Source organism: Magnolia sinica, chromosome 3, assembly GCF_029962835.1.
Source record: "Magnolia sinica isolate HGM2019 chromosome 3, MsV1, whole genome shotgun sequence".
NCBI lineage: Eukaryota > Viridiplantae > Streptophyta > Magnoliopsida > Magnoliales > Magnoliaceae > Magnolia > Magnolia sinica.
In genome coordinates, this window is record NC_080575.1 from 9,655,507 (window position 1) to 9,727,595 (window position 72,089).

The 72,089-nt window shown below is 41.3% G+C and overlaps 1 protein-coding gene across 2 annotated transcripts; it reads left to right on the plus strand.

Annotated features, from left to right (window-relative positions):
- Window positions 1–3,865: 3,865 nt before the first annotated feature.
- Window positions 3,866–37,426, plus strand: LOC131239473 (truncated transcription factor CAULIFLOWER D-like). Of its 2 annotated transcripts, XM_058237191.1 has the most exons (8): window positions 3,866–4,063; window positions 5,523–5,601; window positions 25,260–25,321; window positions 26,161–26,260; window positions 27,132–27,173; window positions 28,550–28,591; window positions 36,329–36,380; window positions 37,146–37,426. In XM_058237191.1, the coding sequence occupies exons 1-8, from the start codon at window positions 3,882–3,884 to the stop codon at window positions 37,187–37,189; spliced, it is 603 nt and encodes a 200-aa protein (XP_058093174.1). In that variant the 5' UTR covers window positions 3,866–3,881; the 3' UTR covers window positions 37,190–37,426. The 2 variants fall into 2 exon arrangements, with proteins under 2 accessions (XP_058093174.1, XP_058093175.1); XM_058237192.1 differs by lacking the exon at window positions 27,132–27,173.
- The last annotated feature ends 34,663 nt before the right edge of the window (window positions 37,427–72,089 follow it).

A 72,089-nucleotide genomic window follows, 5' to 3' on the forward strand; every position in this document is an offset into this window, starting at 1 on the left:
AATGTCATTGGATTTCGAACTCCGATATTATCGATGAGAGGATCGATTCATCGATACTTTGAAAAATGAGAGAGACTTGTTATGAAATATTTGAGGTTTACAAGGATGATCGAGAGACCTTCGAGATCATCGAAATTTGAATGTCTATGATATCGATAGATGTGTCGAGGCATCGATAAATCTAAGGGATTTTCATTTAAGCTTGTTGGATAGTTTCTGTCCCTGTTCGATGCCATCGAAACCGTACCGATATCATCAATATTTGAATATCGATTCTAAGAGTGACCCTCGATCATAGATAAACTATCCTAAAATAATTGTTGGAAGACTCGGCGCCCATGATCGATAACATCGGGGGTCTACCGATATCATTGATATTTGAATCTCAATGGTATTGAGAAGGGCTTCGATATATCGATGCACATGTGATTTTCTTAAGTAAAAAACAGGGGCATCGGAGATCTGTTTGTCAATTATCGAGTCACCTTCGATGGACTCAAGATTCAAATATCGATGATATCGATAGGTATATCGATACATCGATAAATTCGTCCAGAGGTATATGTGATTGTTGGACGTATTTTGTCATCATATCGATGATATCGTTTAAGCATCGAGGATATCGATGGCACAGGTCGATCATATCGAGATGTGTATCAATAAATTCGACAAAGTAAGAAAACTTTAAAGAATTTTTTGATTTTTGAAAAAGTTTTCTTAACTTAAAAATCCTATGATGTTCTAGTTTATTTTAAAGGTTTCATATACCTGGTGTTTTGGGACATGAGATGTGAGGCTTAGATTTACCTGTGGCGAGCTTGCACACATCCGGTTGAGGCAGATACTTTGAATTGATCTTCTTATGAAGCTCTGCAGTCTAGCTGACTCAACACTCACACTAATTGACAAACCAGGGTACTTTCATCCGTATGATACAGCATCCCATGAAACCCTAATGGACCAATTCTTACCCTGAATTAAAAATTTGGTGGGTCATACCAAAGAGAGATGCAAATCAAGGGAGGAAAATTATTGTTTGATTTAGTCTCATGGTCACATGAGATGAAAACCGTCTGATCTTAGATGAGTCAATTTCTCAAATCTCAACGTTAGTGATCACTTGGTTTCACAAATATGTTTGTTCTTCATTTCTTAGCTTGTTCGTTGATACTCTAGTAGCCTATGATGCTTGATATACAATCACTCAGAAATTGTACACGTGGCATACAATAACTCCATTTAAACATACCAACTCGTGAAAGCTATTGTGGTTTAAGTCATGGTCCCGAAATCACATTGCTTGAGCAATGTGATAGGTGGTAGAAATTTGATAGAAAGATAATGATAAATGGTAGAAATGATTAGGGGTGTACACGAACCGAGCTAGCTGGGTTAGCTTGCTCGACTCAACTCGAAAAGGCTTGATTCGACTCAGTTCAAAGTTGAGTTCAAGCCAAGTCGAGCTGATTTTTTGAGCTCGAAAATGAGTTTGAGCCGAGTTCAAGCTGGCCCCAACTCGACTTGACTCGGATCGAACCCAGCTCGAATCAAACTAGGATCAAAGCAGTTTGGTGACTTAGTTACTTAGATATTGATGTTGCTCACCAAGTGTTTGTTGAAATGACTCAAAGAAGTGTGGCCGGTGGCAACGAACGTATGTATATGAAACCAACACCATTTTTTTTCTTGATTTTTATGTTGCTTAGAAGGTGTTTGATAAAATACTTGTAAACCCATTACTGCTATCTTAAATAGAATGAGATTTTGAAGGTGCAGTCCAGGTGTTTGTGAAAATGCTTTAATGGTGAACTCAGCTCAATCTTGGCTCGAACTCGGCCCGAGCTGGCCCGAGCTGCTAACCAAACCAAGCCGAGCTGGCCAGTCAGGCTCAAGGACCGAGCCAAGCTGAGTTCGAGCTAAGGTTAGCTAGTGGTTGAGTCGAGTCAAGCTGAGGCCAGCTTGAGTCATTTCAACTCGATGTACACCCCTAGAAATGATAGAGGGAGTGAAGATGGTCATAACTAAAAGCTTGGGCACCATACTCTAATACTATCATGATAAAAAAGAGAAATAATAGGTTTTGGATGTTGAGAATTTTCTTATTTTTACTTTGCTAAGAGAGAAGAAATATATTTATTTATAATAAGTATTGGTTATAATATACAAGTCAAATTATTATAATTGACAACACGTAATTTCTATATACAGCTTATTTGACTATAGTTATATTCATGATGCACCTATGATTAAGTGATAGAATTGATTAACGGAAAAAATGTATTATCGTTATGATTTTATAGAATAATTAGTTAAATGCAGGTGCATTTAAATAATAGAAAAAAGTATTTGTAACCATTAGATATTTTATGACATTATTATCAAAATCTCGAATTCGAGCCGCAATATCATTGTTATCAATCAACACTGAAGTAATGTAAAAATATCGTAATTATAATTTCACCATAAATAAATCATTTATGATAATCAGCAATCAAATGTAAATGCTATGAAGAGATAAATAAAATAGTTTATAATTGTTATAGATTTATATTACAGTACTATAGTAATTGGTGAAACAAACAAGCCCTAAATGTAATTTTTAGTTCATGGAATACCATCTGGGAAGATGAAATATGTATTACTGGAAGAAGCTATTCGACTATATTCAGGACATCATATGTGTCTCAATTGAACACACTCCGAGGTAAGCTAATAGTGTGGCAGACGGCCTGCCCGCTTGGGCAGCGCTAATCAATCGAATAAGGACTTCACTGAAGTTTCTAACCTTCTACTCCTTACTCAAGGGGAGCTTGTTCTACACCGAACAGGGCTAGGAACAATTAGGAAGAGTTAACCCAAAATTTTCAGATTTAAAGATTAAGGTTACGATAGGCCGGCACGGTTCCCCCCTTTTTTGCTGTGGTGCGCCAGCCCGAAATGTTTTTCGCCTGTATAGTTGCCTCAAAGCTGGAATAAATTAATCAGTTCTAAAAAAAAATTAATTCGTTGGACCGGTACTTTGGACAGTATGTTAATTAACTAAACAAACAGGCCCTAAATGCAGTATTTAGTTCATTGCACACCTGGGTCGGACCGATAATTTGGACAGTTTAATTTAAATTACAGGTGACCCATGCGCAGTTTTTAAGTTACTCTTAAGTGCCTGCAGATCATCCATCACTCTCTACCAGTGTATCAGCATTTTTTTCTCCCTTTTTTTTCATCTACCATAAAAAATAAGAAATATATATATATATATATATATATATATATATATATATAGGATGGCGTTTCCGTTATTCTGCTAAAAAGCCGAAAGGTTTTGCAAGCCCCCAATGGTGCTGTCGCGTCAGTTACCTCATCAGCACAACGATGATACAAGTTGCAACCGACAGCTTTGCTAATCCCACACATAACCATACACAACAACAGCTGACTCACGTGCAAACAAAAAACACGTGTGTGATATCTAAGCTTTCCATAAAGTTGTAAGAAATTCTAATATCATTTTCTTAAGAAATCAGAAAATTTTGTTACTCAGGTGAATCACAACGTACAAAGTAAATAGTGGGATACGAAACCTTTTCTAACCATTCATTTATTTTGATATGATGTGGCCTACCTGAGCAGCAAAATGGCCTGATTTTTTTGCAATAAGATCTTAAAATATAGATCATCTGATGGAAAGCTCAGATCGTAGACTCGTGTCATATTGTTATACGTGAGTATGCGTGTGATGTGTAGAGCTCCCACACGCGTGTGGAAGTAGAGAAATTGTGCGAGTACTATAAAAGGAGAGGTGAGGAAGATTATTCCTCGTAGTCCATTCTCTCTCTCGCTCGCTCTGGTATTTCTGGTCGACAGAGAGAGAGAGAGAGAGAATGGGGAGAGGGAAGGTGGAATTGAAGAGGATAGAGAACCCGACGAGCAGGCAAGTGACCTTTTCCAAGCGTAGAAACGGGCTTCTGAAGAAAGCTTTCGAGCTATCTATTCTCTGCGATGCTGAGGTTGGGCTCATCATCTTCTCCGCCACTGGCAAGGTTTACCAGTACTCCTCTCAAGAGTATGTTTTTTCCTTTTCTACTCTCCTCAGCAGTCTCTCTCTCTCTCTCTCTCTCTCTCTCTCTATATATATATATATATGTGTGTGTGTGTGTGTGTGTGTGTGTGTGTGTGTGTGGAACACATGTGCATATAAAACAAAAAACAGACGGACATGTTGATAAGAGATATTTGCATCCGTACGTACGTAACATGTGGATGTGAATGTGTATTTGTGTAACAATTGCATGCAATACACATATATATGTTGATAAGCAAGATATATATCTATCTATAGATACTTAAATTTAGACAATTAATGGCTAATATCTGTGCCTTATAATCATCTTACTAATTTCTATATAATATGTCATTGGCTGGTGATATTTCTATCATATTCGCATGCTTAGGGAGAGAGCCATGGATCATGACCACTGATGTATGATTACACATCATATGGGCCCCTACAACAGATAAATCTGGTGTATCGGTGATTTTTTAAAGGTCAAAAGATAATGACAAGAAAAAATCATTTTTCAAATAAAGAAATCCTTAATCCGCATTCTTTGATAGATAAGATCAAAAAAAAATTATGATTAAGTAAAGGTCTCGAGTCCAACTAGTTGGACCATGATTTATGGTCCACCAGAAAATAACTTCCAACTTGTATATTGTATGCGAAATCTAACCCTTCCAATCCGTTGGTCCCATCACAAGGCTCATCTTGTGCAAAAATCAGCCTCATCAACTCATCAGTTGCACTCACCACTTAAAACTATGTCGATGAATAAAAAATGCAAGTGTGGTCCACTCAATGAATATCTGTGGCTTATATTTTGCACAAGGCGATCCTCTACAGTGAACAATAACAAAGGAAAAAAATTTCTTGACTCCGATGGTTATGGACCACCAGAGTTTTGGATCAGGCAAAAAGCTAGGACTTAAAAGTTTTATGAAGTGCCACATGATATGGACCGTTCAAATTTTGTGCCTATTATGCGTGTGCAAAGGCATTTATAAATTCTAACTTAAGGTGTGCAGGGAATTTTATATTATATTATATTATATTTTATACGTACATACATATATATATATATATAGAGAGAGAGAGAGAGAGAGAGAGAGAGAGAGAGAGAGAGAGAGAGAGAGAGAGAGAGAGAGAGAGAGAGAGAGAGAGAGAGCAGTAGTCTCTTACTTTGTGAGCTAGGCTGAGGGTGGATTGATCGTTTGTTTGTGAAATCCACTTCAGTCATGAGGTCCGTGAAGATAATTTATTTGTAAGGTTAAAAAAACTGACTAATTCATGATAGGGTGGGCCACACAAAAAAAATGACAAAGAAGGTAACTAGCTTTTTATTGTATCAGTGACAACTGGTACATGAAAATATACATGGAGGGAGATGTTTCTAGTCTTGTATGGTTCCAGCTTCTGAAATATGAAAATCTTTTTTTGGCTGAGCGTACGTACGTTTTACTTGCAGCATCAACAGGACCGTCTCAAGGTACCGTAGTGCGGTGGGGCTGCCTCAATTATATAATTGCCATTCCAGGACCATTGAGGTAATTTTCTGATCAGCTTACCCCAACAGCTATATTGCTTTTCATCATGAAATATTGAATTCAGTGGTCCACTCTGATAATTCTGCAAGGGGATTTCTTTTATTGACATGGGTCAGGTGGGGGTGTCAATCAAGGCCATCCATCTAGTTTGTCTTTCTTGTAGATGGCCACAGTTGAAATTGCATGGATGGGATGATCCTAGCCATCGATTTTTCCTACTGAATGAAGGCCGTTAATTATTTCCATGTAGTCCATTCAGTGTGAATTCTTGACCGTTGTCAATCGATGGTCAGGATTGGAATGATCCAAATCGATTGATGGACACACCATATATCGTGTATCAAGCAAATCAAGCTTGCTGGGTGCATCATGAGAACATTTCCATGCACATAGTTTCATTTGGATTCAATGACATGTTAACATCAGTTATCTACACCGTCCATTAGGTTTGAACTCTTCATGGGCCACCTTAAAAGTCATGTTGATCAGACGATTCAAACTGTCCATTTAGTGTCATGAAAAATGGATGTGAAACATTGTACGTATGAGATAGGTCCAGTCACGGATGTTTAGAACCATTTGATTTCTGTAATTTTTTTTCCAGTAGCAGAAAGACAGTTTTAGTTTTTTATTTTTATTTTTCTGACAAAGATTATATAAGTAGCGTTTATGAAGAAGACAGTGTATCATTGAGAATGAATGAGCATAAATATAGAAAGATACCATGTATGAAACACATATAATAAAATTATTGGAAGGAATAAAAAATAAATGTGTGCCCAATTTATATATGAATACGTGCATGTTCCCCTCAAACTCAAGATGGTTTAAGAGAAATCGTTGAAAGTTTGGAGATGCAATGCAAAATGCATGAGTGTGTCATAGCCACAAGTCAACTAGCTAGGAACCATCAAAGCTAGATAATCTCAGCAGTGGTTTGTGCCATAATCTGATACTTTGCCTTAGTTGTTGATTAGGAAAGACGTTATTACAGAGCTTGCTTTTTTAGGAAAGAAGGAAATCTCTAAGAAATATACAAAAGCTTGTAGTAAATTTTTGATCAGAAATAGTCCCAGCGCAATTAGAATTTGCATATGCCTGTAGTTCAAAAGAGGAAGTCAATGATAAGAAGAGGGCTTGATCAAGAGTGTCTCGATAATATCAAATGATGTATAACACATTTGTGAGATGAATAGAACGAGACGCACTAAAATTTTGGCTAACTAAATGAACAATATAAGCAATGTCTATTCGAGAAATGGTTTAGTAAATCAATCTACCACAAATCTTCTATAAAAAATTGGGTCTGAAAAGAGTTCTCCATCCATAGAGCTAAGTTAGTCGGTGTATCGCCTTTCTTGTATCAGTTATCAATTGTGCCGTAAAATCAAGATCAGTATCATATTTTAGTTAAGAAAATAAATAGCCCTTCAGTGAAAATAAACTTCTAAATCTATAAAATAACGTAAGAAGCCATTATCTTTATCTCAAAGAGATGACTAAGATGCCCTTTGATCATACAAATAGTAACTTCATCATCACTATCATAAATAATCATATTATCAATATATAGCAACGGAACAACTCTTAATTTAGAAGTGATGGAAACAAACAAAGTTGCAACATTAGAACTCTACAGGAAGCCCTCTCTCAATAATTTTGAGCTAAACTTCTCAAACCAATAATGAGGATCTTGTTTCATTCCATATAGAGTACCACAAAGTCGCACATGATTTTTAGTATCAGAAACTTCAAGTGACAGCATATAAACTTTTTCTTAGAGATTCTCATTTTTTAAAAAGATTTTTTGACATAAAGTTCTATAAAAGCTACTAATATATTGCAGCATAAAAAATCAGAGTCTGAATTGTCATCATATAGGCAACAGAAGCAAAAGTTTTAGAAAAGTTAATGCCAAACTATTGATCATAACCCTTAGCTGCAAGGTGATCTTTATAAGACTTTGTGCTTCCATCGGCTTTAGTTTTAATTTTATACACCCATTAACAACAAATGGAAAGTTTCCCTTAAGAAAGGGGAGCAAGTTTCTATATATGCTTGCATTTAGCTAAGAGCATCCACTTTTTCTATCATAGCATGTTACTACTCAGGTTATTTAGTAGCTTCCTCATAAGACTTAAGACTTGGAAGAGTAAACGGATATAAGAAATGCACAATGCTGAGGTAAAAAGGTTTCATAGTCGACAAACCAAGTATAAGGAACAAAAAGTCAAGAACTACAACGAATCACTAAAAATGGTGCATGATCTTTAGGACCATAAGCTGAAGACAAATCATGGACAAGAATTGGATCATCTACTGACTCGTTATCAGAATGGCCTGCAAATGATATATCAGAGAAAGAAGAATGTTCAGAAAAGAAAAAGAAAAAAAAAAAACAAGAAATGAGATGTCAATACAAAATTTTAATTTCACTTGTTGCAAAATGAATGGTAAGATGTTTAAGATAAAATATTTCATGAAACACTAGACCACTGGATCATAACATCTATACCCTTTTTTATTGTTTAGATAGCCTAGAACGCAACATTTGATAGACTTGGCAAACAATTTATCTCATTTAGAAGCTGGTAACCAGACAAATTAAAAGCATCCCAAAACTCAAATGATTAGAGTAATCTGGAGGTTGAGAAATTAATAGTTTAATAAATAAAGTTCTAAACAAGATGGAAGAATGCATAATAATAACAAGATAAATGGCAATGCCAATAGCTTCTGCCTTGAAAGTTTTTGGAATAGAGATAGACAATAAAAGAGCTCAAGTAAATTTTCAAATATGACGATTTTTTCGCTCAACCACACCTTTTTGCTCTGGGGTACACAGGACTTTTAGTGTGAAATATTTTTAGCACAAAGAAATTTTCGAAACTTTTTACTAATATATTCACCTCCAGAGTCAAAGCTAATACTTTAAATTTAGTAGAGAATTGAATTTAAACATAGTTATAAAAGCAAATAAAAATTTCACGAAGTTTAATATGATTGTGCATGAAAAATACCTAAGTATATATATTTACTATGATCATAATAAAGGAAACATACTAACAAAATTCTCATTTTGAAACAATATGACCAGACCCCTAAATGTTTGTATAAAAAGATCAAATATAGAGTTTTAGAAAGTTTTACAAGTCCTTGACATTATTGAAATTTTGCTTAGAAAAAGTATAAAGACTACCATGAGAGAACAAAAACTATAATGAAGAAGAAATATGATTCAAACGATAGCGCTACAAAAATGAAGTATCAAAAGTAGTTTTGGCACAAGTAAATGTGCAAACTAAAGTATCCATATGCAAATAGTCCAAAAAATAGAAGTCTTCAATTTTATGCCCAATCCCAATCAACTTTTCTGATTGCTTATCTTGTACATAGCAACTAGTGTGAGAAAAGGCAACATTACAATTAGAATAAATAATTTGACTAACAAAAAGTAAATTCATGATAATGGGTGAAACATGATAAACAAAAAAATATTTAAATTTTTTGTAGTAATAGAGTCAACTTGGGATATTGCAAAACGGCCTCATCTGCAGTTTGAATAGAGTTAGGAAAAAAGTTAACAATTATTTAAAAGACGCTTATTAGCTATCATGTGATGTGAAGCACCAGAATTAATTAACCAGGAAGCAAAAATGATATTACATGAAAAAGTAGTGGTAGAATTAGAGGAAAAGCGAGTTTTAGAGAGCATAGAATGAAGCTGCTCTAAGCTAAGATTAGAAGTGGCACCAACATCTTGGGTAATAATAGAAACAACAAAAAAATCTATATTAGTTCCCAAAGATGGACCTACATCAATAGCAGCTACAGTAAGAAGTTTTTTCCTTTTTTTTCCTAATGTGTGAAGCATTTGCTCGACGGGTTGTTGTTGCGAGGTGGCTCTCTAAGTGACAAGAAAAATTTTGTCCAGAGTCTTGAGATGTTGAAGGAAAAGGAGTCATGATGTTTTAAAGAACGAGTTGCCAGAGAAACTCTTTGTCAGGAGAATCGAAATTAAGATATTTCTACTTTGTTTCTTTTACAATTAGCTTGGAAAGAATCTAAGTCAAGGATAGAATAGATGATGCACAAAGTATGACATTTCCAACACCATGGAATTCAGGACGATGAGCCATTAAAATTTTTATTAACCAGAACTCGTTTTGAGATTGTTCAATAGTTTGAGTATTGAGGCCATCTTTAAGTACAGGATCCATAAGAACCAATGCATCCCATAGTTGTTTCATAGGAGAGTAGAGAATTTTAATGGATTGGTCTCGATGACAAAGAGACCTAGGATACTATATGAATTGATATTTCTTTGCCCAATTGGTTTGTTGGTTTGATAAAAAAATCTCTTTAAGAAAGACCCATGCTTTACAAGCAACTCGAATGTTGCTCAAATTCATCTCGATATTAATTTCAATAGACTCCATCAATCATAGACAGGCTATAATCCAAGCATTATTGACACCACACTCAATGATCTTTTTAGGGTCATCCTTAGGTTTGACATCAGTTCCATTGATATAGCCTAAAAGACCCTTTTTTTATTCATGTATCATGTTGCCCAAACGAAGCCCAGTAAGTATAATTGGATCCATCTTACTTGATATGAATAAGTCGGAATGAATCTAACTCACCGATAATAATGGCATGCAAGAGCACTAACCTAGAGGACCGCAATTGGTGGATATGACGGACGATAGCCGATGAGGCAAAGAGATTGGAAATCATGCCAATGATGATCTTGAACATATGAGGTCAGGATGCCATGTTGAAGGCCTCACGAAGGGTGGGTGAAGACAACTGATGGATGGCCTGGATTGATTGCAGAGGACAGTGAGTTGCACTAGTAGGTAGAGGTGTGGCAGTGACAAGCATTTGGCTACCTTAAGAGAGTCATGGTTACTCCCGCTATTTATCCGTATTTGATTGAATTTCTTCACTATAACATTCAGAGCGCTAAGCAGAAATCACATTGCGTAAGCATCTGCAGGGACCAACACAATGGGACAACCGTTGTGGGCACTTTGCCTAGGCAGCGGATAGGCTATGGCGACAGGTGAAGGTGTCTAGTAGGCCAGCAAGGGCACCGACGCACGTGGGTAACAATTCCGCCCATGCACACAAGGTGCCACGGACAGGGTCACGGGGTCATGACAGCGGGTCATGGCACGATATTAGATCTAGGTGCAGGAGCCGGTTGCGACGGTTCTATAGCAAGCGAAGAGGACTGTCGTGCTTTCATGGCAGTGCATGAATCATGGCCCCCATGCCTTCATGTTACTGACATATAAATAGCATACAACAACAAGATCGTAACCATTCATTCTGTAGGTCAAAAAACAAATGGGTCATTGATGAAAGATCACACTGTTTGTGAAATCCTGACCCTTAATCAGTCACTGCCTGATGAAGATAAGTAACGGCTTACCTTCAGTGAGAGCAAGCTTGATTATATATTAGATGGTTAGGATAGTCCGATAATGCCATTTTTTGTAACTGGCCAGTAAATGAGGGACCAGAAGGATGAACAGTGCAGATCATCATACACGTGCACCACGGGTATAGTATGTGATAAGTTAGAGAGCAAAGATAAGAAATAATGGGAACATTACACACATCAGGTGGGCCACACTTCAGCCGAAAGGATGGATGGTCTAAAAGCCGTCCAGTTGAGTTCATGTGTTCTACCTTGTAGTCGACCAGCCTGAGGTTTTGACCAATGTAACACCCTAAAATTCGGGGGTCGCGCATACATTCAACTCCTGAGTTCCCGAGAGTTACTTATAACCGATTTTTATTAATGTACATTTAATCGGGTTTAATCGCAAAGCCTGAGACTTCCTAGAACATGAACATAACCAAACAAGTCTACTGAGATGAAAAAGATCTATCATATATACAAGTCCAAAATATAAATAGGTCGCCTAAAGCGTTGCCCAATCAAAACAACAAAAGAATACTATGTCCAAAAAAACAATACGGTTGAGCCCACAGCCCAGCAATCCCAATCCTGCCCATCATGTTGATGGAAAGCCGTCCATCAACTGGAAATAAGATAGCTCGTCCTCCTCATCGAGGCTCGCCTCACCAGGCTCCTCCAACCCTGGGTCACCTGCATCTATGAACAGGTCTGGTTGGTGTTTTAAAACACCGTCCCAGAGTGGGAGTGAGTAATCAACTCAGTGGGTGCTATTAATCTTAAGTTATCACAGGCATCAATTATAATATGCTCTTAATGAAAAGCAGTCAAGCATAAATATCTAACTAATCTTATTAATGCGCATGTATGCAGGATGATATGATGCATGCCCTTGCCATAATGCTCCCTCGAGCGACTCCATCTAACGTTCGTGTATGACAACACTCCCTCAGTGCGACCTCGACTGCTGAGGCACCACCCTAACTAGTGCGATGTAATGCGATCGTATTAGCCGAGTTATTAGTTAGGTCCATTCATCCAGCAGATTGAGAAATCTGGTACACCCCTCATATTAATGCCCTAATCTGAGTGCGAGGCCAAGAACCCCCAATGCGTGAGGCCGAGACCCCGCGATCCGTGATCCCGTTGGGTTCCTCATCCCCGACTTCAAGCACATGAGGAGTGCCAAGAGAAAGGGATCGCTCGCGGTTACTACGGGGAGGTGCAGTACCCCAGCGTGGGCCGACAGCTCGGACACAGTGTCCCATTCCACCATACCCGGCTCACGAGGCTGTGGACTAATTTCAAGTTAGTTACTAATGAGCTACAACTGTTGTGGGGTGTTCCAGGTTCCATACATGTGTGAGCAAACAGGGTTAACAAACAAGGTTGGTCAAACAGTAGGCTAGACCGCACGAGTCGGGTGAGCGTGAGACGAGTGACATCGGGTACGAAGGACCCATGTAGTCGAACTACAGCCACCCAAACACACCCGCCCAAACCCACGGATCTAACCACAGCATAGTCCTACCGATGGGACTACCGTCTCTCCTCAAGTTCCTGACCAACCCAAGAGGGTGAGGGGATCCATGACATACCGAAAATCCAAGTTATCAACTAGCATATCACATCATGTTTTCATGTACCTCAATCATACAAATCATATATTCTCAACGAGTAAGCTATCACTATCATGAACAAGCGCATGTGAGTCGTGTGGGCCTATGAGAAAGTTAAGCACTTCCCCCATATTACGAAATCATGTGCTCAAGCCAAATGACATCATATATACTATGAAGCACAATACATGAAGAAATCAAACATAGCATAATCATGAATTCATACATACACAAAAATCATGTGAGAGGCAAGGGCGACATTCAAGAGCCAAACATACAAATCCATATAATTTCACAACACATATATCCTAGGGTTTCTCTAGAATTTCAAATATTGCATCCATACAATCAAAATCATTAAGCTTATACTAAAATTGGTGCTAGGCCACCTAAGAGTAATAGTCCGCACCTTTGGATTCGTTGAAGGCTTGGGAACGACATAGGAGCGTGGATTTTGGGATCAAATTGCCGGAATCCCTAAAGCATACATTGTATGTTAGAATCTCATGTAAGTCTCTCCTCTACACAAGGGTTTTAACCAAAAGAGATGAAGGATCTTACCTAGATGATCAACAGACGATCCTTGGGGTTGTAGTGTTGGGTTTTTCCTTTGGAAAAAGGATAGGGAGATGCAAGATCGGCTTCCTTAGTCCCCACCTTGATCTAGGGTCCACCTTGAATCTCCTCCTCTCACACTATCCTTTCCTCTTAACTCAACTCTCTTTCTCTCTTGGTGGTTGTGGCAAATGAGGGAGAGTTATGAGAACTAGGGTTTATTCCCTAGATTTGGGCCCTTTGGCCTTAAGTTTTCTCAAATTCCCAAAATAGCCTACTAGGACTCATTTTTGGAGTTAGTGTGAACCTAACACTCCTTTGGCCACCAAATTTGGTGGGTAGGTGTCCTATGGCCCGATTAGGGCTCGTGTAAAATTTAGGAACAAACGGATGGACGGTTGTGGGGTTTGAGTCAACGGTTCTGATCTTTAAACAGCCCTGAGGGGTCCATTCTGGTGATTGGAGTGGTTCTGGTGGCCTTCTGGCTATAAAATTCATAGGATAGTTGCTTCATGGCCTGATGAAGGGCCATGCAAAATTTGGAGATGATCAGATCTGGGTTTGGTCGTACGGGTCTGATTTGTGATCGACGGTCACCGTTCCACGATCGGGTCCCAGAATTTGTGGACGGGTGTAGGAAAATTCATTAGACTTCCACCATAAATGTAGAAGAGATCCGACAGTTGGATAGCCTAGTACATCGGTTTCATTGCAAGCGCCAGATTCCGGTCCTGGCATTAGTGGGATGTATTTGGTCAGTGCCAAATCCCACTTTTGGGTGTCCACTGAGTCCGTGGTTCGCAATGGTCCACAAGCCCAGTGAGATTTATGGTTCCCTTCATTTTTAAAATTTTCTGACCTTCCTACGTCGCGATGTAGCCCATACAGGCTGTTGTTAAGTGTAAATGAGCCATCTAGCTTGACGGCCCGCACCGGGTCCTATCATGACTCGACCGGTTTATTCTAATGGGCTAATCCTAGGTTGATTTGCTTGTGGTACCTCACCGCGCATGGTTTAAATGATTGGTCCTGTGAAAAATCCTACGTGGACGCCCCAAGACACTGTACTGGTTGGACGGGTTGTTACAATCTACCCCACTTACAAATAAATTTCATCCTCGAAATTTGTACCTGTTCGTATTGCTGAAGCAAGGTTGGGTAATGCTTGCGGACTTCTGCTTCCGTCTCCTAAGTGGCCTCTTCTTCATTGTGATGGGTCTATAGTACCTTGACCAACGGGATGACCTTGTTGCGTAAGACCTGCTCCTTCCTATCAAGTATTCGAATAGGTCGAAGAATGTATGTGGCATTTTTCTTAAGTTCCACACGTTCCCACTTGATGATATACGAAGGATCGGGGACGTACTTCTTCAACATTGATACGTGGAAGACATTATGCACTCTGGCTAGAGGCGTGGGTAGGGCCAAGCGATAGGCAACCACACTCACATGGTCCAAAATTTGAAATGGCCCGATGAACCGTGGCGCGAGCTTTTCCTTCTTGCCAAAGCGTAAAATACCCTTCATTGGGGAGATTTTGATAAATATGTGGTCCCCACCTTCAAATTCCAAGTCCCTTCATCTTGTATCGGCATAGCTTTTCTGCCTTCTTTGAGCCGTCAAGAGGCAGCACCGGATAATTCCAATCTTTTTGGTCGTGATCCGCACTAGATCCGATCCTAGCAAACTCTTCTCACCAATTTCCTCCCAACAATGCAGGGCTCGGCATGGACGCCCATACAAGGCCTCGTAAGGTGCCATACCGATGCTAGCTTAGAAGCTATAATTGTAGGCGAACTCGGCATATGGGAGGCAATCGTCCCAACTCTCCTGAAAGTCCAGAACACAAGCACGCAACATGTCTTCCAAAATCTGGTTCACCCATTTGGTTTGCCCATCTGTTTGAGGGTGGAAGGCGGTGCTAAACTTCAGTTTCACTCCCATAGCTTCTTGAATGCGAGTCCAGAAGATCGACGTGAATCGAGTATCTCGGTCCGACACAATCTCCAATGGGACGTCATGGAGCCGCACTATCTCCTTGATATACAGCTTAGCCAAGTCATCGGCGGAGCTAGAAGTCTTGATCGGCAGGAAGTGGGCTGATTTGGTTAGTCTGTCTACAATCACCCATATCGAGTCATGCCCCTTTCTAGTCTTGGGTAACCCGGCAATGAAGTCCATAGATATGAAGTCCCACTTCCATTCTACTATAGGCATGGGCTGCAATAGGCCCAGTGGTCGGTGGTGTTCAGCCTTAACTTGTTGACAGGTGAGGCATCGGGACACATATTCCGCTATTTCCTTCTTCATGTTGTCCCACCAATAGGTTCGCTTTAGATCCCGGTACATCTTTGTACTACCAGGATGCATCACCAACTTAGAGTTGTGAGCGGCATTTAAAACTCCTTCTCGTAGTCCTTAAAGGTTTGGAACACAAAGGCGGCCTCGGTACCACAATCCCCCATCGGTGCCGACTCTCCATTCGGACTTCCCATCGTTCTTTGCCCCTTTCCTCATTTTCTTCAATGGCTCATCGCCCTCCTGGGTTTCAATGATTTTACTGTCAATCATTGGCTGGGCTTGAAAGTGGGCTATGAACTCGTATGGTTCTTCCACCGTTAGTTTCATGTCGAAGTCCCGAATGAACTCCACCATGTCCCACTCTCTCACCATTAGCGGGGCCACAAATTCAATTGTCTTCTTACCACTCAAGGCGTCTACCACCAAGTTGGCCTTGCCAGGATGATATGAGACATCGAACTTGAAGTCTTTCAACGTATCCATCCAGCGACGCTGTCTCATATTCAGGTCCTTCTGGGTGAAGATGTATTTGAGGCTCTTATGATCAGAGAAGAGCTCAAACTCCTCACCATAGAGATAGTGCCTCCATATCTTTAATGCGAAAACTACTGTCGCAAGCTCGAGGTCATGTGTAGGGTAGTTCTCCTCATGCTTCCTTAGCTGTCGAGACGCATACGCAATTGCCCTATCTTTTTGGATGAGTACACAACCCAAGCCTACATGAGAGGCATCAGTATAGATGATGTACTTGACCCCTTGCTCAGGTAGCACAAGCAAAGGTGTTGACGTCAGTTTGTCCTTCAACTCTTGGAAAGCCGCCTCTGCCCTTTCATTCCAAGCAAATTTGAGGTCCTTCCGAGTTAGCTGGGATAGCGGTCGAGCTATCTTTGAGAAGTCTCTAATGAATCTGCGGTAATAGCCTGCAAGACCAAGAAAACTTCGTACTTTCGTAACCGACTTCGGTTGCTTCCAATCTTGTACCGCCGCTACCTTGGCAAGATCCATAGATATCCCTTCCTTAGACACTACATGACCTAGAAATTTGACCTCCTCCTTCCAGAAGGCACATTTTCTAAATTGCGCAAACAATCGATTTTTCTCTAGGGTTTCGAAGACTACCCTTAAATATTCTCCATGCTCTTCACGACTCTTTGAATAAATCAATATGTCGTCAATAAACACGATGACAAATCTGTATAAGAATGGCCTAAGGATTCTGTTCATGAGATACCGCTAGGGCATTGGTGAGCCCAAACGACATAACCAGGAACTCGTAATGGCCAAAACAGGTCCTGAAGGCCATTTTTTATATATCCTTATCCCTAACTCATAGCTGGTGGTACCCTGATTGTAAATCGATCTTTGAGAAATATTGAGCACCCCTCAACTAATCGAATAAATTGTCGATTCTGGGCAACGGGTACTTGTTCCGAACCGTCACTTGGTTCAATCTCATGTAATCCACACATAGTTGTAACGACCCGTCCTTCTTCTTTACAAATAAGAGCGAGGCTCCCCATGGCGACACGCTGGGCCGGATGAAGCCTGACTCTATCAAATTATCGATTTGAGTCCGCAGTTCTTCCATCTCACATGGGGACATGCGGTAAGTAGGCAAGGAGATGGGCTTGGCTCCATGAACCAGATCAATGAGAAGTCTATCTCACGTCGGGGCAGAAGTTCAGGTATGTTTTTAAATACGTCCCAAAAATCTTGGACCACGCTTATATCCGTTATCGAGGGCCCATCATAACCCTCCTCCAATGAAGCATAACACAAAATTCTTTCTTGGTGGCTGACCTGGAATGGGAACGTGAAGGGAACTTCGTCGCCCTCGCATATTTTCACTGTCCTCGTTTCACAATCAATTTTCGCCTTCATCGGTGTCAACCAGTCCATACTTAGGATGACGTCATAATGGAAAATCTTAATCGCGATCAGGTCAACGAGTACCACCTTACCCCCCAAGTCTATGGGGCAATTACAACACATCCTCGTCGCTTCAGAAATAGTTCCGGCGGTGGCAATGATTCTCACCCCTATGATAGGAGTGAGGCGTAGCCCTAAGCGCTTGACGGTTGCATGTGATACCAGGGAAACAATAGCTCCAGTGCCCACTAGTAGAAATATGGGAGTACCTTGGATGTGGGTCGTCACCTCGAAGGCTGTAGGATTGGAAATAACTGCATCTTGGCCATCGAGCGCTAAGGCATGCACCCGAGCCTGCTATGGAAAGTTCGGCCGCTGCATGGGCCGTTGTGGCAGCCTAACCTGAGGTGGTGGTGGACAACGAAACTGCTGACTAGGCCCCATTACCTGTAGGGGCGGAATCTGCAAGGCCTGCTATGGGGGCCTAATGTTGCGCTGTGGCGGTGTGAAGCCGAGGTCTCTCATCCTCGTAAAACAGTAGGGCTCAGAGTGTCCCGCTCTCCTACAATAAGTACATATCTGGGCCAGTCATGCAGAAGGGGCCAGTGTGGTGGCTAGTCAGGGTGGTGAGCTAGGGCGCACCCTTTTTCCTGTAAAAGAGGAAGACGGTCCCTCCACCCTGTTTCGTGGCCCTAACTGTGAATGGTTTCGGGTGACTCGCTCCTCATCCTGCTCCACCCTTATGGACATCTCAACAAGCTCGGCGTATGTCCTGATGCTAACACAACATATCTTGGAGCAGATACCGATCCTTAGCCCTACCAAAAATTGCCTCATCTGAATTGCCTCACTGGCGATCATCTCGAAAGCATAGCGCGACAATTCTGTGAATCAGTTTTCATATTGCGCTACTGTCATGCCCCCTTATTGAAGGTGGAGGAATTATTATCCCTCTCATGCCGATACGATTGAGGGATATACTTCTCGTTAAAGCGGGCCTCGAATGCCTCTCACGTCCATATGTGGTTCTCAGGAGTGGATCGGAGGACACTCTCCCACCATAGGTCCGCCTCCTTCTCAAAGAGATATGAGGCGAGCTCTATATTTTCAGCCTCAGAACAGTGGAGAGGCCGCAGTAACTTGGTGACTCTGTTAAGCCAGTATTTCGCTTCCTCTAGGCGGTGGATGCTGGCAAAAGTAGGCGGCCTATGCCTCTGGAACCGCTCATATAGGTTATTCAGGTTGGTCACGGGCATGGCTATGGCAGGTGGTTCCGGTTGCGGTATGCCCAAATTCTGGGCCATGGCGCCCATCATAGTGGCGATCATTTGTTATTGTTGTTGTATACTTGTGGCCATCATTTGCTGTTGCTATTACATAAGAAGTAACATTTGGTCCATTCAGTCCATGGCCCGTGGCGTAGGAGACACAGGTGCCGCGGCTTGTGGTGGCGGAGCACTCAGGGCAACCTCTTGGGTGGTGCTACCGGTATTCTGAGAACCATTCCCACCTAGGAGTTGGTCCCTCTCGACCAAACCGCCATGAGGTAGGTGGACATATCGACCCTCCTCTCGCGGAGGCATTTCCTGTAAAAATATGTCTGGATAGATTAGGTAATAAAACATCTCTCATACCCAGTTTATGCGTACATATGCAAGATCCATATACAATCCATTCGTGCATATAGGTGACACTCATACAAGCATTTTCATGGCAACAAGAAATTTCTGAGGCAATCCATACCTTCACATTGATTTTAAAATGCCATTGGTATGGCCAATTACATGTTACAGCATGGATTACAAGCATTACTAAACACGCCAAACGAAAGAGAAATACAAACTAGTCAAGCAAGGGTCCTAACTACCTCCTAGTATATGAGATTTGACCTAATTGGCTTAAAACAACTACTAGTTATCAGTAAGGCTGTGGAGCTACTCGTCTGAGTTGGGCGCAAGTGGGAGCACTTCTTCCCCCTCGCTGCAGCAGATCAGGGCCTTTATGGCCCGATACATCTTCTTATTCCACTTCTCCTGCTTCGCTTGGTTTACCTCAATCCTTGCTTGGTTCTCCTCGATTCTAGTCATCCTAGTGTCGAGTGCTTCCAAGCACCCAATTACGTCTAGAGCGGCAAGGGATCCACCGCCAACTCCTTTGGCTCCCCCAGCTTCGCCCTCGCCTTCATCTTCATCATCGCTCTCATTGTCCCCATCACTTTCCTCTTCTTCTTCTCCAGCATCCCCATATCGATCGATGCGGGCCTGTCGCTGCTTGGGGCCTATTCCCATCCTATTCAATATGTCATCCCCCAGTAGTTGAGTCGGTACTGGGTTTCCACCGATTCGCCTACCCCATACTGTTGAGCCAACCGACAGACTAGGCGACTAAATGGGAGGCACGCACTTTTCCTCATAGCTTTCGCAGCCCGCACAATCTGGTGGAGCACTATGCTGGGGAAGCACACATCTGCCCCCTGTCCCACCTGATATAGGCACAGAGCGGTTTAGCAACCTCGGATACACATTTTGTGTGCAGATGCGATAAAACACTCGGTACTCTGGCTTAAGGTTGGTCGAGCTCAAACCGACCTCTTGCTGCCCCCGGTTCCACTGGGCAACCTGCCCACACAAGAAGCGGGTCCGCTCCTTACGGGCTCGACTCGTGTCCAAATCCCTCTCGTCAATCTGCACCTCCCCAAGCGGCACTCCTAGTGTGCTGTCAATGACTTCCACCCCAATTGAGAATCTCTTGCCTCCCACCACCAAATCGAAACCCAGTGGCTCGAATTGAGGGTTTCTGATCCGTAAGTAGAAAGCCCTAGCTTGACCTTCATCTGCCTGAGAGTCTCCATAGAATACTGGACCCCATCCCTTCTTCATAAGTTGACCGAGTAGGGCGTATTTATCGAACAGATGCTCCTCCACGGAGGCTTCGAAGGCGATACTGCGTACGTGGAAATTTCCCTTATTCTCAACGGATGGTCGGGAAGTTTGAATCGTGGGAGCCCTTTGGAAGTCGTTCTTGCGCTTGAATCTGACTTCCGCTATTTCCTTCCCCTTGGGGTCGGCCCTTTGCTTGCTTCGCCTCTCTCGGCTCGGCCCCGGCTCGGCGGTTGCCGGTCTTTTCTTCCCCATAAGAGAAAGAATCACCGGGACGGAGAAAAAAGCGGCGACGGTAGCTAGAAATGTCATTTGTTCGATAGGAAGATGGGTGATTATTGTTGGTTTTGTGATGTGAGATGTTTGGAAATGAGAGAGTCGAGGTGGGTTAGGGAGATGGAAGTGAGGATGGGGAAAGGATGACTTTAAGGAAGATGGACTTCAAGATGTGGTTTAGGGGAAAAGGGTTGAATGTGGGTTTGAAGAAATGACCTTGGAGATGGGTTGAAGGTATGGGATTTGAGAAGGGTTTTGAAATGGGCTTTATGAGAAATAGAGTTGGAGAATGGGAGTTAAGAGGTGGGTTGAAGAAATGAACTTGAAGATGGGTTGAGATGGGTTTTGGGAAATGAGATTTTGAAATGGGGAAGAAGAGAGAAAAATGAGTAGGGTTTTGGTGATTGAGTCTTGAAAGAAATATGGGTGGTGAGGGAGAATGAGATATGTGCAAGAGATGAAGGTGGGTTTGATGTTGAATGGGTGGAACAAGAAGGGAATGGGTTTTGGGGATGGAGTTTGGAGATGAGGGAGGGGAGAGGTTTTTCTCAAGGGTTTGGGAGTAATGGAGAGGAAGGAAATAGGAGGAAATGAAGTTGTTGGAGTCGTATTTGCAAGGGGAGTGGACCCCACACATGTACATGTAACTAAAGGGGAGTGAAATTTTGGATTTGGTCTGGGCGTGGCCACGCCGGCCGGGCATGGGCACGTCGGCACACTGGGACCTTGGGCATGGGCAGTGGACTGGGGCTGGGCGTGGCCACGCCGGTGGGCATGGGCAGTGGACTGGGGTTGGGCGTGGGCACGCCAGCTGGGCGTGGCCACACTGGTGCCCTGTTTAGGTCCCGTTGTCTTTCGACTTTCCGGCACCAGCAAGCCCCCCCCAGGACATGCCATATATGAATTTGGGGTAGGAGAAGCTGATCTACGTAATGGGCTTAGTGGTTTCACTAGGTTCCCCTCAGTTTGTGGCCAAAATCTCAGTTTTCCCCCATTCCACTAAATTTGGTAGAATCTCGTTCACCCCTAAGTCCCTATCTTCAAGTGGGTCGGACTATTACATTTGGCCTGAAACTAGCTTATTCATTCACGGATGTTGGCTTTAACCTTCAAATCCTTCGATCTCCTGCTCATTTCTACTGATTGGTTGAGGTCCTGCCCAACTCCCCGATTCATTTCTTCGCGTCCATGCTTTCTCTCACCACCCAATCCTAATTCCTAGTAAGTCTCTACCGTTCATCTAAGATTGCCGGTTTAAGGGTCAGGATGGCTCCTAGCGTCCTAAGTCCCTGTTACATTATCTAATACGCATCCTCTCAAGTCAGCGGACGAGTTAGCGAGCTCATGACCCATGGCCCAGTTACCTCCAAACCATACTTTGATACTAACTTGTAACACCCTTGAATTCGGGGGTCGCACATACGCTCAACTCCCGAGTTCCCGAGAGTCACTTATAACCAATTTTTATTAATGTGCATTTAATTCGGTTTAATCACAAAGCTTGGGACTTCTTGGAACATGAACATAACCACACAAGTCTACCGAGATGGAAGAAATCTATCATATATACAGGTCCAAAATATAAATGGGTCGCCCAAAGTGTTGCCCAATCAAAACAACAAAAGAATACTATGTCCAAAAAAATAATACGACTGAGCCCACAGTCCAGCAATCTCAATCATGCCCATCATGCCGATGAAGAGCCGTCCATCAACTGGAAATAAGATACCTCGTCCTCCTCGTCGAGGCTCACCTCGCTAGGCTCCTCCAGCCTTGGATCACCTGCATCTATGAATGGGTTTGGTTGGTGTTTTAAAACACCGTCCCAAAGTGAGAGTGAGTAATCAACTCAGTGGGTGCTATTAATCTTAAGTTATCACAGGCATTAATTATAATATGCTCTTAATGAAAAGCAGTCAAGCATAAATATCTAACTAATCTTATTAATGCGCATATATGCAGGATGATATGATGCATGCCCTTGCCACAACGCTCCCTCGAGCGACTCCATCTAACATTCGCATATGATAACACTCCATCAGTGCAACCTCGACTGCCGAGTCGCCACCCTAACTAATGCGATGCAATGCGATTGTGTTAGCTGAGTTATTAGTTAGGTCCATTCATCCAGCAGATTGAAAAATCTAGTACACCCCTCGTATTAATGCCCTAATCTGGGTGCGAGGCCAAGACTCTCCAATGCGTGAGGCCGAGACCCCACAGTCCGTGATCCCGTCGGGTTCCTCATCCCCGACTTCAAGCATATGAGGAGTGCCAAGACAAAGGGATCGCTCGCGGTCACTACGGGGAGGCGCAGTACCCCAGCGTAGGCCGACAGCTCGGACACAGTGTCTCATTCCACCATGCCCGGCTCATGAGGCTGTGGACCAATTTCAAGTCAGTCACTAATGAACTATAACGGTTGTGGGGTGTTTCAGGTTCCATACATGTGTGAGCAAACAGGGTTAACAAAAAAGGTTGGTCAGACAGTAGGCTAGACCGCACGAGTCGGGCGAGCATGAGACGAGTGACATCGGGTACAAAGGAACCATGTAGTCGAACTACAGCCACCAGAACACACCCACCCAAACCCACGGGTCTAACCATAACATAGTCTTATCGATAGGACTACCGTCTCTCCTCAAGTTCCTAACCAACCCAAGAGGGTGAGGGGATCCATGACATATCGACAATCCAAGTTATCAACTAGCATATCACATTATGTTTTCATGTACCTCAATCATACAAATCATATATTCTCAACGAGCAAGCTATCGCTATCATGAACAAGCGCATGTGAGTTGTGTGGGCCTACGAGAAAGTTAAGCACTTCCCCCATATTACGAAATCATGTGCTCAAGTGAAATGACATCATATATACTATGAGGCACAATACATTAAGAAATCAAATATGGCATAATCATGAATTCATACATACACAAAAATCATGTGAGAGGCAAAGACGACATTCAAGAGCCAAACATACAAATCCATACAATTTCACAACACATATATCCTAAGGTTTCTCTAGAATTTCAAATATTGCATCCATACGATCAAAATCATTAAGCTTATACTAAAATTGGTGTTAAGCCACCTAAGAGTAATAGTCCGTACCTTAGGATTCGTTGAAGGCTTGGGAACGACCTAGGAGTGTGGATTTTGGGATCGAATTGCCGGAATCCCTAAAGCATACATTGTAGGTTAGAATCTCATGTAAGTCCCTCCTCTACACAAGGGTTTCAACCAAAAGGGTGAAGGATCTTACCTAGACGATCAACGGACGATCCTTGGGGTTGTGGCGTTAGGTCTTCCCTTTGGAAAAAGGATATGGAGATGCAAGATCGGCTTCCGTAGTCCCCACCTCGATCTAGGGTCCACCTTGAATCTCCTCCTGTCACGTTGTCCTCTCCTCTTAACTCCTTCACTCTCTTTCTCTCTTGGTGGTTGTGGCAAATGAGGGAGAGTTATGAAAGCTAGGGTTTATTCCCTAGACTTGGGCCATTTGGCCTTAAATTTCCTCAAATTCCCAAAATAGTCTACTAGGACTCATTTTTGGAGTTGGTATGGCCCTAACACTTCTTTGGCCACCATATTTGGTGGGTAAGTGCCCTATGGCCCGATTAGGGCCCGTGTAAAATTTGAGAACAAACGGATGGACGGTTGTGGGGTTTGAGTTAACGGTTCTCATCTTTAAACGGCCCTGAGGGGTCCATTCTGGTAATTGGAGTGGTTCTGGTAGCCCTTTGGCTATGAAATTCATATGATAGTTGCTTCATGGCCCGATGAAGGGCCATGCAAAATTTAGGGACGATCGGATCTGGGGTTTGGTCGTACGGGTCCGATTTGATCAACGGTCATCGTTCCACGATCGGGTTCAAGAGTTTGTGGACCGGTGTAGGAAAATTCATCAGATCTCCACCGCAAATGTAAAAGAGATCCAACGGTTGGATAGTCTGGTACATCGGTTTCATTACAAGCGTCAGATTCCGGTCCTGGCATTGGTGGGGGGTATTTGGTCAGTGCCAGATCCCACTTCTGGGTGTCCACTGGGTCCGTGGTCCACGATGGTCTACAAGCCCAGTGAGATTTATGGTTCCCTTCATTTTTAGAATTTTCTGACCTTCTTGCATCACGATGTAGCCCATACGGGCTGTTGTTAAGTGCAAACGAGTCATCTGGCTTGACGGCCCGCACCGGGTCCTGTCATGACCCGACCGATTTATTCTAATGGGCTAATCCTATGTTGATTTTCTTGTGGTACCTCACGGCACATGGTTTAAATGATCGGTCCTGCAAAAAATCCTACGTGGACGCCCCAAGACACTGTACTGGTTGGACGGGTTGTTACAACCATATACAGGAATCGGATGTAATACGCATGTAAGGTTGACACATCTAGACCATTGGTCCAGCTTGCATGGGTAAGCCATATGTTTACGTTGAATATAGATCATTGGTCTGATTATTTTGACCGTTGATTTTTATTGTGCGCCTGTGGCCCACCTAACAAGTAGATGGTCACGGTAGGATCACCTGATGAACGCCCCAGTTCTTATTGATTTTTATTTTGGACCATGGGTTGATGTTTTCTTAAACTTTCATTTGAAATCCTTGATGGTCCTCCAATTGGATGGCTAGGATTGCCTGATTAGCTTCAAATATTAACTAAAGCTTCAAATATTAACTAACGGTTGTATTTGTTTGTTAATTTTCCACATCCTGTAGTTTTGGAGGGCAGAACTTGACAGCTTAAAGAAAACGGTGGACACGTTGGAGGCAAGAATCAAGTAAGTAAAGTTCTCAATTGCCAAATATAGGGTTCCTTTTGCTAAGTTTGCCAGTATGCATTGATAAAGTGGGGCCCACATTCATAGATTGTCGATCTGAGCCATTGATGTTCTTGGTGCGACCATCGATTGGCCATGATAAAAGTTTGGGATGAGCTTATAATCCGGGACCCAACTGGCAATGAGGATGATCAACATGTTCTCTGTGGCCCACCAATGTAGCACCAAGCAGATGGACGGCTCCAACCACCCTAACATCTCTGCATCTGGGTCCCACTGTCCTTACAACATGTAAAACTAAACTGAATGGACGGTGGGGAAGGTTGATGGGTGGCATTCAAGACTGAATTAGTGAGAGGTGTTTTATAATGCTCAGTCAGAGAATTTGTATGGAACATCTGGAACTCTCAACTTACACAGGTGGGGTCCATGGCTCAGTGATCTAAATGATCGGTGTGATGGGCCTCACCCTATTGGAAAATCCTAGCTTTAGAATTTCTATCTCTGCATTTCCTTAACCATCTGAAATTCTTCCACTTGTGAGATTTTCCCAAAGTAGGGCCCACAATATCAACGGTTTGGATCACTGCACGATGGCCCCTTTCGTACAAAATAAATCTCGAAGGCTACTTTACAGACATCCATACCATTGTATGATACTTCAATTAGTAAATGTGGCCCACATTCAATTTCAGGAAGTGATCATAACATTGTTCAGTGTAAGTTTTGGTCCGTGATTCAGATGGACGGTTCCCACCATTACCACGGGTGGGGCCCACTTAATGTGACCATCCATTAAGTGGTATTTTTCGACCGTTGATTATGTCATTGTATTGTAGGCACTTGAATGGAGAAGATTTGTTGAACTTGGGCCTGAGAGATCTGAAGCAATTGGAGCGTCAAGTGAAGATCGGAGTCGATCGCATTCGATCCCGAAAGGTAATCCCAGCCGTTCTTGTTACATTTCATTGGGTGCGACATTTTCAAGCCGTCCGATCTTTGAATCGAATGGCTGTGGGGCTACCAAGGCGACATCCATCCGTCCATCAATTGAGTGAACCATCGGACATGGGACCAGGACACGGATGGAAGCTGCCATGCGGGGACCCACATGCTTTCAAAACCCTAGAACGTCAATGACACGCTTGGTTCCCATGTTGTATGGGACACTTTCCAGAGATCCAAGCCGTTCATTATATAGAACGAACTGTCAAGATGCCATGTAGCAAAAATCTGGGTAGTCCACTCATCAAACGAGCCACACGTTACGGTGATTTTGAACACTTCCACCTTTTTTTCTGGCTACCCATTTTTCTTGTGCAAGTTTAACCCGCTTGATCAACGAACCAAAATTATTTTTGGTCCAGCTCTTATTTACACTGCCCACTATATAATGAACGGTCTAGATCTCCGACATGTGTGACATCAGATGGTGGAAATAACATTTTGGTCAGGTGCTTCATTCATTCGTCCATCTCACCCACCCATCTGATGGATTCCTCGAATTGCTTATGGGCCAATTTGATCAAACGGTCCCAACAGACTCATATTTGTAGCATTTAAATCCCATTTTAGCAACTTTACAAGGAAATATTTGAAACGGTTAGAAACCAAGTTGGCCTGCAAAGAAACGGTCAGAAACCATCCATTTTCAAGCCACAATTCACTTGGTTAAGGATCTCCGGTCCATGAGCATTTTGCATGGTGGTCCACCATATGAATGGTGCACAGCGATGGTTGGATGACCCTTCGTCCGATGCATTTGATATACTTGGCGATCATGCGACTAACTGTCCATCTTTTGATGCAGAGATGTATAATCTCAGAGCACATCAGCTTGTTAAAAGGGAAGGTGATATTCTAACGTCAATAACGGTATAAGTTGATCCATGAATCCTGGTCCGTTCATCTGGTGGGTCCCACCGTGGATGGCCTAGGGCACAGAAAAAACATAACATTCCAGCTGATATACACTGCACAAGTCTAATGTGAACCGTTGACGGTCTCTTAAGCTATGAATCGGACCGCTGGGACTGAGTCCCAGTACGATTCTTGTGTCGTGGGCCATCCAAAGTAGAGTCCACCTTATGGTCGGTCAAGATTCATGGATTGCAAAACCACAACCAGCTCTGGCTGATTGAAGTCGTGCGCTGCACCATTCATTTTTTAATCACACTGGATTTGTATCATGAGATAAGACTACGGTGTAGATTGCATAGACTCAAGTTATTTATTAGTGACTGGATTTTCTACACGTGGCACGTGCATTCGAGATCCAAGCCCATCACCCCGATAGGATCCCCTTTGGCCAGTACCTAAAAACCATGCCGAAGGGGCAATCATAACCGTTCAATTCGAGGACTGTTGGGAATCCTTGTACACGTGTTCCCCATGCACAGGATAGATTCGCTGGTACCTTCTGTTGAGGACAGGGGCGCCACATTTTCCTGCCTCCAGATCATTTATAACACACGTGGCACGTGAGCTCGAGTATGATGATCGAACCGTGAATCCTGTGGACCCCACCTGTGATTGACCACCGGCCAAAATTTCTCTGTGGACCTTCTTAACCATCTTATGGTTTTTTTCTCACTGAATGGAAGCCATTGATTTTCCTCTTATAGTGTTCATATGTATGCCAGCAATTAAACGGTCAGGATCGTCTAAACATTGTGATCTTTTGGTTCATGGCCAACTTATTATATTGGAAACACCGGTCGAACGGTTCCGATCTCGTCCACGTATGCTGCCTACCAATGAGAATTGCCATTTATTTTTGTCAGTCCCTTTGAGAAATGACTAATGGGGTCCACTCTCAACTGGTGTGAATCCAGACGGCACATCTAGTGGGCCCGTCCCATTATGACCGACAGAGAAGGAAACCATATCAAACAGATGATGGGAAGGACCTACCAGATGGATGGTCTACATTCACCGACCCAGATATGAAGCATAACGGCACTGGTGTCCTGATGAATATAATCGTACAAGTGGGGCCGGTCTTTGCATGATCCAGGCCATTGATATGGTATAACTCTCCATGGAGTCAATATGTTCCAAAGATTTTCAAGATTAGATTATTCTACCCATCTGATCTTGGAGATTCTTTACGCATCGTTGATCCATTGTGGGTTCCTTTAAATCAACGGTTGGGATCCTAAAACTGGGTTATAATTATTCATACTTGAACAAGTAGCATGATTGACTAAGCATTTCATGTCACTGCAGCAAAGAGCACTCCAACATGAGAATGTCTATCTACAAAAAAAGGTGAGAATCTACATATTCCAAATGAACTGTGGACGTTTAAGTTCTCAAGTTTACTTTGGTTGATTAATCCTACACGCGTTTATAAAGCAGCCACCTACACATGGATGATTGTGCCAATGTAACAAAATGGGTGGACCCCAGTTGCTATGCAGGTGGGCCCACTTTGCAGATACCTTCTGTTGGGTCAATGGCCATGAGACTCTCTCTCTTCATCCTGGCCATTCACGGTGGAGATCCCAGGTAATCTCCACAATGGCCAACTAATCGAGTGTTGGATCTCTATTTTTTGTGATGGTCCTTGTAACATCCCGGGGTTTTCAGGGGCCGTGTAAGAACTCGGCTCCCGAATTTCTAGGTGCCATGGGTGCCCTAATGAGCTTCATATTTTAATTACGTTTGGATAATCTCATAAACAATAGAGGATTTATCAAGGCATAAAGCATAAGTATGTCATAAAGCAGTATCAATTGCTACTAAATATAAAAATATCCAAACCACGAATCCAAAATCATTTAAATAGGGAACTAATCCCACCCATACATGACCCAAAGCGACTAGGGCCCTGGTCGATACCCCGCGGTAGCCTGAACTCAAACTAAAAGGATCCACGGAAAGTCTGGAAGCAGGAAAGCTCCTCTTCCCTATCCATGCTCACCTCGCTCAGCTCGTCGAGCTCCGCCTCACCTGCATCTAGTAAAGAGGCTGGTTGGTGTTTTAAAACACCGTCCTAGAGTAGGAGTAAGTAGCTAACTCAGTGGTTACTATTAACTTTAAGTTACAACAAGCATCAATTATACAATGAATTTAATGAAAGGCATACATTCATAGATCCCTAACTAATCCTGTTAATGTATATGCGTGTATTATGATATTATGTATGCCCTCACAACAACACTCCCTCGAGCGACTTCATCTAACGATCGCGCATGACCAACCATCCTCATTGCGACATTAACTGCTAAGTCGTCAAATCCTAACTAATGCAATGCATGGATAATGTTAGCGGAGTATTTAGTTAATTCTATTCATCCAGTAGATTGGAAAAACTGGTACACCCCACGTATCATTGCCCTCAACTGGTTATAACGCTAAGGCCTCTTAATGCGCGAGGCCAGGACCCCGCGATCCTTAATCCCATCAGGTTCCCTATCTCCGATTCAAGCACATGAGGAGTGCTAAGAGGAGGGATTGCTCGCGGTCACTACGAGGAGGCTCGTCACCCCAGCGTAGGCTGACAGATCGGACACAGTGTCCCATTCCACTATACCCGGCTCTCAAGTCAGTGGATAGGTTTAAGATGGTTATCAATTGACTTCAGTGGTTGAAGGGTTTTCCAGGTTCCATACAGGCGTGAGTAGACATGGTTAACATACATGGTTGGTCAGTAAGTGGACTAGACCGTGTGAGTCCAGGAGAGTGCATGACAGAAGACATCGGGTACAAATGACCCATGTAGTTCGACTACTGTCGCCCATTCGTATCCGCCCAAATCCACTTGTCTAACTTCAGATTAGTCCTACCAACGAGACCACCTTGTCTCACCTCGGTTTTGTAATGCCCTGAAAATCGAGGTCGTGCATAAACTCGACTCCCAAGTTCCCTGGTGTCACTTATGCTAATTTTTACTAATTTACGTTTAATCGGGTTTAAATGCGCAGCATGGAATTTCTTGGAACATGAAACGTAATCACAACTGATCTACTGAAATGAAAGAAGTTCAAATACATATACAAGTCCAAAAGAATATGGATGGGTCGCACAAGGCGTTGCCCATCAAAATCTCAAAAAAATGATATGCCCAAAAGAATAGCACTGAGTCCACTACTCAGCGATTCAAATCCGCCTACTATGTCGATGGAAAACCATCCATCAGCTGGAAGTGGGACAGCTCGTCCTCATCCTCGAGACTCGCATTGCCAGGCTCCTCATACTCTGAATCACCTGCTTATATGGAAGAGTCTGGTTGGTGTTTTAAAACACCGTCCCAGAGTGGGAGTGAGTGATCAATTCAGTGGGTGTTATTAGTCTTAAGTCGTAACAAGCATCAGTTATAATATGAATTTAATGAAAAATAATCAATCATAAACACCTATCTAATCTTATTAATGCGCATGCATGACGTATGATATGATGTATGCTCTCGCCACAACTCTCCCTCGAGCGACTCTATCTAACGATCGCGCATGACCAACACTTCCTCAGAGCGACCTCGACTGTCAAGTCGCTATACTAACTAGTGCGATGCAATATGGTCATGTTAGCCGAGTTCTTAGTTAAGTCCATTCATTCAGAAGGTTGAGAAATCTGATACACCCCACGTATCAATGCCCTGAGCTGGTGGCGAGGCCAAGGCCCCCCAAAGTGTGAGGCCGAGACCCCGCGGTCCTTGATCCCGTCGAGTTCCCCATCCCCGACTTTAACCACATGGGGAGTGCCGAGAGAAAGGGATCGCTCGCGGTCACTACGGGGAGGCGCTGCACCCCAGCGTAAACCGACAGCTCGGACACAGTGTCCCATTCCACCATGCCCTGCTCAAGAGGCGGTGGACCAGTTTCAATTTGATTATCAATGGGCTACAATGGTTGTAGGGTATTCCAGGTTCCATACATATGTGAGCAAACAAGGTTAACAATCAAGGTTGGTCAGTAAATAGGTTAGACCACACGAGTCAGGCAAGCATGTGACAGACGACATCAGGTACAAGCGACCCATGTAGTCTAACTACTGTCACCGCACGCCCTCGCCCAAATCAATAGGTTTAGCCTCAGGATAGTCCTACCAACGAGACCACCTTCACTTCCTCATATTCCTGACCAACCCAAAGGTTTGGATGATGATCCATAACATGACAACTATCAATGTATCAACTAGCATAAACAACATCATGTTCTCATTTTTCTCAACATACAATTCCAATTTCTCCTAACAAGCAAAGCTAACAATATCACGAACAAGGTGTATGTGTGTGTGGGTTGGTGAGGAAGTTAAGCACTTCCTACATCCCTTAGAACCAAAATGCACCAGAATCAATGAATCATACATGTTATAGGGCACATCATATGAGGAATCAAGCAAGACATAGACATATATTCAACCATTGTAGCAAATCATGTGAGAAGCAAGAACAACATCATGTGAGAACTAAACAAACATACCATTCTGTGCAATTTCAAACTAAACATACAATTCCTAGGTTTTCTCTACAATTTTCAAATACATCATTCAAGCAATCAAAATCATTAGACTCATAGTATAGTTGGTGCTAGACCACCTAAGGATAATAGTCCGCACCTATGGATCGTTGGAGAGTTGAAAAATGACCTAGGAATGCGGATTTCGGGGTCCATCGGCTGAAATCCCTAAAGCAAACATTTGTATGTTAGATTTCAATGTAAATTCCCTCTCATCATAAGGGTTTCAAGAAAAATGGGTGATGGATCTTACCTAGACAATCAACGGAATGAAAAGGCGGTCGTGGATGAGGGTTTCTTCTTGGAGAAGAGGTAGGGAGTTGTGGGGTTTGATTTCCTTGGGCCCCGCCTCGATCTAGGGTCCACCTTGCTCTCCCTCACTCTCTCTTTCTCTCTTTACTCTCCTTGGTTGTTGGAGAATGGTGAAATTTATGAGAGAGAGAGAGAGAGAGCTTTGTTGTTGGAGAATAGTGGGAGTTATGAGGGAGAGAGCTTGGTTGTTAGAGAATGGTGGAGGTTATGAGAGAGAGAACTTGGTTGTTGGAGAATGGTGGAGGTTATGAGGGAGAGAACCTAGTTGTTGGAGAATGGTGGAGGTTATGAGGGAGAGAATGGTGGAGGTTATGAAGGAGAGAGCTAGGGTTTATTTTCTAGAATTGGGCCCATTGGCTCCAAGTTTCCTAAAATGCCCACAATGGCCCTCAGGACTCCCTATTGGCGTTGGGGCTGCCCTAGCACCCCCCTTGGCCACCAAATTTGGTGGGTAGGTGACTCATGGCCTAATGATGGGTCATGCAAAGTTTGGAAACAAATGGATTGACGGATATGGGGTTTGATCATATGATTCCGGTCTCTAAATGACCCTCTGGGGTCCATTCTAATTGATGGGGCAGTTCTGGTGGCCCTCTGGCTATGAAACTTATAGGATAGGTGCTCCATGGCCCGATGAAGGGTCATGCAAAATTTAGGGATGATCGGATATGGGGTTTGGTCGCACGGGTCCGATTCGCGATCAACGGTCACCGTGCCATGATCAGGACCCAGATTTTGTGGGCGGGCGTAGACAAATACATTAAACCTTTACTATAAATTTGGAAGAAATTCGATAGTTAAAATGCCTGAAATCTCAGTTTTATTTACCAGTGCAGATTCCAATTCTGGCATTGGTAGGTTGCATTTGGCAAGTGCCGTTGGGATGGCCTGAATAGTTTATTTTTGGATGTCCACTAGGTCCGTAGTCCACGATGGACCACAAACCCGGTGAGATTTATGCTTTTCCAAATTTTTAGATTTTTCTGACCTTCCTCGGCTGCTGCACGGCCTACACAAGCTGTCGCCGAGTACAAACCGATCATCTAACTTGATGGCCTGCACATGGTCTGATCGTGACCAGACTAGACCACTCGTGTATATGCTAACGTTGAGTGTTAACGGTTAGTAAATGATAATATAAGTTAATTAAAAAAATTCAAGGATTTTTGGAAATCCAAAACAGTGAAAATCCAAGATGTTACAAGTTTCCTGACCAACCTAGGGATTTGATGGTATTTAATAGCACTTCAACAAATCAGGATTCATCATCTACACAAGAGATGTTATGCACTCATACTTCAAACATAGAAATTCGAATTTTTCTATAAATGCAATTACTAACAATATAACAAAATGAATGTCTATGTGTGTTGTGTGGAGTTAGCGAAGCGAACAAGAGTTATACATCATTCATATGACAAACATACAACAAAGATTAATACAATCATGCATGCCACAAGAAAGGTTATGCTAGGATCGCATATGAGATGAACATACAATATCAAATCAAACATAATCATGTTGAAGAGTAAATAACAATACTCAATCATGTCATGGAATTTAGTAAAATCATACATGAGATGAACATACCACACCAAAATCAAACCCAATCACGTTGAAGAACAAATAAACAACACTCATTTATTTCATGGAATCTAGGGGGTCTATCGTGTAGGGTCTTGGCTAAGTCCTCTCTAGATTACTCAAGCACATCATCCTAACATTTATAATCATTAACTTATAATAAAATTGGTGCTAAGCCACCTAAGAATAATAGTCTGCACCTTGTGATGTTTTCCCCAACTCATGGCGCTCCTAGGGTTAGAGTTTTGAGAAAATCGTTGAAAGACCTAAACAAGTATACAAGCTTGTGAGATTAGGGACAAATAACTATTGAACCCTAGATTACAAGTGAAATTCAACACTTACCCTCAATCATTGCCGAGAGAGCTCCGACGACTGCTCCGGTTACGGTGAGGCGACTAGAGAGAGGATGATAGGGTGAATGTGCACCGACACTCACACCCCAAACTCTTTCTCTTCTCCTTTCTCCTCTTTTTCTTCTCCCTTTCTCCTTTTTTTTCCCTTGCTCTAGGGCAAATTCGTATGGGGAGAGGGGGTGCCCAAATGAGGCCTTTTTATAATGCCAGATTTGGTGCAAATGGCCTCAAGGGTTGGGTTTTTACTATACTAGCCCTATAAAAGGGTTTTTCTAGTCTCTAGGGCCCACTACAAGGTGTACATATTGATATAGACCATAGGATAGTTAGCCCTAATGATGATCTACGTATAGACATGTTCAGCTCGCCATTTGGATGTGTCGATTGATAGATATGATTAGAAGTCTGTTCAACGGTCACCGATGGTCGATCGGGGCCGCGGCTATACGGATATGAGTAGGAAAATATCCTTACTCTACATGTGAAGTTTGGTCGTAGACCGACGGTCCGAAATCCTCAACTTTGCATAAGAGTGGACGACCTAATTCACTTAAGTTTCAGCCTCTTCCTTTAGGGTATTTGCACTTCTCATGCACTCGTCCTTTGACTCAAGTTGAGCGATTCTAGATAATACCCAACTCTAACTCCCGCGGTAGACGTCAAACCCATTAAGACAAACATTATTTTATAGTTTTGGAACTAGTGGCCCAACAACGAGCTGTCTAGAGCTTGTTCAGAAAATCGGGACATTTCTGAAATAAATTAGGTATTGAGATTTCTCGTGAGCAATGATTAGGGTTTGGATTAACTATGTTCATAGTGTGGCCTATCTATAAGTAATGAAAGTGGAGATTTGGTCATGTTTACTCTAAACTGTCGGTTTTAGGCTAAAAGAGTAACGGGGTTGATTTGGTCTATTAGTCAAGATCCGGGGCTTATCTGACTCGGCTTCGGTTAGATCTTTAATTTAGTTATGATTGTCTTGATTAGTTAGCGATGGGTCGGTTAGATTTGGGCCCTACATGAGTAAATCATGGGGTTGAACTTGATGTTCAAGTGATCGAGCGGATTCGTTGGCTTCCTACGGTTGATTAAATGGACTTACGCGGTTCTTTACTGGTATCACCCATGTATAAACTAACATTGAGTGCTAATGGTCAGTAAGTGATAATATAAGTTAATTACATCAAAAAATTAAGAATTTTTGAAAATCTAAAACAGTGAAAATCCAAGATGTTACAGTCCTTGATCGTGATCTTCGATTTTACTCTAAAATTATGTCCAACCATCCACCGTGTCGATGGACAACATAATAAAGAACTTTTGATGTATGGCGGGTCGCAGACACTTTCTTGGCAAAGATGGGCCAGAGAAGGCCCGATCGAAGGCAAAAAATATCCAAAATGTCATAACCTTAAATCATTTGTATCTCACAAATCGCGATGAGTTTTTCGACATATATTATACATGATTTTGGGATAGGAGAACCTACTTAAGCCAACCAACCCCGCTACGTGGGGTTGCTCATCTCCGATTTGCAATATTTCATCGTATTGATAGTCAAAAGTTCTATTTAGTTTCATTTTTACTATAATTAATAAGTTTTAATTTGAGTATAACTTTTGATCCTTTGAGTTGTAAAAGCCACAATTAACATGAAAATTAGGACTTAGGAAAATCATGAGAATAATGTAGTTAGGCTGAATTAGACACTTACTATTTTTCGCCGAAAATCATGAAGTCCGGTAAGAATACAAGTTGTCTATAATTAGTAAGTTTATTATTTATAGTAAATCACATTTCTAAGGTGTTTGAGTTGGAGTCTATGTATAAAACTCAGTCTTAAGTTCCTTTTTTAATGAGTTGTAATTTTATTTTTTATCATCAATTAAGTTATTTTAATTTTATTAGGAATTATTCTCACTTTTTTTTCACGCGTATCTGAGAAAACTAAACGAGGAGTCTAGAGAGCTCCCTGCATTCAGAGTAATTATCCCTTAAGAAAAAGGGTGATCAACCTCATCACGTCCCTCATTACGCCAACTTCTCTATTTTGTAAGCTGTCCAATTATTTCTAGCATAGTGGCCCACCCAACGGGTGGAACAGCCTGTTTTCAGTGGCCAGAGAATGTACACGGTATGTTACACCTGATGTACGGCCTAGATGCTCGAAGCACAAACCAAGTCGGCATGTGGAGAACATGTACGGTGGATATTTTATACTCGCGTGTGTGACTAGCAAAACCTATTAATTTCCCATCAATGACTCCTACTTTCATTGTTACGAGGTTTAGCTGCATGAGGTCAACACAAGTTCAAGCAGCTCAGCACAAGGACATACCAACGGTACGTTTCGAGTACAATCTACTAAACCATACTAAACCTCTGTGGGCCCCACTATGATGTATCTATTTTATCCACGCCTTCCATCCATTTTTCCAGCTCATTTTAAGGCATGAGCCCAAAAATGAAGAAGATTCAAATCTCAGGTGGACCACACCACAGGAAAACAGTGTTGACTGAATGTCCACCATTTAAAAAACTTCCTAGAGCCAGCCACCCCTCCATGGAGAAAGTTCTGCTGTTGGAAGCTACATGGGCGGTCAGGATTCCATAAATATATGGACAGTCTCTCATTTTCGATATATCCGATTATTTGACATCCATGGGGTTGGGGGGTGAGGTCTAAGTGCAGAGCAAATCCAAGGCCCTGTGGACCCGATAAGGTCCAAAACAAACAGGCCCGAACCCGGGCTTCATTATGCCCCTGAGGCCAGCCCACTTTGTGCAAGATCTGGGCTGTTCATTACGTATTTTGTGCAAGATCTGGACTGTTCATTACGTGTGCCCCATCATGCATGATATATGACAAAACTGGGTGCCTGGGCTCGGGCACTGACTTTGTGCAAGATCTCAGCCGTTCATAAGGCGTATGTTATATGATAAAATTGCCCTTGGAATTCCAAATGGGCCCATTTGGGCTTCAAGCCTGGCCCAATTAATAAATGAGCTTACATTTTAAGTTTATGCCCAGTATTCCATCCCTAATCACGGCACCTTACTTAGAGATTCTTCCTATATAACTGTAAGTTTTGTGATGTTCAAATGCAGGGCTGACCAAATCAACGGTCGATCATGTTCCAAATTACATATGAGAGAGACTCTTCAATGAATTTCGTTGCAGTAGTAGCTTAAAACCCTTGAAAAAGGTTATTGCTTGATGCATGTAAATATTTGAAAGTAGATTTAAGGGGGCATTTTCCAATTCTTACCTAATCCAATAAAAGTTACTGTAAGGTAAGACTTTCTGTTTTAGCACTTATCTAGTAAAATCTCTATTTTTAAGAAAGGCATTTTCTCTTAATAAATGAAAACAGCATTTTTAGGGTTAAGTCCAAATGTAGGATTGTTTATCTTGGAGTGCCTTGTATGAAGTTTCTGCCAATGTGTTAAATGAGCCATTGTCCATCTTCAGTTATATCTCGTAGGTGCCATTAGAGTACATCTACCACCGTCCATCTTCTCTTATGCCTTATATGTGTAAAGCATTCCACGTGTGCTAATGTGTCACAATTGTCACCACTCTCTTCTCTTGCACGTAGACGTGCTAAGTGTCATGTATACCACCATGCATCTTATCTTGTGCTTTACATGTGTAAAGCAATACTCCACATGCACCAATGTGTAAGATGTGCCATATGCCGTCATCCATCTTCAATCACTCTAAATGTGCTAACAATGTCGATTCGTCCGACTACTCAATATGTTAAATGTGTTAATGCATATTATGTGCTATGTACCAAAGTATAACTTCAAGCTCCTCACATATACCACAGTACCTAAATTCAACTTTAAGTGCCCACATAAATTCAACACATGGCTTTAGTGATAGGGTCACAAAAGTTTCAACATTGAAGTCATGGGTTCAAGTACCCATGTGAGGTGTGTGTGGGTGTGAATGTGTGAGTACAAAACATAAAAATTAAATAAAAAACTAACAAGAACTTCAACACTAAGGTCGTGTGTTTGAGTACCTAATATGGTGTGTGTGGGTGTGAGTGTAAGTTTTTTTTTTTTTTTCCCTCGCCAAACGAATAAATTGGAGAATAGATCATAAATTTTTATGAAAATCTTTTTGAAAAACAAACAAGGAAAATAATATTTCCTTCCCCATATGTGTTTCCTAAAATAAGACTCCTCAAGAATCATTATTCCCTTTCATATGATTTTCATGAATTGAAACCACTTTCATGAATCAAAACAACCTCTAAGGGAGAAATATTCTTATTTGAAATAAGCATATTTGGTGAAACATTAAATGAGAGTTTTGTTTTTTTTTAAGGTAGTCCATCATGCAAGTCAGACCTTTAATGAAGATCATTCATCATGTGGGGCTCAACTTTGAAGTGGGCCTTCCATCATGTGAGGCCATCTTTGATATGGACTGTACATCACTTGATACCCACCTCCAACCCTCTCTCTCTCTCTCTCTCATGTAAAAAAGCAGATGCGGAGGCTTTCAACCTGGACCTCCAATCCAACGAGAAAGGTATCTTTCTAAGAAATATCCTTTTCATGCAATGTTTATTGTCTAGAAATGAAAAATCCATCGCTTTACACTGCCCTACATATACTATACATAAAAGTGTATTTGCTTATTTGCTAACCCATATCACCCCACATCTAATGTACATAAAGTTAAGGTATATATGCTCATGTCCTGATCCCCAAAATAATGGATGTTACTCCACGTTTAATATACATTAAGGCATATATGCCTATGTCCTAATCCTAATAGTAATTAACCTATACGACCCCGCATCTAATATATATCTAAACTTAGGGTATATATTCTTTTATCTTATTCCTAAACATATAATAGGATAATCCATTATAACGTTGTAGTTCTCATTGTAATATATATATATATATATATATAGAGTCATGCTCCCCTGTGCACCTTTGCACATGTGCCATGGGTGTCTAATTTGAACGGTCCATGTGATGAATCCCATGAAACCTCATGTGACAAATTTTCACCCAGATCTAAAATTATGGTGGGCCATAGCAAAGAGAAATGCAAATCAAGGGAGGAAACTGTTTTTATTTTCCATGGCCAATCAAAGTTTTTGATCAAAGTAAAACTTGGGCCCGGGAGGTTTCACGAGGTGCTGCTTCACATGAACGGTTCAGATTTTGGATCCACATCACGTATGATGGGTTCTCAAAAAAGTTCGTACGTACTACGTACGAACTGGTTCGCAGGTGAGTGTTTCCGTGTGTGTGTGTGTGTGTGTGTGTGTGTGTGTGTGTGTGTGTGTATCCCATTGAGTTGATGTAAAAGTTTGATAATGCTCGAGTTAAGACACTAATGTTGGCAGTAAAAAAATTACAACCAATGGTTGTCGATGCATAAAATATCATTTATCTTTGATTCAGACCATTTAAATTGTTTAAATCATTACAAATTATATACAAGTGCTTTCTGGGGCTTGGCCCTCCTTTTGAAACACACACACACACACACACACATATACAAGTGCTTTCTTGATAGAAGATCGACCCAAACTTTCAATAACTCATATAGTTAATACAACAGTTCAACATTATATAAAAGATTGTACCATCTTAAAGCACAAGCCAAATGAAAGTTTGAAGCATCAAAAGTGCCCTAAACAACTAGATTACTAGCCGGGTGCTACGATGGGGCCCACAACGTAAAGCAACCTTCTAGATTCATTTTTCAGCATCCTAGACTGACCAAAAAGTTCAAAATTACACTAAAAAGTCCCGACAACAACAAGTGCGCAAGCAAAAGAAGGAATAAAAACAATTAAAAACGGTGGCAATTTAATATTTTAATATTTGCCTACTATACAATCTTACTTAAAAAGCATGTGATGATTGGGATGCTTGTAAGACACACACACGCATATATATTGTTGGATGGACTATGCAAGAAAAAGAATTTTACCACTTGAACTTGTATTGGCACTTTAGAAAGCGAATTGCTTGATTTTTCTATAGGCGTTTGGCACGGACACAAATTGCCTAGGTGGCTTTGGACAGTGCTTTTTGGACCCTTCTATTTATTATTATTATTTTTTTAAGCTTTGATATATTCACATGTGGAAAGTACAAGTAATTCAGGTGGGCCTCACAAAAAATGGCGAAGACCTCACCTATCTTATGATGGAACAATTGCACAAATACCCACACAACTAATCCTCCTGCAACATTAACCCAACCTAATTGTGCCAAGCCCCACCCGGTCGAGGAAAAAAGAACCCCGAGCAAGGGGCGGGGAGATCAGCAAGTGTTTGAAATTCTGTCCGGCCTATGATATGCATGTTTTATCAATGTCGTCCCTCTATTTTTTTTGATAATTCTAGGGCATGAGCTCAAAACTAAGATAGATCCAAACCTCAAGTGGACTACACCAGAAGAAAATTAACAATGGTAATAGAATGCCCACTATTAAAAACTTCCTAGGGTCTAGTGTAATGTTTATTTGACATCCAACCTGTTGAGTAGGTTACACAAATCTAAATGAAGGGAAAACACAAATATTAGCTTCATACAAAAATTTTGTAGCCCTAGGAAGTTTTCAATGGTGAGAGTTCAACCACGGCTGTGTTATTGTGTTGTGGTCCACAGGAGATTTGGCTCTGCCTTTTGTTTTTTTTTTTAATCATGCCCTAAAATGTTTTGAAAAACTGAATGGACGGTGTGTATCTAAAACACATACACAACGGTGGGGCCAACAGAATATAGGAAACCATCCCCATTGTCGGTTGGGCACTCTTAGCATGTAAATTGAAGGGTTTGCGTTACACCCAATAAACATCTTCTTTGTATTCTTAGTTCGCTTCAGGCACGTTTGGTTGCACCAAAAATATCAAAAAATTTCATGATATTTTATAATTAATTGGCCTAATTTGGTGCAAATTTACCCGATGCCCCATGAAATGTGGTTCAACCAAACAAGTCTAAATAAGAGTACCACATACAGTAGAAACATCAATATTAGTACGAAATAATTTCTAATTCATGTGAAAAGCTTCATACAACATAAGAAGAGAAATCTTAAAGGTTGTAGAGTTCATTGTCTACATTTCATGGACTCCATCAAAACATACATAACATGTAACAGCATGTCCATTTTTGCTAACAATTAGAACCAATGGCTGTGATTATTAAGGCTCACCATACCAAGACTAATACGACCGCTAACATGATCGAGTTCCTTTTTCATCTATAATCGCCTTTTAATATTTTCAACTGTATGAATCGATACGTTCGAGCCTAAATCGCTCTTGAACATAAGAGATGTAATCTGTGGCCCTCTTGTTGATGCATTCATTACCACCCAAGTCATCATTACCGCTGGTTTTCATGATCGAAACCGCCTGATTGGCCATGGCAATTGGAAAATTCTCATGGACATTGAATCCAACGGACACAATCGTGGGAGGTGGGGTTGGATTGACCTTGCGAAGGACATGACCAGCTTCCCTTTGATGAACCCTCTTCATCTCTGGTTGCACTCCATACCTCAGATGCTATCCTGTTGTTTTAGATGGTCTGGTTTGTTTTCTACATAATGGGAGCTCTATTTCTAGCTGTTTGTCACCTTTAAAGATCTCTAAGATAAACATAAAATCTATATATGCTCATTTCCTAATCCTAATAATAATGGATGTGACCCACCATTATTATACATTAAGGCATATATGCCTAAGTCCTAATCCTAATAGTAACCTATATGACCCCACATCTAATATATATCTAAACCTGGGGTATATATGCTTTTATCTTTTTACTAGTCATATATAAGAAGTTGATCCATTGTAATTTTGTAGCTAGTCCATATTCTATTAAAAAGCTATAGCATCTCACCTTTGATCCATCGTCTTTATATTTTTCCTTTATTTTTTGTGTTTATGCTCTTATTTTCTAATAATTGCCTCCTTTACAATAACTTAAAAGACATGTGATGACCGTTTGGATGCTTGTAATATATATATGGGAAAAGGTTGTATGCATTCCAGCTCATGAAAACTTCCCATGAGGTCGAGCTTTGTGGGCCCCACCATGATGCGTGTTGAACATCAACACCGTGCATTTGATGGGTCCCCTTTAAATTATGGGATATCCCAAAAATCAGCTGTTTATGGAACTCATGTGGGCCATAACATCTAAAATCAGGTGAATACATGCCTAAAGCATATAAAAGCACTTGGTGGGGCCCACTTGAAATTTGGAGGGATCTGGGACTTGGTCTGACCCCTCATCCAAGTGGGACACACATAATGGATGATCTGGATTTGTGAATCACATCTCGGTGGGCCCAACAAATGATTATGGATGGTTTGGATTTGTGAACCACATCTCGGTGGGCCAACAAATGATTACGAATGTTTTAAGGGAAGGGCAACCCCTCTCAACTTTTGTATCTAATGTGGCCCACATAAGTCATGGATTGACCTGAATTTTAAGCCCAAGGCCCACCATAGAATGGTGCATTTGACTGATGGGGTAGATGTTCAACACGCATCACAGTGGGGCCCACACAGCTTGACCTCATCAGAAGTTCCCAAAAGGTACTATGCGCTCGACCTCACGATAAGTTCCCGTGAGGTCGAGTTGTGTGGGCCCCACCGTGATGCGTGTTGACCATCAACACCATGCATTTGATGGGTCCCCTCTAAATTATGAGATATCCCAAAAATCAGCCGTATATGGAACTAAGGTGGGCCATACCATCTAAAATCATGTGAAGACACCGTTAAAACATATAAAAGCACTTGGTGGGGCCCACCTGAGTTTTGAATGCTGCTGAAACTTCGTCTGAACCCTCATCCAAGTGGGACACACATAATGGATGGGCTGGATTTGCAAACCACATCTCGGTAGGCCCAAAAAATGAATATGAATGTTTTAATGGTGCATGGCCCCTCCCCACTTCTGTATGTGGTGTGGCCCACACAAGTCACGGATTGACTTGATTTTTGATACCTAGGCCCACAATGGAATGGTGCATCTGACTGATGGGTAGATGTTCAAAACGCATCATAGTGGGGCCCACACAGCTCGACTTCACGGGAGCTTATCGTGAGGTTGGGCGCATAGTACCTTTTCCCATGTGTGTGGGCGTTTGTGCCAAAACGAATATAAATTGGGGGCCACATACTGAACGACCTTGATCTTGCTTGAACTTCCATATATTAGCATTTGTGTCCAATTTCTGCTGTTTTTTACGGTGTGGTCCACTTGGGATTTGGATCTGGTTCATTTTTGGGCTCTAATGATTCAACAAAATATAAAAACGGCGTAGATAAAATACATATATCATGGTGGGGTCGACAGAAGTTTGGCTTGAAAAAGCATGCCGGTCTGGAATATTCCCAGTACTACAGCTTTTTTTCCCAGATAGGGAACAAATATCATAATTATGCTTTTATCACCATTTACCATGAATTTCAACAAAACAAATGGCCATAAGGCTGTGTTTGGTTTAACCAAATTTCACCGGCCATCAAAGAATTTTGTACCAAATTAGGCCAATTAATTATAAAATATATCATGAAATTTATTGATATTTGGTGCAACCAAACGCACCCTAAGTGAACTAAGAATACAAAGAAGTCATTTGGGTGTGATTCAAAACCTTCAATTTACATGCTTCTTGTTCTCATGAGTGTAATTCAAAAACTTCAATTTCACATAGGCTTTCTATGGAGAGGAGAGAGAGAGAGAGAGAGCTGCTAGCTTACACACATTCGTGCTATATATGGGGTAGAAAGATCAACATTAGTATGAAATAATTTCTTATTCATATGAAAATTAAAGCTTCATACAACATAAGAAGAGAAATCTTAAAGGTTGTACAGTTCATTGCCTACATGACATGGACTCCATCAAAACATACATAACATGTAACAGCATGTCCATTTTCTCTAATAAATAGAACCAATGTCTGTGATTATTAAGGCCCACCATACCAAGACTAATACGACCACTAACATGAGTTCCTTTTTCATCTATAATCTGCTTCTAATATTTTCAACTGTAAGAATCGATACGTTCTAGCCTAAGTCGCTCTTGAACATAAGAGATGTAATCCGTCGCCCGCTTGTCGATGCTTTCTTTACCACCCAAGTCATCATAACCGTTGGTTTTCATGATCGAAGCTGCCTGATTGGAGATGGGCTCGTGGACGGGCTCGTGGACATGGAATCCAACGGACGCAGTAGTGGGAGGTGGGGTTGGATTGACCTTCCTAGTGTATTGCATGGAAGGCGGTTTGGGTGTCTTAGAGAAGGACATGACCAACTTCTCTTTGATGAACCATCTTGGCTTCCGGTTGCTCTCCATACTGTCGGATGCTGTGGTTTTGTTTTGGTTGGTCTGATGATGGTCTGGTTTGTTTTCTACGAAATGGGAGATCTTATCTATTTATAGCCGTTGGGGGCATCTAAAGATATATAAGATAAACATAAAACCTTTATTAGGTGGGAGGTGGGACCCACGAAGAAATGTGATGGTCACTCATAAGAGTAAGGATGTGACAATGTTCGGTGCCTGCGCACCGTCTTGGTCACTCATCTTGTGGGCCACCATGTGAAGAAAGGGGGGCGGCTCTGGTGGATCCCTGTGATGTATGTGCCTTACATCCACACCGTCCATCCATTTTTACAGTTCATTTTAGTTCATAATTCCAAAATTTAAGAAGATCCAAATCTTAGGAGGACCACACGACAGGAAACAGTTTTGATTGAATCACCACTATTAAAATTTTCATGGGGCCCTCTGGAATGTTTATTTGCCATCCAACCTGTTAAGAAGGTCACAAAGACCTGGATGAAGAGACAACACGAATATCAGCTTGATCCAAAACTTTTATGGCCCACAAGAAATTATTAATGGTCAATTACCACTGTTTCCTGTAATATGGTCCACCTTAGATTTGAATCTGCTTCATTTTTGGAATCATGACCTAAAATAAGTTTTTAAAATGGATGGACGGCGTGGATTTAAGGAATAGTCATCAATGTGGGCCCCATAGTCAGGGATCCACCAAAGCCGTGCCCGAAAAGAAAGGCGGATCTGGTGATCAGGTGGGCTAAACACGTGCCAAAGTTGGTAGCTAGAAAAACCTTACCAATAGTCCCGAATTGAAGCAGCCATCCCGATTGTCGGAGTGGCCTGATTTTTGGGCCACAGCACGTGCCAAGTGCAGACTACTTGATGAACGGTCCAGATCTCATAAATTCATACCATGTCAACACATATGTGTAAGAGTAGAATTCCAATAGCTACTTGCGCGGGTAGGCATACCACTGCTTTGGTCCCTCTTCCACGAATATTTGTCCAATGATGTCTTTTTTATCCGAAAATATGGACGGTCGATTGTCAGATAGACTTCCACACAACTTTTTAGGGAAGCAGATTGCGTACTGAGTAACTCCGTACGCTAAGCGTACTGAGTAAACTCTGTGGACCCCAATTTCATTCATGCATTGTATCCACTCCGTCCATCTATTTTAACACATAATTTTATTGATTTATCCATAAAATGGAGTATACCAAAACCTCAACTGGACCACACCACCGGAAACAGTGTGAATTGAACATCTACCGTTGAAGAATTCCTGGGGGCAAACAAAGTTTTAGAACAAGCTGATATTTGTGTTTTCCATTCATCCATGTCTTTCTGATCTTATGAACAGATTGGATGACAGTGGAAATCAATAGTTCCACTTTTTCTTGTGGTATGGTCCAATTGAGCTTTGTATATGCATCAATTTTGGGTTGAACCCTAAAAGGATCTGAAAAAATGAATGGACGGTGTGGATACACCACATGCATTCACGGTGTGCCCAACAGAGTCTACTTAGTACGATAAGAGCGTTGAGTTACTCGGTACGCAATCCAATTTCCTTTTTAGGATCCTTACATGATTTGTAAGATATGGAAATCTTTGATGTGTATGAATCTATCAAAAAGAAGATATAAATTTTCAATCTATACTTCTATCTCATCTAAAAATTAAAATTAAAATTAAAATGAGAGAGAGCACTAAGTGGGCCCCACCTTGAAGACAGCCTGGTAGAAAAAGAGCACTAAGTGGGCCCTACCTTGAAGACCACTAAGTGGCCTCCTATCATCAGGGAGGCCACACCACTGAGATAAATGGACGGCTCATAGTCTGTCTCAACGTATAAGTGTGGCCCAGGTAATGAGCTCATGGCCTGATTTTCACAATATTGGTAATCTTCAAGGTGGGGCCCAGCTTTTGCACGGATCGGATGTTCTGCACATAACACATCAGTAGGAGAAATAAGGCTGCGTACTATGCATGCAATCATCTGCATGTGGTCAGTTTCACTGAAAAAAAAAACGAGTGATCCTAAACTTAGCACACAAAAGCATAGTTAAAGAGACAATCCATATTCCAAGTAAAAATGCTGAATGATCAAAGTTTTCAAAGCTCGAATAGGAGAGAAATTTTTAGGCATCCCCCATCTACAGTAACGCCCATCAAATAAATGGTTTGGATCCTTTAAACATCTAGGCTCTGAATTTAACCATAACAATATGTCGAGATGTATAGTAGCAAAACTGTTTAAAAATCACCGTACAAAATATCTTGGAGAAGAAGGATAGATAAGAATAATGTCATTTTCAAACCCTTGGTTCGAATAACAAGAAGAAAGACTCACTTTTTCTTGCTACAATGGCATTGAAGTATATGCTATTGTTAATAGAATAAGGTAGAGGTTATTCTGTCACGCACATGATGAGGTCGAGCACTCTTACTTAAGGATAAGTGCTCCGAAGCCTCTCTGTAATTATGAGATATTCTCCAAATCAGCTAGTAAAGGTAAGAAAATATTAAAATATTAAAAAAAAATTGATTATGATAAAAAAATGAATTTATAATCCAAAATGTGACTTACCATAAATATTAAAACTGATTATTTTTGTACAACTTATGATTTCTATTTGACTTACAGGTTTTCGGCTAAAAATAACGAGTATGAAATTTGGCCTATAGCCATGTTATTCTCTTAAGGGCCTGTATGGCCGGACCGATCCCACTGTATTAGGTGGGATGGGGTTCAAAAAACATCATTATTACCCATGGCAGGAACTGTTCCCTGTTACCATGGGATGAGCTTAATTCCCTTTTTGGTTTGTAATAAGGTGGTACATTGAAAGGATATATTCACCATCATTTGAAACTATTAACAATAACACACATGTATTATATTTAAACCGTTTATCTGTTTTGTAATCTCAATTTATGGCACGGGCCTAAAAATGAAGCAGATCCAAAACTCATGGGCCTAAAAATGAGGCAGATCCAAAATAGCACTGGACCGATACAATTCCATCTAGCCCACTTCCAAGCTTTTCCACTCTTCCCAAACATGGAGTGGAATTAACACAGGACCAGATGCAATTCCATCCGGCTTAAGCCCATCTAATCCAGCCGGCCAAACAGGCCCTAAATTTTTTAAGCCTTTTTTTTATGTTAGTCACTTACTCCTAAAACTTTAAGAATCAAGAGTGATGAGTAAACTAAAATTCATTATAAATAATATAAAAAAAATTACAAAAAATTAAAAAAATTAAAAAATTAAAATAAAATCGAATGTTCCTCTAATGGAGTCTCATAAATTCAACATGGGCATGTAACCAAGTGTAGTAAGATTAAGCAGCTAAAATAACTCTTCCTACTCTAAAATTATATATTATACGCTTGAATTACTTTAAAATTATATATCATACGTCGAATAACTCGTTCTCGTTCGCAAAATACACCCGTTTTAGGATTCCAAGGTCCTGACCACTTTCACCTTTGATCGAGCCTGTCCTGATCCACCCTGAAGTGCCGCTCTGCATCATTCTAGTTAATAATGTTAGAGTAGCGTTACTGTTGTTACTTTTATCTAAGTTTGCTACCAAGTACTTCATTTCCATACGTGTGGTATACACATTCCTCATATCAGGACCATTCATCTTTTTAGATCCTGGATGGACCATAAAAGAAGTCCAACCATTGGTTGAGATTTGGTGAGCAGAAACCCTCCGATTGGCTAAAACTTTGATCTTAATATTATGACTTTTGGGGTTCGGCAAATTTACATTAGGGCCCGCTAGATGAACGGTTCAGATCTTACACGTCGGTTTCTTGATCTTTCTTTCTCTTTTCTGCTTTCCACGATTGATACTTTTTCAACTTGGTTGTGTTGCTTTACGTGACGGAGTGTCTATTGCGATGGCCACAGGAAGAGAGAATTTCATCTCTCATCAACATGTCACAAGTTACACACGCAAGTGGGCCATCAGATTCCTTAGGATATATCTATACACTCTAGCCGAGTATTATGGATCGTGTCCTTGCACGTGCCATCAAAACGTGGCCCACATGAATTCAATCCTACCCCCCAAAACCGATGGCTGATTCACAAACCTGGCCGTTGTGTTTTGCATCATCAACCATTTTCCATCAAGTAATCCATTTGCTGACCACCGTTCGGACGGTTAGATTGGTGAGTCATTGTTTTTTATAGGCTTTTAACCGTCTATGGTAAGGCCCGAAAATTGAACGGTTATGATTACAACATGTTTGTACCAGATGCACGGTGCATGTGAGCATGATACACGGTAGTCTGCCGTAGTACCATATTGATCTAGATTACCGAGAGGATCTGGGGATCTTCCCGGAAAGACCATGACCACAGACAGTCCTTCCTCGAGTCTTCGTCTTGCTTTTTACATGTAAAGTGAAGTAGAAAGGCTTGAGTGAACTCGCTCGCACGTGGAGACGAGTCGCACGTTTGAAACATTCCAGCCGCTCATCTATTAATCCTCACCATCTAGATGATGTCCCGAAAATTAAGCTGATGCGGTCACATTAGTTAGTTCACACGTGTACAAAACAAATGAATGGTATAAAGAAAGTTACCCAACGGTCCGAATTCTGTGTCCAGACGATTGTATTCTGCTTGATATTTCAGCCTTTAGATTTGACACGGTGGAGATGGACTGATAAGCAGTTCGGATCTCTCACACGTGTGAGTTATTTCAGCCTGTAGGGTAGGTACACTTCCAAAGTGTAGTCGATCGAGTACACTTTGCAGTTTATCAAAGTGAGGTTCTCTTTTTAATTGGGGGGACAAAATGCATCTACTTTACCTTCCAAGATTGACGGATTAGTTTGAAGCGAGCCGTGGGATGAGAGAGGCCCACCATCTGTCTGAAATTAGCTCCAACAATCACCGCTATTGGATGATCTTGAACGTCGATCAAGAGGCTAAGATCATGGACAGTTAAGATCGTCTGATCATGTGGTTGGTAGAGGGAACGGATTGGCTACTCCCCCTGTGGTTGGTAGAGGGAACGGATTGGCTACTCCCCCTGACACCAGCCATTGGCTGGTGGTTGGTGCTCTGTGGGGCCCACCATGATGTATGTGTGTCATCCATTCCGTCCATCTATTTTTATATATCATTTTATGATATGAGTTAAAAAAGGTGAAGTATATCTCAATCTCAAGTGGACCACATTACAGGAAACAGTGTTGAATGAATTTTGACCATTAAAAACGTTTTGGGGGCCATAAAAGTTTTGGATCAAGCTGATATTTATTGTTTCCCTTCATCTGGGTCTTTAAGACGAAATTAACAGATTGGATGTCAAATAAACAGTACTGTGGGCCTTAGGAGGATTTTAATTGTGAATATCCATTCATTATTTTTGTCCTGTTGTGTGGCCCACCTAAGATGGCCCACAGAGCACCGACCACCAGCCAAGGGGCTAGTGTCAGGGGGAGTAGCCAATCCGTCTCCGTTGGTAGAACCCCCCATCCGACGGTCCGTGCGCAACAAGCATAAGGCGCACTATCCAGCGTCTAGGCCGGGAGCAGATTCGGTGAGGTCAGTGTTTCCCGAGGTCGGTACCGCCTTGAAGTGGCGAGATTTGATTGGTCGAGCCCCGTGTGACGTATGTGGGAACGGGACGTGGTTTGGCTAGTGACGCGCGTCAGTAGCCAAATCGCTACTGAAGTGACGTCACCAAGCTCTGTGGGCCCCACCATGATGCATGTGTTGTATCCGTACCGTTTATAGAGATCTTTTTATGGCATTACAAAGAGAATGAGATAGATCTAAAATTCAAGTGGATCCCACCATAGAAAATAGTCTGTGACATCCACCGTTCAAAACTTCTTAGGGGCCACACTAGTTTCTGATCAAGCTGATATTTTTTTCACTTTGTCTATCTCTGTGTTAACTTATGAATAAGTCGATCTCAAAAATACATTAAGGTGGGCCCAATAAATGTTTCAACGGTGGGTGTGGCTCCCACGGTTTTCTGTAGTGGGTCCGTGCGCAACAAGCATAAGGCGCACTATCCAGCGTCTAGGCCGGGAGCAGATTCGGTGAGGTCAGTGTTTCCCGAGGTCGGTACCGCCTTGAAGTGGCGAGATTTGATTGGTCGAGCCCCGTGTGACGTATGTGGGAACGGGACGTGGTTTGGCTAGTGACGCCGCCACTAGCCAGGTGGCTAGTGGTCGGTGCTACGTGGACCCACATGATTTATGTGTTTTATCCATGCCGTCCATCCATTTTAAAAGATAATTTTAGGGCTTGATCCCAAAAATGAGGTAGATCTAAATCTCAGGTGGACCACACCATGGGAAAACATTAGTGATCAAATGTCCATCTTTAAAAACCTCCTAAGGCCCACTGTAATGGTTATTTGACATGTAACTTGTTTATTAGATCACACGGACTTGTATTAAGGGAAAGCTTGATTCAAAACTTTTGTGGCCCCCAGTAAGTTTTTAATGGTGGGCATTAAATCAACAATTTGCGATCCACTTGAGATTTGGATCCACCTCATTTTTCAGCTCATACCATAAAATGATATGGAAGAATGTGGTGGACGGAATGGATGAAACACATATATCATGGTGGGGCCCAAAGAGCACCGACCATAGGGGAGTAGCCAATCCCTTTTCATGGGAACGGGACAAGGATTTCCTGCAAAAGCCTTCTGCGGGGAGTTTCTGCGCTTGGAATTAGGTGGGGCCCACCATGATGTTTTTGAGAAATTTACCTCATTTATCTGTTTTGTGAGATCATTTTTGGACATGAAGTAAAAAATGATCCAGATCTAATACTCAAGTGGGCCGAAAACGTGAGGATTGAATTTCCACGGTTGAAATATTCACAGGGCCATGGAAGTTTTAAATCAAGCTTTTTTTTTTTTTTTTTTTTTTTCAGTTCATCCCAGTAGGAATGACTTTATGAATGGTATGGATGGTATGTAAACATCACTATATACCCCATGGAGGTTTCAATGATAGGAATTTTCCTATGCACATTTTCCTTTAGTGCAGCCCACTTGAGTCTTGGATCTTGATCAATTTTGATTTCATGTCCTAAAATGATCTCAAAAGACGGATGTAGGCACATCATGATGCATGTATCCTATCCACAGCTTCCATATATTTCTAGATATTATTTCATGACATGAGCCCAAAACTTGTTATATTAGATGTCTTAAATCTAGTTTGATACAGAGTCTGTTAATGTGATCGAGTGACTATTCAATGTCACCTTCAATGACATCAAACAATGCTTAATCTATCGAATGTTTTCGAGATTTTTTCTGTTGGTCTCTAGATATATTGGTATCAATTTTCGATGACATCGAAGAGATGTTCAATAACATCGAAGTCAGGTCGAGTAATCGAGAATTTTCGCAAAATCCATATTTAATCATTGAACTTTTTTAGTGTCTCTTCAATGAAATCGAAGTTTTATGCAAATTTATTTACGGAAACACAAATTCTGCAAATTTTGTTTCATATTCCGGTTCTACTTGTTTCTAAGTTTATAAATAGGGGTGGATACGGGACTATGAAGTATCCTAAGAGGTTCTAAGTATTTCTAAAAGGGTGCTAAGGTTTCTAAAAGGGTTCTAGGGTTTCAAGAGGTGGAGAGAAGATGAGGTTTGAGGATTGCTCAAGCCGGATAAGTCCTCCATCTCTGTAATATGTGCTTTCATAGTGAAATTTTTTATCGCTTTATGCCATAGTTTTTTTCCCGCAAGGGTTTTCCACGTAAAATCTCTGTGTTACTTGTGATTGCTTGGCGCTCTTGGATTGTTATCGTATATTCATATTTGTATGATTCCGCGACACAAATCCCAACAAGTAGTATCAGAGCAATCGTTGGGACACAGATATGAATCTATATAATTAACAATAATGGGAAACACCAAGTTTGATATTAAGAAGTACTCAGGCAAAAATAATTTTGAATTATAGAAGATTAAGATGATTAGTCTATCAACCAAGCAAGGCGAAGCTAAGGCTTTTGAGGAGCGGAAACTAACTATGAAAGATGAAGAATGGGAGACTCTTGATAGTAATGCTTTAGCCTCCATCCGTTTGTGTCTCACGGATGAGGTTTTCTACAATATCATGAGGGAGAAAATTGCGGCTAAGTTATGGGCGAAATTAGAGGATGTTTATGTGAAAAAATCCTCTGAAAATTGCCTACACTTGAAGCGACAGTAATATAACTTAAAGATGGCAAAGGGTGGAGATCTGGAGGCCCACATCAGCAACTTTAATAAATTGGTATGCAAATTGTTGGATATGGAGGAAGTGATGAAAGATGAGGAACAAGCATATATGTTGTTAAATTCTCTTCCAGCATCGTATGAGTCATTTAAAGACACAATGTGCACCATAAATAAAACCCTGAGTGTCGACACCGTTATCTCAGCCCTTCAAGGGAAGGCCATGAGAAAGCTAAATGGAACATGAGGACATCTTTTAATGCACTGTTTATGAGAGGCAGGATTCTGAACAAGGTATATGATCTTCAAATTCTACATTCAAATCCAAGGGCAAAGGAAAATGTAAGATAAAGTGCTGAAACTGTGGTATGGAAGGATACATGAAGAAGGATTATGCAAATCTTAAATCAAAGAGAGAAGAATTTAACGCTTCATACAGGGAGGCCAACGCTGTTATGTCAGATGGAACGAGTCGATGTGATGGTGATTTCTTGACTGTCTATAATTAGTCACCCATATAATGATTGTAGGGGCGAGTGGATTTTAGACACAATGGCATCCTTTCACATGACTCCTTATCGGAATTGTTTCACCAGCTACAGGGAGTGTGATGGTGGACATGTGTTTATGGGCAATGACAATGCCTGCAATGTTGTGATTGTTGGTGCGATGCGCATCAAGATGTTTGATGGGGCAGAGCGTACCTTGACTAATGCGAGGCACGTTCCTGATTTGAAGAAGAATCTGATTTCTCTTCGTATACTTGAGGCAAAGGGATACAAGTTTACGAGTATTGATGGTGCCCTTAAAGTATCTACGGGGGCACGTGGTATCATGAAAGCACAATGACTCGGTAGTCTTTACAAGTTAATAGGGAACACTTCAACAAGTGGAGCTGCAGTGGCTATAGCGGATTCCACCTCTGCATGTATGTGGCATGCTGGGCATGGCCACATGAGCGGGTAACGCATGAAGGCTAAGACGCGCAGACAGAGATACAGAGCAGGTGGAGCAGCTACCTGTGAAAGGAATTATACAGCATAATCGCAGGATATCGGCAAGGTACATGGACGACTCCTATATTACATATGCCCTCGTTACAAACGAAGGAGATCCGTCAACATTTAGATGGCTCTAGGTGAGCCTAGTGCTGAGAAGTGGAAGGTGACCATGGGCGATATGATGGACTCGTTGTACCAGATCGACACATGGAAGCTGGTGGAGCTTCTAGTGGGCCGGAAAGGTGTTGGATGCAGGTGGATCTTCAAGGGGATACAACATAGATACAGAACGAGGCTGGTAGCGAAGGGTTATGCTCAGAGAGAAGGGATCACGCCAACAGTATAGCATGTGTCTATTAGATTCATATTAGCATTGGTTGACCAATGCAATCTTGAGCTGGAAAGGATGGATGTGGAGTCTGTACTTCTTCACATGAAATTGGAAGAGCAGATCTATATGAAGCAACCAGAGCGGTTCGAAGTTTAAAGGGACTGAGAAAAAAGTTTACAGGAGGTCGTGGTACGACCTGTCGCCTAGGCAGTAGTATAAAATTTGATTCCTTCATAGTAAGTCAAGAATTGTATGTTGATGACATGTAGATTGCCAATCATGTCTTATCTGAAATCAACGTACTAAAGACTCAGTTAAGTAGGATATTTGATATGAAGGATTGGGGGCTGCAAAGATGGTTCTTGGCATTCATATTCATAGAGACTGGAAGAGGAGTAGGCTTTGATAATCATAGGTAGAATACCTTGAGTAGGTATGCAATGCACCAGACAAAGCCAGTGAACATTCCCTACGTGGCTCACTTCAAATTTTTCTCAGGACATGTCCCAAAACAGATGAGGAAAAAAGGATATGTCTCATGGGCTTTATTTGAATACGGTTGACAAAGCATGCCATGGTTTATATTAGACCAATTATTTCATATGCTATCGGTGTTGTGAGAAAATACCCCAGCTAGTAACATTGGATAGTGGTGAGATGGTTACTTCGATACATATAAGGTACAGAAGACTACGCCTTATTTTTGGAGAAGACAGGAGCAAAGGTAGTAGGGCATGTGGGTTCAGATCCGGCAGACATGCTTACCAAGATTGTTCTTTCAAAGAAGTTCAAGTTCTGAGCATATTCTCTGAGCTTGGCGATGGCGTAAAAGAATGACAGAGTGTACACAAATCGAAAGCTATGATGGGATGTAGAGATAAGATATGAGGTCAAGAAACTTCACGGGTGAAGATTGAAGACATTGTGGAGATTGTTGTATTAGATGTCTTAAATATATTCTGATACAGAGTCTGTCGATGCCATCGACTGACTGTTCGATGTCACCTTCGATGACATCGAACAGTGCTCGATTCATCGAATGTTTTCGGGATTTCTTCTATTGGTCTCTGGACATATTGGTGTCAATTTTTGATGACATCAAAAGGCATTCGTTGGCATCGAAGCCGGGTCGAGTAATCGAGAATTTTTGTAAAATTCATGTTTAGTCGCTGGACTCTTTTAGTGTCTCTTTGATGACATCGAAGGTTTACGCAGATTCGTTTGTGAAAACACAAATTCTGTAAATTTTGTTTCCTATTCCGTTTCCACTTGTTTCTAAGTCTATAAATAGCGGTGGATACGAGACTAGGAGGTACTCTAAGAGGTTGTAAGTATTTCTAAAAGGGTGCTAGGGTTTCTAATAGGGTTTTAGGGTTTCAAGAGGTGGAGAAAATTCGAGGTTTGAGGATTGCTCAAGCCGGGTAAGTCCTCTATCTTTGTAATTGTGCTTTCATAGTGAAATTTTCTATCTCTTTGTGTCGTGGTTTTTTCCCGCAAGGGTTTTCCACGTTAAATCTATGTGTTACTTGTGATTGCTTGACGCTCTTGGATTGCTATCCTAGATCTATATTTGTGTGACTCTGCTGCACAAGAAAGACTGGTGTTTTAACACTCACTGTTAGAAACTTCTTACAGGCCACAAAAGTTCTGGACTAAGCTGATATTTGATTTTTCTCTTCACTCAAGTGTGTGTGACCTAATCTACAGGTTGTATGACAACTAAACATTACACTAAGCCTCACGAAGTTTTTAATGGTAGACATTTAATTGCCACTGTTTTCTTGCGGTGTGGTTCACACAATATTTGGATATCCCTCATTTTCAGGCTCGCGCTCTATAATGATCTGAAATGATAGATGGACAGCTTTGGTAAAACACATTTATCTCATGTGGGACAATTGAGCAGTGTCAGTAGCCACCACACTAGTGACGCTATCATTATACAATCCGCCTCCTGTGGGAACCACTTCTAAATTGGCGCGGATTAGGTACCACCCCCATGAGGACCTAGCTAGAGATGAACGTTCCTATAAGAGGATATGTGGGGCTCACCATTATGTATATGTTCTATCCATGCCCTTCATTCATTTTAAAAGATCATTTTATGGCATGAGCCTAAAAGAGAGATATATTGAATCCTCAAATGGACTACACCACAAAAAGTAGCAAAGATTGAATTCATATCCTTGAAAACTTCCTAATATCACCATAATGTTTATTTGCCATGCAACATAAGGTTGCACGGACCTTTATAAAGGAAAAACATGAATATCACCTTGATCCAAAACTTTTGTGCTCCCCGAGAGCTTTTCAACCCAAAGCTTTCACTCCCCACTGCTTCCTTTGGTTTGGTATACTTAATACTTTGATCTATCTTCTTTTGGATCATGCTCTAAAATGATCTATTATGAACATCGCAGATGAAACATATGTATTACACTGAGCCTGGCAAATCCCATGACTGGATGGTTCGTCCCTAACAAGGTCTTGGTGGGGTGTGTACCCAAAATGCACCTCTTTAAATGGGAGTTGATTAGGTGTTATGTAACCCTCTGAATATAGGGGTCCAGCATGAACTTGATTCCCGATATTCTGAGTGTCACTTATACTTTGTGGAATCGTGAATTATACTTTAACATGATATTCGAGCAATCATAGAACTAAGCTAAACGATGAAATATGCTTTCAAATGAATGTATGTAAAGCAAGTAAAAATCTCAAAATATATAATTCCACACAACAGACAGGTTTCTTTCATCATTACTCAATGGTCATTACAGAGAGACTCGTCACCCCAACGTAGGCCAACAACTCAAACACGGTGTCTTATACCACCATGCTCGACTCATAAGTCTTATAGGATCGTAACACTAACGGTTATAAGTAGTCTAATTTAATGGGAATATTAGTATCCTAGATTCAATCGAGCGTTATCACAAAATATGATTAGTAATGCATTAGACTAATCCGATTGACATGGGAGAACCCCAACACAACCGGCATAGGGTATAAAACATTCTACGCAGTCCAGCTACTGCCGGTTGTCCATGCTCAACCACAATCAATCGAACAAGCCTTAGGTGGCTGACCCAATGCAGGCCACCCCTTAACTTAAACATTTCATAAAATCGATTTCACAATAATTGTAGTTTTAATCATTAGGCGATATTTAGTAATTTGTAAAATAATAAGGCGAGTCAAGCATAAATATTTATTGACTAAGGCAGTCTAGATAGACATTAAGCAACCTATCAATGTAATGTACAAGTATTTCATTCATTCAGACCTTTCATCAAACATGTTGACTACAAAAAGTAAGTAACAATAAGATTTGAAATAATGAAGCAAGTGTAGCAATGTTAACACACAAAATTTTAATCACAACATATATTTATAAACTAAGGTCATTAAGGGTTGATAAAAGAAAACCTAGAAAGAAATGATCCACACCTAGTGATGATTCACCCGACTAAGAGCGCTTCTAGGGCTAGAGTTTTAATGAAATATATCTGAAACCTAAACAATCATACATGCTATTGTAAGATTTAGGAAACTCAACCTAAAAGATTTAGATTAGAAAGTAAAATCCATTTATTACTTCCAATCATCGACGAAAAATCTTTGAAGAAGGATTCAGGAGCGACTAAGATTAATTTTAAGGGGATGAGAGGATAAAGGTACACATGCCCTCGCTCTCTCTCTCTCTCTCTCTCTCTCTCTCTCTCTCTCTTCTTTTTCTTCTTCTTTTTCTTCTTCTTCTACGTCTTATCTTTCTCTATTTATTTCCTAATGCTAGGGAAGAAATTCGTAAGGGGAGAGGATGTTTGAAATGGTGAATTATTTAGTGGTAAAATAGGTATAAATGGGTCTAAGGCCAAGTATTCATTATATTAACCCTATGGGAGGTAGGGCTGAAAGTCAGGCGGGTTGGTGCTCAAACCTAGCCCAACCCAAGGTTCCTATACCTCAACCCTAACCCAACCCAACCCAACCTTGGGATGGGAATTCTCAACCCAAGCCCAACCCAGGCGGGCTCGGTCGAGTTGTCCGGGTTGGTCAGGTAGCTAATATTTTCATTATTATATTAGTCTATTATATTTACAATACACGTCTTATTTTTTGTACCTATAATTTTATTAATTATATGTGTAGTTATTTATCATAAATAAATTCATTTTTTCTAAACAAATAAGCTAAAATATAGGACAACTACTCCTTTAAAAGTCGTATTGTGTATCAAGCAATCTATTTGGGAGAGAGAAATCCGGCGTATCTTGTTAGCTTGAGTCATCAAAAATGACATGGACCAATGAAACCCGACAGTATTGTAATTTCAAATGCCTTCAACACAGATGATCCGCACTCAATTACAATTAATTTATATATTGATCGGGTTCAGGTTGGGTCGGGCAACCCGAGGCCTCAACCCAAGCCCAACCCAAGTTTTATCGGGTTGGTGTTTGTATGGCCCAAGCCCAAGACCAAACCCGATACATCCTGCCTAAGCCCAACCCAATGTCGAGTCGGTCATGGGTCGGTCGGGTTGAACCTGTCCAACTTTTAGCCCTAATGGGAGGTCATTTCCAACCACTGGGACCCACTAGGAGGTGTACGTATCAATCTAAGCCATGGGATAGGCATCCCACTAGGAGATCTATATTTGGATGTAACCATCCGATGATTGGATGTGTCAATCAATGAGGAAGATCCTAATTCAATTCGATGGTCACCGATCGTCGATCGAGATTACAAATATAAAATGTGTGTAGGATAATAATCTAGATTAGTATCCTAATTTTGATCACCATCTAACGATCCAAAAGTTACAACTTGGGTAAGGAGTAGAGGGTAAATATTTAACTTAAGTTCAAGTTATCTCTTACGGCATTCACACATTTTATATCATTGCCTTGTGACCTCAAGTTGGACGATCCGATATGCAACTTCGACTTAATATTCGCGATGGACATCAAACCCGACAAGACGAATATTTTTCTATAATTTTGAGTTTAACCGACTACGAACGCACAAACTAAACCTAATTCGATTAATCGGGATATTTTTAGAATAAGTTAAACCTCGAGATTTCTCATGAGTGTCAACTAGTGTTGGGATTAGATATGTTCATGATGCTACCCATTCACGTTTAATAAAAATGAGTAGTATTTGTCTCTAATTATCCTAAATCCGTCAATTCTAAAGTGATTAAGGCATTTTGTTGGGCTTGTACGACTCTTTAACGGTTCTGCTCGTGGACATACTAGGTTTTTTCGTGAAATTTTATGGGACGTTATAAGTTACCCGAGTGTTATCCTTATTCTATGGGCCTACCTTGGTGAATTTGTTGTACATCCACACTGTCCATCTGTTTCCCATATCATTTTAGGATGTAATCCCAAAACATAAGCAGATCTAAATCTCTGATGGACCACACTACTGAAAATAGTGGTGAACGACCATTAAAAGCTTTTTGTGGGCTACAAAAGTTTTGGATCTACCTGATCTTTATATTTTCCCTTCGTCTAGGTCTGGTTGACAATATCAATAGGTTGGATGGAAATGAAACATTACATTGGGCATTAGTATGGGCCTATGAAATTTTAATAGTGGGCATTCAGTCACCATTGTTTCTTATGGTCCACTTGAGATTCATATTAGCTTAATTTTTGGTAAACCTTCCTAAACTAAGCTGGAAAAAAGGATGGAGGCATGGATATGCAATAATAGATCATAAAGGTGGGCCCCATGATAGTAACACCTAATCAGCTCCCCCTCTAAACATACTTTGTGTGGCCCCATCTTTAACAATCATACATGGTCAATCAAATCTCGTATCGTGAATGGCTTGAATGAGCTCGAAGCTCTCTAGGACCTACCATGATGTATGTATTTTATCTAGGCTATCTATTTGTTTTGACATCTCATTTAGGGCATAAATAAAAAAATGAAATTCCAAAGCTCAGGTGGACCACACAATTGGAAATTAACAATGGGGATTGAATCCCTAGTGTCGAAAACTTCTTGTGGGGCCCATCTAAGGCTCAAGTTAACCACGCCACATGAAGTAGTGAGAATAGTTATGCGCACCCACATGTTAAACGCTTCATCTACACTTAGGTGACATTATTGATAAATTGGATGTAAATAAACATGGCATGGGCTTTAGAAGTGTTTTACCTATGGGTGCCCATAACCATTTCCACTACTTCATGTGACGTGGTTAACTTTAGATGTGCCTCATTTTTGGACTCATATACTAAAATAACGTAGAGTAAGAGTAGACAATGAAGATAAAACACATACATTATGGTAGGCCCACAAAGTTTTTCCAGTTCCGAGCTCTATATTAGAGGGGTCGATACTAAATCCGAGTCTCATGACCCATTTTAAGGGAGCAGATTAGGTGAGACCCCGGCCTGGCCCAAGGCAATGCGGCCCTTACCATGGGGCCCACCTTGATATATGTATTCCGTATCCATTCCATCCATTCATTTTTCCAAACTATTTCAGAGCATTATCCCAAAAAGGAAGCAGATCCAATTGTAAGCTAGACCATACCATAGGAAACAACGTTGATTGAACACCCTACCATTAAAAAATTCTTAGGGTGCATTTTAATGTCTCCGTAGGTTTATTGTTCACTCCCCAAGTATAGGATTGTGATGTAGTAATAAACTTGGTGAGACCGAGGTCGAATCCCAAAGGACTGAAACCTGTACGAAGTCTGAAACTAAATAGAATTAGAACTAGATTAAGATGAAATCTAAATCGTATATAATTGAGGGAATAATGATGAAATATTTATCTAAAACTTAGAGAATTCAGAAGAAGGAAACTAGGGTGCTAAGGATCCACTTGTAGCAATTGGGAAGTTATCTTGTATTGATTTAGGGACACAACTGGGATCAAAGTCATATCTTATCCAGTTGGTAAGAAGAGATTTGTTAGATCTCTGAACTTCTCATAGATCTAATCATTAACAGATAAGATTGGTGAAGATTTGAAAGTGATTCCGTCACCTAACCATGCCCAGGGAGACTATGGCAAACAACAGTAATTTACCAATCTTACAACCAATCATGAGAGAATTGTGAAAGTTAAGAAGGATTCAATCACCCAACCATGCCCATGAGTTCGTGAATAATAGGGTTCCCAAGTTGACAATCTCAATACATGAAAAGAGAATATCTCAAGTTATTGCAGATCTATTGTAATTTGAGTCACAACAAACCATTAAAACTAAAAATATTCCTCAATAATTAAACTATAATCCATGAGAGTTCAATAAACATAAATTAAAGCAAAGATAACACCCTAATCACATTACAAGCTTCACCTCTTAGCCCTAGCTGAGAGGTTTAGCCTGACATGGTCATGCTAAAACCCAGAAAAGGAAGAAAACGAAGATAAGGGAAGGAAAAACTCATGCTCTCTCGCTCCAAGATGCCTCTACGGCTACCCCAAAAGATCTGATGCCCCTCTCCACATTTTCCTTGTTTTCCTTTCCTTTTATAGGCATAAAGGGCGGTGGAGAACTCCTTACGCAGCAACGAAACGTGCGCAGTGAAGAAACCGCAATCCACTTGCGTATGAGGTGGATTTTCGGATGATGTACGTTCCAAGAATGAATTTTGACTCCATAGTTGGGGTAAAACCCCCTTAACAAGCTTTTGAATGGTTTGGATCTTACATCCGACCGTTGTTGTGATCACAGAATGGCCCACGGAGGAGACAGCGTCTGGCGTGAGTATTTTGACGATTTTCTTGCGCTAACGTGTTCAGTGGGCACCACATTGGTGTTTTAGGAGAAATCTGATATGTTAATTGGATTCCTGGCGAGATTTCAGTCTGGAAGGAGTGATTTTTATCGGATTTTGGTGTGGTCCACTGTATAAATCAATTCGCCATCCATCCTACGTTTTTCGACGATCCACATGTGGATGTAAGTATGGGCCCAAAAGGAAAGCTAGGAAAGGTTTGTGCCCACTTCTGGAGATTATGGACGGTCCAGATCATCTGAACGGATGATGGGTGGGCCCCACTACCCAAAAAGGGTCGGACGATGTCCGTCCGTTGCCTTTTCTTGAAAGTTTGAGAAGAAGAGTCGGTCAGCCCTTTGTTTGACCGGAGTCTCAGTCCGGTGCACCTCTCGTGCACATGTACCCTATGTACATGCAATGTACACATGGGATCCATCGTGATGTTTGAGAGAAATCCTCTCTGTCCATCCATTTTGTTACCTCATTTAAGGGGTTGAAACCAAAATTGAAGTATATCTAGATATCAGGTGGGCCCTAAATCAGAGTTTTATGGGATGATCTGTCTGTTAGTCCACTTTCACAAGGATCCAATGGCTAAAATTTGACATGTACAGTTAATTTATGATTCTCAGGCCAGATATATAAGTTTCGAGCCGAGTGAATAATGAGAACCCTGTGATCTTGCATTCTGGACGATTTTCGGGCCTCTTTAAGGTGAGTGGCCTGATTTTCTCGAATATCTGGCATGTAATGTCTTCGATCTCGATCCCCTGGGGTCCATCCCTTGACTTGATGATTATGGAGCATCAAATCCATATATTTAGCACCCTTTTTCAGTCTAAGCTCCTAAATTCACCTTGCAGCACAAACACGATTAAAATAGAGTGGTAAACGGTATCAGGTTCGTAAAATCAGGTAATAACTGGGGTTTAATATGCAATATTTAACCCTCAACATTTATTTACCATCCAATCTGTCAATAAGATCACCTAAGCCTAGATAAAGGGAACAAACAAATATCAGCTTGATCGAGAACTTTTATGGCCCATTAATGGTCAATCACCACTTTTTCCTATGCTATGGTCCACCTAAATCTGCTTCATTTTTAGGATAATTTCATAAAATGATATGAAAAATAAATGGATTGATGATATGGATACAAAATACATGGTGGGCCTACAATAAGGATTGCACCATCATGGGTGAGTTCGGGATCTCACCTAATTCGCTCCCCATTTTGGAAGTACCTACCTATCAATATCAAGCTTTTGAAGGCCGGTAGAGTATCAGACCATATATAGTTCAAAAACTCAAAAACAAGATCTGCAACTCACCTCGAGTCATTGGTCTGACTCGACCAACCTTGTCATAGTTATTTATAAGAGCAAGTTCCACAATGACTCGGCTTAAAATCTTACTGAATTAACTCCACCTAGTTATGAGTAAGAGTCAACGAGTTTTGGAACTACGTATGTAGCAGACGAGTTTGATGATCGGCCATCCCTTTATTTCAATCCTTTACTCTGTCAGTGGACTGGCTTAATTCTTGTGATAAGCGATTTTAATTGTGGGTCCCACTGTTTTGATGGCTTGGATTTCCCATAATATTGGTGAGGGATATGGGCTGATTTTCGGGAGTGGATTAAGTGAGACCCGAACTCACCCAAGACAGTGCGGCCCTTACCATGGGCCCACCTTGATGTATGTATTATGTATAGGTGGGCTACACACCAACCAAGTTAGCTCGGTTAACTCGCTTGACTCGGCTCGAAAAAGCTCAATTCAACTCGGTTCAAAACAGAGTTCGAGCCGAGTTGAGCTGATTTTTTGAGCTCGAAAAAATTTCCTAAGCTTGACTCGACTCAGATCGAACCCCCACTCAAATCGAACTCGGATCGAACCAGTTCGATTACTTTGATGTTGATGTTGCTCACCAAGTGTTTGACGAAATGACTCAATGAAGTGTTGGTTGGTGGTAAGAAATGTATGTATATGAAACAAATACCTTTTTTTTTTCTTCTTAATTTGGTTGTTGCCTACAAGGTGCTTGATGAAATGCCTGTAAAACTACTGCTGCTATTACATACCGTGAGAATTTGAAGGTGTATATCATGTGTTTGTGAAAATGCTGCACATGCAAACTCGGCTCGATTTTAGCTCGAACTCGGTTTAAACTGACCTGAGCTATTGACCGAATCAAGCCAAACTGGCCAGTTAGGTTCGAGGACCAAGCCGAGCCGAGTTCGAGCCGGGGTCAGCGGGTGGCCAAGCTGAGTCGAGCACTCAGTTCAACTCGCGTACGCGTCTAATTACTTATCCATGTTGTCTTTCCATTTTTCCATATCATTTTAGTACATATCTTAAAATGAAGCAGATCTAATCATCGGAGATTATATAAAAGAAACCAATGTAGTCTTAAATGATTATTAAATATACAACCAACACTACTTCCCAAAAAAAAAAAATCATTTAGTATCATAAAGAAAATTAGCAATACAATGCCAAGCAGGAGGCGTGGCATGTGTTAAAGATCCAATCCTCGGATACAGATGAATGAGAAAAATCAGAGGTGATAGCTGTGTCAAAGCTCTATGTGCCCACCATGGTGTGTGTGTGTTTTATCCATGCAGTTCATGCATTTTCAGCTGATTTTAGGGCATGATTCCATAAACAAGGTTGATCCAAAGCTCACGTTGACCATACCACATAAAAAAGTGGGGATTAAATCCTTACTATTGAAAACTTCTCAGGACTACAAAAGTTTTGGATCAAGCTAATATTTATGTTTTCTCTTCATTTAGTTATGAGACTTTATTAACAGTTTGGATGGCAAATAAACATTGTAGTGGGCTGTCAAGAAGTTTTGAATAGCAATGATTCAATTCACACTATTTCCTATGGTGGGGTCCACTTGAGCTTTAGATCTGACTAATTTTTTGGCACGTACCTTAAATTATGAGCTGAAAAAATGGACAGACGTAGTGGATAAAACACTTACATCGTGATGGGCTCAAGGAAGTTTGACATATGCTGGTGTAGTTTCACGTGACGGACTGGCAAAGTACTACTTTTCGCATAAGCGGATTGGCTGGTCTATAGCTGCTGTATTGACATCAGCATATTCTATAGGTCTGATCGTGAGGTATTTGTCATATCCAAATCGTTCATCCATTTGGCGAGCTAGTCTTAAGGCCTGAGACAAAAAAAAAAAAGAAAGACAAATCTAACTATCAAATGGACCACAATGCAAAAGGCAGTGGGGGATTGAACGTCTACCATTGAAACCCTTTTTGGGGTCACAAAAGTTTTGGATCAATATGAAATTTGTTCTTCCTCTTAATTTAGGTCTTTGTGAGTTTATGGACATTATGGATGGAAAATAAACGTTTTGGTTAGCCTTACAAATTGTTTAACAGTGAAAATCATTATCTCGGCTGCTATTTGTGGTGTAGTTCAGATGATCTTTGGATATGATTCATTTTTTGGATAATGCTTTAAAATGATTTTTAAAAATAGATGAATAGTGTAGATATAATAAATACATCACTGTGGGGCCATGTAACTTTGATCTCCTTTGAACCATTCTTACAATTCGGAGCTCGAGGACCGTCAGTGCTTGTCTTCGCACGACACGTGCCTACAACATCTATATAGCTGGTGTGTGGTACACTAGCCAATCTGCTTCCACTGTTCGTAGCTTATCAATGAAGGAAGTGGATTGGCTGGTTTACCACACACCAGCTATATAGCTGGTGTATTGACGTCAGCAAGTTCTGTGGGTCCTATCATGAGGTATGTGTAATATCTAAACCGTCCATCCAATTTTTAAGCTCGTCGTAAGGCTTGAGATAAAAACAAATCTAACGATCAATTGGACCACACTGAAGAAAGTAGTGGGGGATCGAACGTCTACCATCGAAACCCTTTTGGGGTTCACGGAAGTTTTGGATCAATATGAAATTTGTTTTTACTCTTCATCCATGTCATTTGTGATGTTATGAACATATTGGATGGAAAATAAACATTATGATGGGCCCTACAAAATCTTTAATGGTGAAAATCATTATCTTGACTGCTATTTGTGGTGTGGTCCAGTTGATCTTTGGATATGATTCAGTTTTTGTATAGTACTCTAAAATGATCTCGAAAAATGGATGAATGGTGTGGATATAATAAATACATCATTGTGGGGCTCATGTAACTTTTATCTCCTTTGAACCGTGGAAACAGATTGGCTACTCCTTGATCACCGGCCATTGGCCAGTGGCTGGTGGTCGGTGTTGTGGGCCCAACAATGATGTATGTGTTTCATCCATGTTAGCAATCTATTTTTCTAGATCATTTTATAGTATGAGACAAAAAATGAGTTATCTCCCAATCTCAAGTGGACCATGTTACACAGGTAACCGTGTTAAATGGACGTCAATCATTAAAAACTTTTCGAGGGCCATAAAAGTTTTGGATCAAGCTGATATTTGTTTTTTCCCTTCATTTGGGTCTGTATGGTCTAATCAATAGATTGGATGTCAAATAAAAAATCGTAAACCGGCTCACAAAATTCCCGATCGCCGAATCCACCTCCGTAGAACCACATTTTCGGATCCCGGCACCCATTCACCAGGTTCCGATCCTGGGATACTACAAGGAGGATTTCAAATCATCAGTCTGATTCATAATGAGCATAACACAAGCATAACCCACAACTAATAACCACAAGAACACCACCACAAAATCCACTATGATCAAAAACTTTTAAGTACAATGCGGCAAAAGGGGAAATACAATGCAACAAGATGATCAGATCGCCTCAAAATTTTGGCTCAACGCCTAAAGAAGACTGGAGAATAGATTGGACGGTGTGGATCACATACATACATCAAGGTGGGGCCTGTATGAGTGGCCACCACTCCTCTTGGCTAGCCCGTTAGCACAGCCCACGTCAGTTTACACATCACCGCTCGCCAGGAACGCTGGACGGCATGCATGAATACATTAATGTGGTGGGTCCCACGTAGATGTGGCCCACCAATACTTATACATAATATATATATATATATATATATATATTATATTATATTATATATATAATACATATTATATTATATATATTATATATATTATATAAAATATAACATATATTTACATATATAAAGCATTTGACCCACCTAAACGGTGGATGGTGTGGATCATCACCTACAATAAGATGGGCCGCACCGTCTAATGTAGATGGACGGGTAGATGTAACACATATTGGTGGGATCCACACCATCACAAAGGAAGAGAGAGAGAGAGATAGAAAGAGAGATATAAGGTGAGATAGAGGAACCCCGCCACTATGGGCCCTCTTGAATACATCACATACATCCAAATGGGTCCCACCAACAAGTGGGCCCTAAAATTTAAAATAATGGCAATTCACCCACCTTATCTTCCTTCTTCTTGGTCCCTTAGACTCCAATGCCCCTCAGCTTCAACTTTGATGGAGGATGATGAACTCTTGATGGTGGGGATGAGAGATGGGAGGGTGTAGATGGATGATGGAAGGTGGACCACACTTGTGGTTTGGGAGAGAAGGCTTGGACGTTTGGGGCTTGGGGTTGCTTGGAGAGATATGAGAAAATGAGAGAGAAAATGAGAGGATGGGAGTGATATGAGGTGATGGAGTGATGGGTGTAATTAATGGGGCATGGGTTTGTTTGAAAAGTGAGTAAAGGAGGGATGGGTGAAGAGAGAGAGAGAGTTGACTTTGTGAAGAAAGAGGTATGGGTTGTTGTACTTGAGATAAGGTTGCATTTAATGATGATTGATGGGACTTATTGCGTAGAGATTCCCTCGAAATCCGCAACGCGCGGTGTTTCTTCGGAATAAACGCTGATCGGCATCTTCTTACCTGGGTATCGGTTCGGTGCGCAAGTCACGGCGTTGGAACCGCGGCGACGACGCGATCGTCAAGACATAAGTTTCAGATCGAGCCGACGTCGGTGCGCGGGACCTGGCTTAGGATCGTGCGCAAACACCGAATCGGTGCGAAGGTTGCCGAGACCGTAAGGACCGCGGAATCATTTGGGTCTGTATGGTCTAATCAATAGATTGGATGTCAAATAAATAGTACAGTGGGCCTTAGGAGGATTTTAATGGTGGATATCCAATCACTATTGTTTTCCTATGGTGTGGCCCACTTGAGATTTATATCCCTCACATGTTTTTGGATAAAAACCTAAAATGATCTGTAAAAGTGGATGAACGGAGTAGATGAAACACATACATCATTATGGGGCCCACAGAGCACCGACCATCAGCCACCGGGCTGGTGGCAGGGGGAGTAGCCAACTCGTTTCCTTTTACTGTTCCTACGACTAGGGGTGTACACGAACCAAGCTAGCTCGGTTAGCTCGCTCAACTCGACTCGAAAAAGCTCGATTCGAAGCTGAGTTCAAGTCGAGTCGAGCTGATTTTTTGAGCTCGAAAATGAGTTCGAGTCGAGTTCGAGCAAGCCCCAGCTCGAATTAACTCGGATTGAATCGAACTCAAATCTAGCTCAAATCAAACTTGGATCGAACCAGTTTAGTGACTCGGTTACTTTGCCATTGATGTTGCTCACCAATTGTTTGATAAAATGACTCAACGAAATGTGGCTAGTGGCAGGGAAGGTTTGGCTAGTGGCAAGGAAGGTTTGGCCAATGGCAAGCAAGGTATGTACATTAAACAAATACCTTTTTCCTCTTTTTCTTTTGGGTTTTTATGTTACTTAGAAGGTGTTTGATAAAACACCTGTAAAACCATTGCCTCTGTTTGTAAAACAGTGGGTTTTTGAAGTTGCAGTTTAGGTGTTTGTGGAAATGCCTTAATGGCGAACTCGGCTTGATCTTGGCTCGAACTCGGCCCGAGCTGGCCCAAGCTGCTGACTGAACCGAGCCGAGCTAGCCAATCAGGCTTAAGAACTGAGCCGAGCCGAGTTCGAGCTGAGGTCAGCCAATGTTCGAGCCGAGTTGAGCTGAAGCTCGACTCGGTTCGGCTCGATATACACCCCTACCTACGACTTGTAGCTTGAGGAGCATTAGCGCTCATCTTCGCACGACACGTACCTACACCAGCTATCTAGCTGGTGTCAGCTCGACTTGGTTCGACTCAATGTACACCCCTACCTACGACTCGTAGCTCGAGGAGCGTCAACGCTCATCTTCGCACGACACGTACCTACACCAATTATATAGCTGGTGTGTGGTACACCAGTCAATCCGCTTCTGGCAATGAAACACACGACCTACATCCATGCCAACCAGACCTTAGAAATAATAGTCCCTGTCGTGGATGGAGCTTTCTTAGCCCAAGAATTACACCAGTTGCACCATCCTGACGGTTGAATCAGGGATTAAAAAATGAACAATTAAAAAGAAAATGGTTGATCATATAATTTCATGAGCAAAATCAGAAGGTTAATATCGCCCAATCAATGTGGTTTTAAGATTGTGCTCCTATTTACAATTTGGCCTAGCACGACCAAATCCAAAGATTTAAAACACACCACGTGGTAACCATATTACACCTGGTGCTGATAAACTTCATAGGTAAGAGTTAGAGATATACACACATGGGAGCATTAAATGCTTAGAGTTCTATCCAAGGAAGCATGTTACACTCTACCCCACCTGGATGATAATATGCTCTGGAAGGGCTTTGTGAGGCCCACTGTAATGTATGTGTTTTATATATGTCATCCATCAATTTTTTCGTATCATTTTAGGATATGAACCCAAAAATGAGATGGATCCAAGGCTCAAGTGGACTACAGTGGGGATTAAATTCCCACCGTTAAAAATTTTCTCATGAGTAACAAAAGTTATTGGATGGCAAATAAACATCACATTGGCCCCTATGAAGGTTTCAACCGTGAGTTTCATCATGGCCGCTACTTCCTATGGTGTGGTCCACTTGGGCATTGGACTTGCATAATTTTTTGACTCATAGTCATACCCTAAAATAAACACTCCCTGACTAGACGCCTTAAGCATTTAATGCATCTAGGCGTGGGTAATACATATTTCATTTTTCTATCAAAAGTAACTTTATGCAAAACAAGAGCACTGTTAAAGTAAGTATTTATACAAGCATTAGATGTCAAAATTTTATCAAAGAAAATATGTATGAAGTATTAAATGTTATTCCTACCAAAAATGAGAGTTTCTCCCTCGTACATGTGATTATATGTAATAGATTACTCTTACATGGAGAATCAAGGAGATTTGCATAACCGATCATCTAAATCTTTCGCGATGCTGAATACTACATAAGACCACCGCCTCCTAGAAGTCCATATAAAAAGCATTCAACTGAGAGTTACAAGCCTCACACCATCACAATCAAACTGAGCTCTACGCTACTACTTGTCCATCATGGATACCTATCTCTTTATTTTATTTAGTTTAGCCCCCCATCATTGCTGATGGCATGGGGCAGTAATTTTTAATCCTTAGTTTATCTTTTTACCTTTCATCCACAACATCTCACTAGATTGTAAAGAAGGTCTCTTAGTTTTAAACATAAGGCTACATAGCTTTTCTGTAACATGCTAGGTGATTCTACTGACCATCCCGACACAAATCTTGGTCCACACCAGACGACAAATAGGTAGTCGAATTATGATCATTTATCCACGTGCTTGGTTATCTTTAAGACCCCGAACAAACTGTCATGCCAACCATCTTGCCACGAAACTCGGTTCCGACCGAGCAATGAACAGATTATCGAAGATTCACCTTTCATCGACTGTCTTGCTACGAAACACGATTTTCGATCGAGCAATGAATAGATTATCGAAGATTTGCCTTTCATCGACTGTCTTGCTACGAAACACGATTTTCGATCGAGCAACAAACAGAAGACCACCCTACACATCATGATCATCTTGCTACAAAGCTCAATCTACGATTGGGCAATGAATGAACCGTCATCCTTTAAGTCAATCATAAGTGTCAATATTGTATAACTTGTTAATAAAATACTTTTCGCTTTTATCTTATTTATCTATTGTTCTATTACCTAATTGCAGTTGCAATAACGCTGACAGAAAAGTCATTAGCGTAATGCAAAAAGATTCTATTTTGAAAGACTAACACTCTCTATTTCAAATCAATTGATCGCAATAACATTGGCAAATGGATAGATGGCCAATCTCCACATATTCGGTCTTAATCATTCTACCTCGGTGTCTAAGGTCATAGGTGTTCAATCAAACTCTAGTCGAATATGTGTAACACCTCGAGTTTTCAGGGGCCGTGTAGGAACTCAGCCTCTAAATTTTCAAGTGTCGCTTATATCATAATTATGGTGATTTGTACATAAATCAGTTTAAATGAGCAATAAAGGAATCGGCTGGAACATAAACTACAACCACAACTAATCTAATTAAACGCGACTAAGAAATATAAGTCTATAGGAATATCAAACGAGTTGCACAAGGCGTCACCTAAAAAATTTATAAAATAAATGTCTAAAAGGAAATGTGCGTTAGATCCACAACTCAACAACCCATAATCAACCTGCACAGTCTACGGTGATCCACCCATAAATTGGAAGTAGGAGAGCTCCTCTTCCTCGTCTACGCTCGCCCCACTCGGCTCATCATGCTCTGCATCTCCTGCATCTAATGAAGAGTCTGGTTGGTATTTTAAAATACCGTCCCAAAGTGAGACTGAGTGATCAACTCAATGGGAGTCATTAGCCGTAAGTTACATCAAATATCAATTCTGTGATGAATTTAATGAAAAACATATATTCACACAACTCTGACTAAACTTATTAATGCATATGCATGAATTATGGTATGATGCATGTCCTCGCAACAACACTCCCTCAAGCGATTTCGTCTTACGATCGCGCATGACCAATACTCCCTCATTGCAACCTCAAGTCGTCAACCTAACTAATGCAATGCGATCATGAAGATGTTAGCCGAGTTTTTAATTAAGTCCGTTCATCCAACAGGTTGGGGAAACTAGTACATCCGACGATATCAATGCCCTCATCCATTTGCGAGGCCATAAGCCCTCAATGTGCGAGGCCAAGGTGACACAATCCTTGATCCCATCGGGTTCCTCACCCTCGATTTACAAGCACGTGAGGAGTACTAGGAAGCGGGATTGCTCGCGGATCACTCGGGGAGGCTCGTCACCCCAGCGTAGGCCGACAGCATGGACATAGTGTCCCATTCTACCATGCCCGGCTCACGAGGCTGTGGATCAGTTTACTAACTGTTATCAATGGACATCAATGGGCGAGGGGTGTTTTAGGTTCCAACAGGCATGAGCAAATATGGTTAACAAACACGGTCGGTCAATCGGTGGATTAGGTCACCCAAATT

Bases quoted from the DNA above. Each gene is read 5' to 3' on its own strand.
- LOC131239473 (XM_058237191.1), top strand. From the start codon at position 3,882: ATGGGGAGAGGGAAGGTGGAATTGAAGAGGATAGAGAACCCGACGAGC. The intron at 5,602-25,259 runs GTAATTTTCTGA...CACATCCTGTAG, and splicing joins GCCATTCCAGGACCATTGAG to TTTTGGAGGGCAGAACTTGA. The intron at 26,261-27,131 runs GTAATCCCAGCC...CTTTTGATGCAG, and splicing joins ATCGCATTCGATCCCGAAAG to AGATGTATAATCTCAGAGCA.